The 72,089-nt window shown below is 37.9% G+C and overlaps 2 protein-coding genes across 2 annotated transcripts in view; both read right to left on the bottom strand.

Annotated features, from left to right (window-relative positions):
• The window catches only part of LOC106074435 (protocadherin-16-like), a 29,962-nt gene extending 13,954 nt beyond the window's left edge, over nt 1-16,008 (bottom strand). The window contains exons 1-9 of the mRNA XM_056016423.1: nt 15,700-16,008; nt 15,103-15,208; nt 12,758-12,935; nt 10,875-11,045; nt 8,696-8,836; nt 7,398-7,523; nt 6,901-7,071; nt 5,386-5,525; nt 3,169-3,237 (exon numbers count right to left, since the gene is read on the bottom strand). Of these exons, the coding sequence (XP_055872398.1) occupies nt 3,169-3,237; nt 5,386-5,525; nt 6,901-7,071; nt 7,398-7,523; nt 8,696-8,836; nt 10,875-11,045; nt 12,758-12,935; nt 15,103-15,165 (1,059 nt within the window). The 5' untranslated portion in view covers nt 15,166-15,208; nt 15,700-16,008. The remainder of the gene's footprint in view (nt 1-3,168; nt 3,238-5,385; nt 5,526-6,900; nt 7,072-7,397; nt 7,524-8,695; nt 8,837-10,874; nt 11,046-12,757; nt 12,936-15,102; nt 15,209-15,699) is intronic.
• A 9,407-nt stretch (nt 16,009-25,415) lies between these two features.
• LOC106074436 (protocadherin-like protein) lies at nt 25,416-57,207 on the bottom strand. The gene is made up of 18 exons (XM_056015978.1): nt 56,960-57,207; nt 52,732-53,012; nt 51,687-51,864; nt 48,616-48,792; nt 45,863-46,006; nt 44,221-44,346; nt 42,926-43,099; nt 41,234-41,361; nt 39,818-39,886; nt 38,792-38,983; nt 37,835-37,964; nt 36,262-36,334; nt 35,421-35,586; nt 31,600-31,704; nt 30,992-31,140; nt 27,935-28,003; nt 27,664-27,713; nt 25,416-26,895 (listed from the first exon to the last, which is right to left on the bottom strand). The coding sequence occupies exons 2-18, from the start codon at nt 52,792-52,794 to the stop codon at nt 26,729-26,731; spliced, it is 2,160 nt and encodes a 719-aa protein (XP_055871953.1). The 5' UTR covers nt 52,795-53,012; nt 56,960-57,207; the 3' UTR covers nt 25,416-26,728.
• Nucleotides 57,208-72,089: the final 14,882 nt, after the last annotated feature.

The raw sequence follows: 72,089 nt of genomic DNA, 5'->3' as shown, positions 1-72,089 counted from the left end.
GGCGTAGCATACGCCGCTATTTTTTCAGGGCCGGTCTTAGGTCACTGCAACCTATGCGACCGAAAGATCCGCACTTTCATGGGACCCGCGCTAATTCAAGGTGTATAAATTATTAAATTAAACCATTTTATAACTTAAAACAGATTTCCCGCGCCCTCCTGTCGATTTACCAGGGGCTCCAATAAATCTCCTGAAATTACAAAATATACGAAAAAGTCCTTAAGATTTTAAATATATAGAAATATATAGAAAAAAAATGTCATTTTGGGGGTGTCTTTCAATATGGAAAACGCCAATCCTACCCGCGATAAATAAAAGCGGCATTAGCCGTAATTGTGTAATCAGGTGAAAAAAGCTTCTCGCGCCTCAAACTAATGAAGAATTACTTGAGGTCAACAATTCTCAAAGATTTGGTAGGAAACAGAATTATTATGATATACTATATGACTTTGCAACACGCAAGGCTCGTAAAGTAATTCTGTACGTAGTAAAGATTGAATAAAATGCATAGATGAATTTATTTTCTAATACCAACTTTTAAATTTGACTTATTGTCCGCTTCCCTACCCAAACGTGTCCCCGCGAAATCCGTTTCGAATAGGGCCCCACAGTGCTTTGAGTCCGGCCCTGCTATTTAGTGTTTGTAAAATGTTTGTTTGTAAAATGTTTTACATGTTTCGGATGTTCCTTCAGAGTTGAAGATAGTTTACTTTTTAGTCCAAGCCTCCCGTAAGATGAGGGGGGATTGGAGTGGGCAGGGTTTGACGGTCCAGCGCGCGGCCATCCGTAGCGACGTGTGAATACCCGTGTTCTCCCCCCCCTCTTGTTTTTTTCGTGGACTATCAGCAGAAATAAGAGAGTGGTCTTTCCTTTGCTTCTTGTTTAAACTATTGAGGGAAGAAGAGAATTATTATATATAGATAATATGTAATTCTTCAATAGTCCATGCTACTGACGGTAACACTTCATTAACTCTTTCTCTCCGTAATTATTCACCACATTCTGGTGGAATCAGCGCTGGTATCGTCAGTTAGGAGACAAAGAGTTAAGGAACTAACATTAACATGGATCTCCATCAAGGGAACGTTAAGAAAACAAGATGTTATTTTTGACGGTACAGGTTTTACTTCAATAGTTGACGCAGGAATTCCAAAACCTCAATGTGTCATTTGTACAGAAGCCGAATCTATGAAACCCCCCCCCCCTCCCAAAAAACAAAACAAAAAAACTTAAACGCTGACAAGGATACCCAGAATTCTAGACGTAAGGTTAGGTATATAAATGGTGAACGAGAAACAGATAAGTAAATACAAGTCCACGATACAATGTTAAATACAGATATAATTTAATTACAAAGAGCAGTATATATTTGTCACAGTCTCAGTTGACATTGCATGAGTTAATATTCACGTCATGTTAAGAGTTTAAAAGACACGTGGAATTCCTGATGTAGAAAACAGGAAGTAGAATGAATAAAGTTGACTTTGAGTTCAGTCATGTCAGTCAAGTTAAGTCAAGTTAGTTAAGTCAAGTGGGATACTTGGACCGGGTGGTCAAGTCAAGTGTTATTCTCTGTACGAGGCAGTCTAGTATATTTTGGTCCGGGATGGACAGTAGCGACTTAGAAAAGTCTGTAGTAATTTCAGTTAGAAAGTAACTTGTGGGCAGTTGTTGCCAGTGGTCTTTTTGAGACATGTATTAGTTAATCTATATTTCTACACAGTGTTACCCGCTGAGATGCGGACGTAATTTGTAATTGTATTGGATTTGTATTGGATACATTTGATACCGCTGCGGATAGGATTGTTTATTATTTCTTGACTTGTAGCACTAACAAGGAGTGCAGTATTATTATTATTATTATAGCAAAATAAACTTTATATTTGTCTGCTGAACGGACTTAAGTCAGTTTATAGTATTTGTCTTGTCACGTGTCAAGAGTACTTCAGGAGGCAAGAACCCAGCATTACGAGACATTCGCATTCTTCAACGTTACACCATTTAACATCATTTACAATATTTTAAGAATAGAAGGACGTATTTATCGTTATAAAACAATACATACATGGCAATACATATCAGATATTTACATAAGGATTAGGATTTTGTATGCTTATGAACGAAATCATTTTTCGGTTGTGGGTCGCTGAGTAGTGGAGAATTGTAAAAAGTGGTCTCCGAGTCAAAAAGGTTGAAAACCGCTGCCTTAACATCATCTGCCCTAAAGATCGCAAAGTCTGAAATGGAACTTTTTGACATATTTCATCTTAAGCTAAAGTTGCCCTTTCATATCATGCGGTCTATATGGCAGATGATGTATAGGTTATCTGTTTCAGAGGCCCACAGTTAACGAGGGTGCCATGTAGCCAGCACAACGATCTAACGCCTTTAATTTTCCACAACTAATGTCGGGTACCCATTAGAGTTGGATGGACTTAGAGGCGCCCAAAAAATCCCGAAATAATAACTATCAGTCTTCATCAGGATTCGAACCTATGCCCCCCAGGTTTGGAAGCCCCTGCCCCTAATTACTTCATCTTTGTTTTTTTATAAAGGTGATTATCAAATTTGAAATTTCTAAATCTTCTCGCAAAAATTAAATCTGTGGCTGTCTGGCATAGACTGTTTGGATATCTATCAATTGGTGGGGGGTCCGAGTTTGTTGGGCGCCTAAAGCAGCAGGGAACCCCTTCTCCCATGTCCTCAAAGTAGATTGGACCCTAGCGCAGTGAGCCTGCACTATACAAAAGAACTTTAAAAATTTAAACAAGAACTCTGTGAAAGACAGGAATTGAGAAAGAATGTCAACAGATCGTGTGTGGTGCCCCAAAGATCCAACAGATTAACACCAAAGTGAAGGTGATTTAAATTTAGCTTTATCATCATAGGAATCTTTGGGCCTTAGGCCTCTTTTATTTGACACTCTTTTATGGGCCCTCTTTTGTGAGCTTTTTTTTTTAATAGTTATGAAAATATTATTTAATATCAAAGACATACTACATAAGTATTAAAACATTATAATTATAGTAATGAAAATTTTTTTCTTGACGTTTATACCAAATGAATACCAATAAAAGAGCATATACTTTAAGGATTAATTATAATTCTCTGAATTAACTTATACTAAGTTATGCTCTATTTGAATAAATTCAGACATTCTCAACTCACCTTGCCTTCACAGATCTGAATGATATTACTTGTGAGCGTAACATTTGGCTTCTCGTTCACATCCATTATCTGAAACGACATGTAGCAGCGGTTCTCAGCCTTTTAAGCTCGGCGACCCCTTTTTTAAAATCCCACACTCTACCGCGACCCCCTTCCCTCTCCGCTCACACGTACAGCAATAGAAGAATAGACAAAACAATCCATTTTTTTTTCGATGGTCTTTGGCGACCCCTGGCAAATCGTCAATCGACCCCCCTAAGGGGTCGCGACCCACAGGTTGAGAACCCCTGACCTATATAGGAACAGGGGCGTAGTAAGCAAAACGGTGCGCCCGGGCCAAGGTACTTTGTACTTTATTGTCGCCCTATTCCATTTTCCATGAACCACAAATAGAAATAAAGGCTTATAAATAAAAAGTATTTAATAATAGTGTAATACAAATGACCTTAGAATGTATTACATAACTAAAACATATACAATAATTTTATTTTTTAGGACCCTCTGTGCGTGTGACGCCCCCCACGAAGGTGGCGCCAGGGACATCTTGCCTCCCTTGGCCCCCCTCACTACGCCTCTGCATAGGAATAGTATAAAATTTGAAAAAAAAAAAAAAACTTAAGAAGCCTTAGTCTTGACTTCATATGAAAACATATCAACATAGATGTCAATATGTTAGGAGTCAGGAGACCAAAGGCTTTCATTATCCAATATCGTCTGTAATGTAGCAGTTGTTTAGTTTCTATTTTATCTCATCTTATCTTATCTTATCTGATCTTATGAAATACAGACCATGTAAATGATGGTAGACGATGTATATGATGGTAGACGATGTAAATGATGGTAGACGATGTAAATGATGGTAGACGATGTAAATGATGGTAGACGATGTAAATGATGGTAGACGATGTAAATGGTGGTAGATGGTGTAAATGATGATGGTAGACTATGTAAATGATGGTAGATGATGTAAATGATTGTAGATGATTTAAATGATGGTAGATGATGTAAATGATGGTAGACGATGTAAATGATGGTAGATGATGTAAATGATTGTAGATGGTGTAAATGATGATGGTAGACGATGTAAATGATGGTAGACGATGTAAATGATGGTAGATGATGTAAATGATGGTAGATGGTATAAATGATGGTAGATGGTGTAAATGATGATGGTAGACGATGTAAATTATGGTAGACGATGTAAATGATAGTAGATGATGTAAATGATGATGGTAGACGATGTAAATGATGGTAGACCATGTAAATGTTGGTAGACCATGTAAATGATGGTAGACCATGTAAATGATGGTAGACGATGTAAATGATGGTAGACCATGTAAATGATGGTAGACCATGTAAATGCTGTTAGACGATGTAAATGATGGTAGACCATGTAAATGATGGTAGACGATGTAAATGATGGTAGACCATGTAAATGATGGTAGACCATGTAAATGATGGTAGACAATGTAAATGTTGGTAGACGATGTAAATGGTGGTAGATGATGTAAATGATGGTAGACCATGTAAATGATGGTAGACCATGTAAATGATGGTAGACGATGTAAATGATGGTAGACGATGTAAATGATGGTAGACGATGTAAATGATTGTAGATGATGTAAATGATGGTAGATGATGTAAATGATGGTAGACGGTGTAAATGATGATGGTAGACGATGTAAATGATGGTAGACGATGTAAATGATGGTAGATGATGTAAATGATGATGGTAGACGATGTAAATGATGGTAGACCATGTAAATGATGGTAGACCATGTAAATGATGGTAGACCATGTAAATGATGGTAGACCATGTAAATGATGGTAGACGATGTAAATGATGGTAGACCATGTAAATGATGGTAGACCATGTAAATGATGGTAGACAATGTAAATGTTGGTAGACGATGTAAATGGTGGTAGATGATGTAAATGATGGTAGACCATGTAAATGATGGTAGACCATGTAAATGATGGTAGACGATGTAAATGATGGTAGACGATGTAAATGATGGTAGACGATGTAAATGTTGATAGACGATGTAAATGATGGTAGACGATGTAAATGATGGTAGACCATGTAAATGATGGTAGACCATGTAAATGATGGTAGACCATGTAAATGTTGGTATAATATGTAAATGATGGTTGGTAAACGAAACTACAATGTTTGTCAAGGAAGCACCTGAAACCTTTAGAACAGTTTTCACTGACCTGGAGTCTCGCGTTGTACGGGGGTGAGGAGCAGTAGCCGTCGGTCAGTTGGACGGTCGTGTCGGTCACTCGGAGCGGGGTGTTCTCATAATCCAGAGGTAGCAAATTGGTGATGGCTTTTGCCGTGCAAGCGGTGCAAGCTAAAAAATAGATACGGAGAAGGAGAAACGTCAAGCTGACTTCAATTTGTCTCATTACCAAATTCTTTTTTTTTTATTTATATAAATTATGTAAGTAGTAACTGTCTCAATCCATATTAAAGTTCCTACCGTGTACGTCCTTTGTAATATTATTCTTTACTTTACAAATGATACAATAATAATTCATCACAAGTTAATGTGTGCTTCTAATAATCTAAAGCCCATATCTAGTAATAAGATAGGGACCCATTCCATTCTAAATTTTACATCCATTTACAATGGTGCAGTTAGGGAATTGGGGGCTTGACCTCTCTAGGGGCTTGTTACAAATGAAATGAGGTTGCTTGTAAGAGTACCCCATGTTACATGTTAATGGGGATTGATTCTAAAAGAGCAATGGGCTCCTGTATCTTGATATTCGGTATCATAACATGAGATAACAGTGTAATATTTAATGTAAAAAAACAAATTTCGGACACTCATTTCGGGGACCTATCAAGTGGGGGCCGGGGAGGGATTTTCAAATTTGGAAACACCCCTACCCACCCTAGCTACGCCACTGCCGAGTTGTGTCAAGCATTCGTTTAAAACTCTAAAGGCCAGAATGAGTTAGTACTTAAAGTTTAAAGTTCAATCACCTTAAAGAGTACAATTGCAGAGGTGGCCTTAGGAGGTGGCGACTGGGGACAAAGCTCCGCGCCTGTGGGGGCTCCGCAATAGAGCAAATAGTTATCGTTTTGTTGACTTTTCATGCAAAATGTTTCGGAATCATTAGTTTCGTTAGTTCATGGCCACCAAATCAATATTAGAGGATTCGGGACATTATCTTACAAGCGAAATCTTGCATAACTTATCGATGGTCCCGGGTTCAAACGCTGCCTTCTCCCATCCCCCGTCGTCCTGCGGGAGGTTAGGACTAGGAACTAAACCATCTTTAACTCTGAAGGAACATACGAAACATGAAAAACATTTTACAAACAAACATTTTTAAACACTCTACGCTTTCGACTCACGATTCCGAGTAGGACAAAGAGTTGTTTTTTTTCCCCAAATAAAGCAATTAATCAATTTAAAAATTAACCAATTAGTCAATTAATTATACGTAATTTAACTATTTAGTTTGATATCGATAAAGGAAAAAATAAATTTTACATTATTTATATAGCTGTAAATGTGGAGTGCTTCCATTTTAGATAAGCTCTGTGGATTTTTTTTAACGTTTTTTTTTTTAAGTTCCTTGTTTTGTGGTTCAGTTCCATGCAGAAAAGTCTTCGTGTTCCCTCCACCCCCCACCCCCACCCTTTTGGTTGGTGCTACTATGAAAGAAGTCAAATGTACTGATGCTCAAGTGACCTGTTGTGCTTGAATAACTTACCAGATAGTGAGTACTGCAACAGGCCGTCTGCATTGCTAGAGGTCACGTTGTACTTCACGGTCGACTTGTCGTCGGTCAGTAGCATGGTGTACAGAGTAGTTTTGGTCGCGTCGACCTCGTTGAACTGAATCAGCGTGTCCAAGTTGGCTGCGACTGGGGCCGTGTTCGGATCTGGGTCAGGGCATGGAACCAAAATGCTCAACAATATATAATAAAATGATAAAAAAAAACTTTTTAAAAAGCTTAATTAAGGGCTTTTGCAAGAGAGGATTTGAGCCTCTCAAGCCCTCACTCTAATGAGTTTGATGATGATGATGATGAAGGGAAATAACAGCATAATTACGTAATATCTCTCAATACTGCAATATTTATCACCCTTTACGTCTTCGGCAATGAATACTTGTACACAGTTTCATCTGGTTAGTGGGAAAATAATGTGTACAAGATTTGAACCACACAGACAGACAGAGTGAATATAAGCTTTGTCAATTAATTACTTGTTATTTCTACATCGATGACCATTGGTCCGACATCGTGCTGGCCGTCACTGATGGTCACCTCGAAAGTAAGAAAATCAAGACACTCGGCCATCATGTCGATCTTGGAAGTTATTGCCCCTGTTTCTAGATGTAGAGAAAATTTAAACAGAAAAACAAGTAAAATAGTGAAAAAATACTTTAAAAAAAAAAAAAAAAAAAAAAAGCTCATATTCAGTGAAGTAGAATCAATTATTTTGAATCAATCTTGAAATGAAATTTTAATAGACTAACTTACTAGATTCTAGCTAATATAAACAGACAGACAGACAGACAGACAGACACACACACACACACAAACACACACACACACACACAAACAAACAAACAAACAAACAAACATTAACTCTTAACAGACTGCAGGTTTTTCTAGAAATTTGTCAGCGACTGGGGGTCTGTTACTTGGCAGGGCATAACTTTGTTAAATTAGAGTTTTATATTGAGTGTTATACATCAATTTGTTTGAAATTGAAAGCTCTTTCAAAATATCTATGTTTGAAATCATTTTAAAATATATTTTTTTCTTTTTAAAGAAATAATTATGTCATAAATTTTTTTTCAATAATTTTTTTTTTTTTTTAAATTCACATTCACAAAGAAGACAAAAAATAAATAAATAAATATATGATAATGATATTTACATTTTATTAAAATACATTCGTTCTCGTATTTACGTTTTTATAATGAACGAGAAATAATATATAAATAGAATTTGCAAATTTTTTTTGCACCAAACTATTTTATCTTCATTATATTTCATAGGGAAGCATATTTCATTAAAAAAAAAAATAATTTTTAAATAGTTTCATTTGTTGTCAAAAGTATGGTACACCAGAGTACCATTTCTTTGTTAGCCGTCTGCAGGGAGTTAAAATAAAAGACCTTGCGATGTATAGAACAGATAATCTAGAAGTTGTCTGTTTCCGTCTGTTTCCGTCTGTTTCCGTGGCCAATGACTAACGAGTTTGTCATGTGACCAGCACAACGATTAATCTCTTTTGCTTTTCCCCAAACTAATGTCCAGGTTCCCATTAGAGGTAGGTGGACATAGTGGCGCCCTAAAAATCCCGAAATTAAAAAATCCCAGTTTTGAATGGGATTAAAAAAAAAAAACGGGATCCCTAGTTTTGGAAGCTAAGCATTGCACCACTCAGCCACTTCGCACATAGACTACAAACACAGGTGCAACTGTTAAACATGTCTGTGATTTTTAAAAAAAATGGTTACCAAAATTAAAAAAAAAAAAAGATCTAACTTACTTTGATCGATGACGTAATGGCTCGCTGCGGACGCAGGAGTGACCTTCAACTTATAGGTTATGGCGTCGTTGTCAATGTCCTTGGCACTCACTTGGTAGATGAGCCCCCCGGCCGTCAGCGAGGAAGGAATGGTTTTGGAAACTGCAAACCAGAAAGAAAAGCTTGGTAGAGAAGTGTACGAAAGTTGAATTACGAGGTCCTCTGGTCTCGGTTGACTTAGCACTAGCAGACAGTATGAATAATGGTGTTTTTTTTTTATTTTCTCAGCTCGGATATTTCGAGAGAGCTTATAAATTAACAGAACTTTGCACCGGAGTGCAACAAATAAATTATTTAGTTAGTGTGCATATAACCCTTAAGTTTAGGACAACTGTATGGACATTCTCTGTGGGTTTTTTTTTTAAATGATTTTTACGTCTGGAAGTGTATTCTTTTCTCTTTACAAATTCTTGTGTGACTTCAAGGGCCAATTCTTGAAACACACGGTCATAGGTTATGTATTTGTAATCAGAAGACCCAGAAGGATTTCTGCGATCCCAGACCTCTCCTTAATGCTTACCCTCCAGGTGGGCCTTACGTGTCACCTTTTTTTCTCATTGGTGTCAGCAGTGGGTGTCAAACGAGGATGTATGTTAGCTCCTACTCTGTTTGGTACATTTTTTTCTCCTGTCTTCTGTATTGTGCTTACGGCCGTACAAACAAGAAAAGTATTGTTATGATTCTCTCCTAATCAGGCCTTCTCTAAACACTGCTAAACACACAACAACACACCAAGAACTTGACAACAAGAGCTCTAAATAATCTGGTACTTTAATAATGAGTGAATAAGTAGTTAACAGCCAATACTAGACTATTTGCAACGCATCAACAACTAAAATGTTACATTGTACATCACCGTACAAAACTCTACTGTCTCTATCTCTTCCTGGACTCGTACATAACACTTGAGGACTCAACCAGGACCGACTTCATGACCGACTAACAGTCCCTGTCTCCGGTCTTGAACTCCCCTGCCTTACACACTCTGTCTCTGGTCCAAGCAGGCTTGTGATCAGATGACCATAACCCGGGTCATATTCACGTGCAAAGTTCATGCCAGTACTGTCCCTTGCCCTTTGATATAGCACGCTAAACTGTATTACTGGCCTCTGTCACATATGTCAGCTGATCACACAGCGTTAACGCTATCGCGCCGCCAATATGGTTATAACAGTATCTTTCTAGAAGCTCCTTGGGAAAACTCTTTAATTTATTTAGATTGAGAACCAAAATTAAGTTAAAAAATTGTTAACCAGGAAATCGCTCTACTCTGTTGATGCAGTTGATGTTGCTGAGCTGAGTCTTCTACCGTATTCAACTTCAGATACAATGTAACAGACTATCTACTGCCTACCAGAAGTATTGCTTTAAACATTAGTGGAAGCAAATCCAAAATGCTAGCCCAGAATACAAGCACTGGGCCTTACGTATCAATTAATAACGGACCCTTGGGAATAGATGACCATTTCTATTACCTTGGCTTCCTTTTCTCTAGAGCTATAGGCAACATAATCTATAGCTCAGGTCCCACACAGGGGCCCCCCAAAAAATCTGTCCATGGATAGTCTCAATTATTTTGAAAAAAAAAGCCAAATAATTTATAAAAAAATGTTATGCGTTGAATACAAGAGGCTCCATATCGCAAACAGTTGAGAGCATTACCAAGTCATGTCCTCGTCTTCCTAGTGGTATGAAACCTCTACCACCAAGGAAAAAACAACTTTATCTATGTCAGTCGAGGCTAAATATGTAGGTCATCAAACTCTTTGATTTTTACAACTAGTTTCATTTTTAACGAAAAAATAATCCGTTGTAAATGAATCAAAGTGGCATTCTTAACTAGAATTGATGTCATAATCTTTTTTTTTAAGGAAAGTGTGTATATTGTGTTTTATTTTGTTTAGATTTATAAGGATCGGGGGTTCCTGGGGGCGGCAGGAATTGACAGCTGGCAGGGTTTAAACTTGAAATGATTGTGACGTCAGTCCGAAGCGCATACCGCACGACCACCAGATATCTAATCTAGTTTTATAAGATAAGACAATTATTTCCCCGTCGTGTTCCTCAACAAAGATGGTTTTGCAGTTTAATAAGATATAGAAAAGTTAAAAAGTTGAACGGGGCGTTTCCAGGTACTCACTGTTGAGGGCGCCGGGCACAAACTCTGGGGGCCCGTTGGACAATACGACAATCTCCACCACATCCGTCGCAGCTGTCTCAATGGTGTCTGTGCAGGAGAGAGTCACGAGGTAGGAGGCAGCCTGCGAGCGGTCCAGTGTCCCCTTGCCTGCCCTGTATTGTAGACACTCCACTGGTGGGGAATGAAAAAAAAACGCTCAGGCCAGAAGAATAACAGAAAAAAGATTAAAAAGTTAAAAACAATTCTGAAAATAAAACATCTTAATTGCAGGAGAAAAAATTTGTTGGAATGTATTCAACGGCTACTTTTTTCTTGTATATTAATGTATTCCGAAATAAGAATCAGATAGAAAAGGCAACGCAAAGATGGTCGTGCTGTGTGTATGTGTGTGTGTGTGTGTGGTGTGTGTATGTGTGTGTGTAGGGGTGTGTGACTGATGGAATACAAGAGGGTATATTTTCTTTATCAGTATTGATTCCATGTGCGGTGTATTAAAGAGTAGGGAGGCTAATGAAAGAGGATAGTGTGAGCACCACATTTTAATTAACTGTCTGGATGAGATTCTTGATTAGATGCCTGTAGCAGCTGTCTGATTTACATGTCTTGATTCGTTATCTGGAATAGATGTCTAAATTATGTGTCTGAAATAGTTGTCTGGATCAGATGTCTGAATTTAGTTGTCTGGATTTTGTTGACTATATTAGATGTCTGAATTATTTGTTTGGATTAGTTGTCCGGATTATTTGTCTAGATTATTTGTCTGGATTAGTTGTCTGGATTAACTGTATATATTGGATGTCTGGATTAGTTGTTTGAATTAGATATGTGGATTAGTTGTCTAGATTAGATGTTTGTATTAAGGATTAGCTATAATTATGATTGTCTGGAACTACACCTTAACACCTGTCTTATCAACATCCATACTAGGTAACAGTGTTACGTTACCTTTTCCTTTATGCACATTAATTATTCTAAAAAAAAAAAAAAACAACTCTGTATACGTTATAGAGAAAAAAAGAAATATCGAATTTAGTGTAATTTTAGAACACCGGGTTTTAAATGAATAGCATAATTTAATTTTTTTTCTGTGTTTTTTTTTTTTTTTTCATTTTACTAGAGGACGCCAAATTCACTTTACCTATCCCTTAGTCTGTTGGACGTTGGGGCACCAAGCAAGATTTGTCGACCGTCTTTCTCCATTCCTCCCTGTCTTTTGCCTTGCCTTCGCCTAGGGCCTCCAATTATTTAAAGCTGGCACTGTTTCCTTTTTACGCTGCTGGGGCTCATAGGTACCTTGTTACGCTACTCGGGCCCAAGGCGCACCCATTGGTACCTTGTTATGCTTTTGTGGCACCAAATTGCTGTGTGCGTGGCTGTGTGTGCGTGCGTGGTGTGTTTATGTGTGGGGAAGCATGCATGACGCTGCATTCATTCTTATCTTCGGAATGGACCTCATTCACCAATCGTAAACAAACAGCATTTAGTCACGTGGTTCTCTATCTCTCCCATACAAATTACGATCTAATTTTAATACACAGTGGCTGTCACGTGACAGTGTTTTTTTTCGTTGTTTTATCAATATGATCACGTGACTAGATATTGTTTGTTTACGATTGGTGAATAAGGTCCATTGAAGACCGGATGGCTGCCTGGTCGTGCGGTTTGCACGCTGGACTGTCGTTCAGATTTATCGATGGTCCCGGGTTCAAACCCTGCCCGCTCCCATCCCCCGTCGTCCTGCGGGAGGTTTGGACTAGGAAGTAAACTATCTTCAACTCTGAAGGAACATCCGAAACATGTAAAACAAACAAACAAAACATTACCCAACTTATTATTAATAATATTATGTGTTATTCGTGTTAATGTGTTTAAACGCAACTCACGTGTTCCACATTTGTAGATGTTAAAACACCCGGAGCAAGGGGTGGTGGGGACGATGGTCTTCAAGTAGGTGCTGGTCGGGTTCGTGTCCGGGTCACTGCAGTTGATGACGGACAGGTCAGTGTTGACGTTCGTCCCTTCTTTGATGTAGGCAATCTTGTCATAGGTCCAGATGGTGGGCTGGGAAGGGTGGGTAACATAGCAGAGTCACACGTGACCCCCAAAATCATAACAAAGTGGCGTGCAGGCCACGTGACATGGAGAGACAGAGAGGGGGAGAGAGAGAGAGGGAGAGAGAGAGAGAGGGAGAGAGAGGGGGAGAGAGAGGGGGAGAGAGAGAGGGGGAGAGAGAGGGGGGAGAGAGAGGGAGAGAGAAAGAGAAGGAGAGAGAGAAAGGGAGAGAGAGAGGGGGGGAGAGAGAGGGAGAGAGAGAGCGGAAGAGAGAGAGAGACAGAGAGAGAGGGGGAGAGAGAGCGAGAGAGAGAGAGGGAGAGGGGGAGAGAGATAGTAAGAGAGAGAGGAGAGAGAGAGGGGGAGAGAGAGAGGGAGAGAGAGAGAGGGAGAGAGTAAGGCGAGAGGGGGAGAGAGAGAGCGGAAGAGAGAGAGAGACAGAGAGAGAGGGGGAGAGAGAGCGAGAGAGAGAGAGGGAGAGGGGGAGAGAGATAGTAAGAGAGAGAGGAGAGAGAGAGGGGGAGAGAGAGAGGGAGAGAGAGAGAGGGAGAGAGTAAGGCGAGAGGGGGAGAGAGAGAGAGGGAGAGAGAGGGAGAGAGAGAGAGAGACAGAGAGATAGAGAGAGAGTGAGAAAGAGAGGGGGGAGACAGAGAGAGAGGGATAGAGAGAGAGGGAGAGATAGAGGGAGACACAGAGAGAGAGGGGGGAGAGAGAGAGAGGGAGAGAGAGAAAGGGAGAGAGAGTGTGAGAGACAGAGAGAAAGCTAAAGAAGGAGAGAAAAAGATTGAAACAAGCACTGAAGAGAAAGAAAGATAAACATCGAAAAAAAAAAAGGGAGAAAAGCAAGACAACAAATTGTCCAAATATTTTATTTTTAAGAGAGAGAGAGAGAAAGAAAGAGAAAGATCTAGAGGGTGACAAAGATATAGAGAGCTTGATTGTGTCATTTAACTATCCATCGCATTAGTTCAGAATGTTGGTTATCTACAATGGTCAAATTTAAAACACCATGTTATCACGAGGAGGCGCAGTGGCTGAGCGGTAAAGCGCTTGACTTCCGAACCTGGCGTCCGGGGTTCAAATCCTGGTGAAGACTGGTATTTTTAATTTCGGGATCTTTGGCGCCTCCGAGTCCATCCAGCTCTAATGGGTACCTGACATTAGTTGGGGGAAAAAGTAAAGGCGGTTGGTGGTTGTGCTGGCCACATGACACCCTCGTTAACTGTAGCCCACAGAATCAGATGACCTTTAACATCATCTGACCTATAGACCACAAGGTCTGAAAGGGGAACTTTACTTTTTTTTTATGTTATCATGAAAGACAGAATTAATAAAACTAACAGACGTGTTGGCGGATAACTCTAGATAAAAAACAAAAGGTAGCGATTGGCTTTCAACACATAAATAGAACGACTTTTGGTTTACATGTACCTCCTTACCCCCTCCGGAGGTTAACGAGGAGTTAGTGTAGCCAGTATAAGAGACTGAGGATACTAAAAAAAAAAAATAGTATATATATAATTTATAAGAAATGAGATTTGCTGAAGAATGAACTGGGCCATACAAATTTTGTTAGAAAAGGTTTCAGTAGGTAGAGAAGAAGACCTTTGCCTTGCTTAGAATTTCATTTAATGACAGGCCTGTCCATTCTTTGGTGTTGTCTTTCCGTCGCTTCCTCTGTCTTCCTCTTCTTATTATTCCTGGTACTGTCCCCTGAAGGAAGGTCTGAGGACCTTGTGATGGGGCCATAGAGTTTGAATTTACGTTTTTTCGACATTTCAGTACATCGATCCCTTAAAACAATTTTGGTGGTTATAAATGCTTGTAGACTTTAAACTCACTAAATGCACATCGTTCGTGGCTGAGGGGTGAAACGCTTGGCCTTCGGACCTTAGGTCTATCGGGTTCAAATACCGATGAAGACTATGCTTTTGAATTTTTTTTGACTTCTTTGGCTCAAACCAACTCAAATAGGTATTTAATATTAGTTGGATAAAGTTAAGGCGGTTGGTCATTGAGACACATTACACCCTCGGTCATATGGGTAGATCGTGTGAACGCTGGCTGCTTCATAGTATAGGCCTGTACTAAATGTGAATGAAATGTGTTTTAAAAAAGGTGAAATCAGGAATGAAAAAGTTCTTTTTTAAAAAAAAAGTTCAATCTTTTAACTTACCGATAAACAAACTGTCTGGAACAGTAAACACAATAAAACAGCTTGTACTACGAAGCAGGCCATGACACAGTTTGATATAACAGTTTATTGTGTGAATTACATCGTCCTGAAAGAGTAAAAACAATGATCAAACTCAAAACACTGTAACGTTTCTATAATTGTTGTCATTACTGTAAACAACCTTGTAAATGAAAGCTTAATGGTATTTAAATATTTGAAATTGTATACAGTGGGGTAAAGAGCATATAAAGTAAAAAGTAAATTTCCCCTTTCGGACCTTGCGATCTATAGGGCAGACGATGTTAAGGTCATCTGTTTCTTTGGCCAACGGTTAACGAGCAGGGTGTCATGTGGCTAGCACAACGACCAATCGCCTTTACTTTCCCCCAACTAAAGTCAGGTACCCATTAGAGTTGGGTGGACTCAGGGGCGCCCTAAAATCCCGAAATTCAAAAATCCCAGTCTACACCGAGATTCGAACCCAGGACCCCAGGTTCGGAAGCCAAGCGCTTAACCACTAAGCCACCGCGCCCCCTATAAGAGCATATAGAGTAAGTCAAATGATTACATTTCTTTTTTGTTTTTACATCTACTTACTCATTGACTTGAATCTTTAATTTTCACCTGTGATTTGAATTATAATTTGAAGTATTCCATTTTAAACTAAATAAGGCCAAACCGAATAGTTTATTATCAAGTCCAACGAAAAAAAAAAACACATCAAGAATGTTATTTAAATGGTTAACCCAAGAATGTGTTAAAATCTTGCCTCTCAATAACAAATATGCAAAATACTACCAATAAATTGAAATAATCATATATGGCATTTAAGTGTGTAAAATCTGGCCAATTCGTCTTTTGATGTTTACATAGATCCAGATCTATAACCTATGTAACTTTCTATAGAGTAGTCACGCTTGGTTCAGAGGCGAATCTCTTAAACAAGGGACTTCGTACTTCTGTATTTGGAGGCGGCGCCTTTCACTTTAAATAAATAGGGTTGCACTTTAGGTATTTGTTGAGAAGTTCTAGGGGCGCAAGTGGGAACATAAGAGGCGAGGTGTGACTCCTTTCTTGAACGGGCCGCTTATGTCTTCAATAACATTACTTTCTCTATTTGTCCAATCGATACAGGATCAACATAATGCCAAATATTCAATAGACCATGAATACTGCTATGTCGGTCAATACATTATTTGATTCTCATTCGAAATGAATAGACGTCGGGTGACGTCTTCAAGATTTTCAAAAGAAAGACTTCTTTCAAGGCACTTCCACCGTGACATGAAGTATGTACTGTCCAATACACCATTGATTCCTATTGATGATTTCCAATGACATTTCGGCTATTATTGTAGATGAGCTAAGTGGAGAGAATCGATGCCACTTACTAGTATTAAAGATCTGGATAGTATCTGATATTAGCAATATACAAACGTTTTATTGGTCAGAACAGTATCGAGCATGCAGAGGCTTATAATGTCAGAGCAGTATCGAACATGCTTATAAATTTGAGATTCACTGCATTAAAGGGTTTACACAAATTTCAAATCAGTAGAGCAGGCAGAAGCGGGAGGATCTCCAGAAAGAATTTTCTTTTCTATTTTACAAAATCGTACTCTCTATTTGGCCATTTTTTCGATTTTTTTAATATTTTTTTTTGTTGACCGAGAAGTTCTCCTACAAGTCAAAACTTTTTTTTTTCTTTTCTGTCTACTTTGGAATAATTCATGTGTAGGCCTACTGATTCATTGTTCCAACAGTTCATGGAACCCTAGTGGGAAACATTGTATAAAAACATTAGGCACATTAGATCTATTTACAATTATGTGTTACTGCTATTTTTTTTAAGATTTTCTTTTCAACCAGTAGCATTGCCAAAAATACACAGACAAAACAGTAAGTTCAATTCTCTCACAACGATTAAGGTAAACATTGTTCAGACATTGTTCAGAAATTGTTCAGACATTGTTCAGAAATTGTTCAGACATTGTTCATACATTTGTTCAGACATTTGTTCAGACATTGTTCAGACATTGTTCAGACATTTGTTCAGACATTGTTCAGACATTTGTTCAGACATTGTTCAGACATTGTTCAGACATTTGTTCAGACATTGTTCAGACATTTGTTCAGACATTTGTTCAGACATCGTTCATACATTTGTTCAGACATTGTTCAGACATTGTTCATACATTTGTTCAGACATTGTTCAGACATTTGTTCAGACATTGTTCAGACATTTGTTCAGACATTTGTTCAGACATTGTTCAGACATTTGTTCAGACTTCATGATCATTAGGTTGTCTGTTGGTCTCTGTTGTAGACACATGTTCATACACATGTATCATACATGTACTCACTTGCCAAACGAACAAAGTCCTTGTAATTGGGATTTTTTTTTAAAGTCACTGTCTTTAGTTTCTATTGAAGCCCACAAATTCCGAGAAACATAATGCTAAATGTTTTTGTTAGTGCGTTTTCTAGCTGACAGATCATCATGAATTTCTAGTGTAATTGTTTTTTTTATGTCCAACAATGCATACTTAAAGCTGGGCTAATCAACGCAAGCAATGTTCCTGGACAGTCAGTCACAGGAGCGGACTGGCTATATGGGCATTTGGGCAAATGCCCAGTGGGCCGGTACCCAAATGGGCCGGGAAGGCCACCGAAATGGCCGCATTGATGTCATTATGACAAGTATGAATTGTTAAAGGTTTTTTAGTATTCTCTTAAAACAGTGATCATCTGAGCGCTCGTTTAAAATAAAAAAATTTACAGACTGTACAGTGTAATACTTATTTAATTGAACACATTTTCCGAATTAACGTAATAGGTTATATCCGTAATCAAGAGGCGCGGTGGCTGAGTGGAAAGGCTTGGCTTACGAACCGAGGGGTACCTGGAGAAAATCCACCCAGCTATAATGGGTACCCTGACATTAGTTGGGGAAAACTGAATGTGGTTGGTTGTTTTGCTTGCCACATGACACCCTAGTAAACCGTGAGCCACTGAAAACAAATAACATCTACAGAAACAGATGATCTGTACAATTTCTGTCCCATAGATCGCCAGGTCTGAAATGGATAACTTATCAAACTTAACATTATGATTTTGAGGAGAGATAGAATTGAGGGCCTATCAAATGATATACTAATGATAGTCCGAATGGTATAGAAATGTCAGGGTCCGTCCCTGGTCAGTCATCATCACGTTGTGTATAAGTCATGTGTTCTGGGATATTGTGTATAAGTCATGTGTTCTGGGACATTGTGTATAAGTCATGTGTTCTGGGACATTGTGTATAAGTCATGTGTTCTGGGACATTGTGTATAAGTCATGTGTTCTGGGACATTGTGTATAAGTCATGTGTTCTGGGACATTGTGTATAAGTTATGTGTTCTGGGACATTGTGTATAAGTCATGTGTTCTGGGACATTGTGTATAAGTCATGTGTTCTGGGACATTGTGTATAAGTCATGTGTTCTGGGACGTTGTGTATAAGTCATGTGTTCTGGGACATTGTATACAGGCAGAGGGGTCAAAAGGAACTTTATTAAAATGACCTTTTTTATCTGCATCGTTAGCAGTGAGGCGTCTACAGGTGGACAGAGGCACCGATTTCTAGATGTTTGTTTTGTAAAATGTTTGTAAAATGTCTTACATGTTTCGGATGTTCCTTCAGAGTTGAAGATAACTTACTTCCTAGTCCAAACCTCCCGCAGGATGACGGGAGACGGGAGCGGGCTGGGTTTGAACCCGGGACCATCGATGAATCTGAGCGACAGTCCAGCGCGCAAGCCGCACGACCAGGCAGCCACCTTGTCATCAAGCCAAGTTGAGACTAAACAGCATTGCTGGGAGCTAATGAGGAATTTAGTAGACTTGATATAAGTAGACAATGATTACTAAGTATATCTGTTCTGGCGATAAGTCTTCCAAGTAAACATCGGGAAAACTATTTTTTCAACTGTTGAATATTTCGATGTTTTAACTGAGAACTTCCGCAATTTTAAATAATTTTAATTTCTTAATTACAACATTGCATTTAAATATCTGTGAATAACATTAGTTATAACCGTAGGTTCAAAATTTGACACTACCGATACGGCGACATGTTAAAATAAAGATATTGATAATTAACTTTATTTATTTCTTATATTAATAAAACAAATTCTGGTGTACTTCTAATGACTCAAAATTTTGATTTCCAAAAAAAAAATAATTATTTTTACCTTTTTAAACTAAAAATATTGCATTATGATCTTGTATTGCACATTACATTAAATACTATAACAAACTTTATTGTATTGGTAATTAACTTTCACCGAGAGGATAGAATATTTCAAAGTTGTCCCCCTTTGACGTGATCTCCTAGTCAAAAACGTGAAAAAAAATCAGCTCCCTGCTATAGGAACGATCGGAGAATGCGTAACACACACACACACACAAAAAAAAACAAGTTTTTTTTAACCTCCCCTCCCCCTCTATAACAAATCGTAACAAAACAAGATCCCCCCCTCCCCCCGTAGAGTAACATAACAAGAAAAATTCGAACTTTACAAAAGACGTACTTGTTAATTAAAATTTCGCCAAATTACATCTTTGCATGCTATCTATAGACATGATGGGAAAGGTATCGACTTCTATCGGCACTTCGATGACGCATTCAGTTGTTTTTTTTTCCTCCCAATACTGTACAGTGTACATAGACATCGAACCTCATTCACCGATCGTACACAAACAACATTTAGCTATCTCTTATATACAAAATACGTAAACCATAAAGGCTGTCACGTGATACTTTTTTTTCCTCCATTGTTTTATCAATATTATCACGTGGTTAAATGTTGTTTGTTTACGATTGGTGAATGAGGCCCATTCCATTGTTTTGAAAACCACTTGTGAGCAATCTAAAATCTTCCAACTAGGAACAGGACACACACCGCAGCTAAATTACCATCTTAACAAAATAAATTCCACATACCTGTGTTAAATCACCATCTTAACAAAATAAATTCCACATACCTGTGTTAAATTACCATCTTAACAAAATAAATTCCACATACCTGTGTTAAATCACCATCTTAACAAAATAAATTCCACACACCTGTCACATGTAAATTATGAGTGAGTCTGGTGTGAATGTACACTTTGGTTTCTTATAGTTATAATGTTTTTTGTTTGGTGTAATGCACAAATTGTAAGACAAATTTCCATACGGATAATAAAGATTATTATTATTATGTTAGAAATGAACGAGTAGTCATTCTCTGGCGCTGCCAGGGTCGAGTTTCGCTAAAGGGAAACAAAATTCATCGTAGTCCCTTTAACAGTTTCCACTGAGGAATTTTCTGGTGATGTGGCAGGTCTGCAGCAGTACCGCCCTCTGACAGGCAACGAAGATGTTCCTAGGAATGTTAAGGGCCTTGATTATTATTATTATTATTATTATTATTATTAAAAGTCATCTGCCAAATTTGAGAAAAGACTAAATGTGGCACTACAAAGATGGCTAACACGGATTTTAGGAGTTACGTAGTTCGAGGCTCAAGTTTGTGTTGTATCCTGCAAGGTTTGTTATTTCCTGTAGTGGTTAGGGACATAAGCCCTCCACTACATATAAAAGACTTCAATGTAAAATTCTACATTTTGGAAAGTAAGATAAAAAAAAACAACTCTCATTTTGAAGAGTGTTAGACATGTATTTGATGTTCAGAATGTTTATAACAAGTAGAAAATGTTACGAGCATGTTATGAGCATGTTATGTACATGTTATGTGCATGTTATGAGCATGTTATGTGCATGTTATGTGCATGTTATGAGCATGTTATGAGCATGTTATGTGCATGTTATGTGCATGTTATGTGCATGTTATGAGCATGTTATGTGTATGTTATGTGCGTCAATGTGAATGTTATGAGTATATTCTGAGCATGTTTTGAGCATGTTCTGAGCTTGTTGTGTATTTGTTATGAGCATGTTATGTGCATGCTATGTGCATGTTATGAGCATGTTATGAGCATGTTATGGGCATGTTATGTGCATGTTATGAGCATAATTATTTCACAAGACATTGTTACGTTTTGAAAATGCCTGATTGACAATAAACAAATAATTCTTGTCCAGTCTTTGTTTATATAGATCTGTGGTCCGAGCAAAATAATTCTCTAGAGTCTACTTCGTTGAAAGATTTATTTAGTAACAAAATGGAATGGATGGCTGCCTGGTCGTGCGGTATGCGCGCTGGACTGTCTTTCAATTGTCTCGGTGGGTTAATCATCGTCGTCATGGGGGAGGTTTGGACTAGGACGTAGATTATCTTCAACTCTGAGAAAAAATTTTTTTTTACAAAACACCATATTTTTTTACTGATGCAACCATGAGAAAAGGAGGGCGGATGGTTTGGTTGTGTATGCTGAATAGGTTCTGATGGGATCACGATGTGGTACACTTAATAAATATGTTGTTTAAAGCTATATCACCTTCACCTATCCCTTAGTCCGATTGGATCGTTGGGGCACCACACAAGATCTGTTGACCGTCTTTCTCCATTCCTTTTTGTCTTTTGCATTAAATAAAATCTCTTTCAATGACAGGCCCGTCCATTCTCTTATGTTGTCTTCCCATCGCTTTATCTGTCTGCCTCTTCTTCTTTTACCCGGTACTGTTCCCGTTGCGAGCCATAAGGACCTTGTAATATGGCTATAGTGTAATATTTATGTTTAATCTAATCCCTTGTGTGAAGCGTGGTCGAGAGGTTAAGTACGCTTGAACTTGGCTTGGTTTGGTTACCTATGAAGGGCCTAGAGGCTCGACACCCGACTCGAGTAATTTGTGTTTACTGAGCGCCTAAAGGCAGCACGGAAAACCTTCTCCCAGATACCACTGGTCCACAAATGAGATTGGACCATCGCGCTCTAAACATGCTATAAACATGAACGTAGCGCTATATAAAAGCTATAAATTATAATTAATATTTTTGAGTTATTACGTTTAAACGTTTCTCAAGAGGTCTCTATTTGACTTGTGTTTCCAGATACATTTATGTTGAAAGATGTCTAGATTTAGAAACAAAAGTTGGATTCAGTTTTTTGTTTGAAAAGAAGATAGTTCAAGTTTATATCAAGTTATACGTTAAGAATAGGATACGCCGGTTACATCGGTTAAGTTGTACTAGACGTTTGGGGCTGCATCCCAACAACCGAGTGTCAACATTAACATTATCAACATTATGTTGTTGACTAGCCGAATTTTTGTTGAGAATTGTCGTTAAATGTAAATTTGAAAGGTGACAAGAATTTAAAAAAAAACAACTTACAAAAAAAAAAAATCATTAATTTTTTTATCCAGTTGACACACACACATACACACAATATAAGAAACAAAGATTATTGATCATTGTTATACTAATCATTATTGGCATTAATCTTACCTTCTTATCCTTTTTGTTTTTCTAAAAGATATCTTGTATCTCCTTTGTACAAATAAATATTTTTTATCATGAAATAATTTTGTTTTTATGTTTATTAGGATTCTAATCGTGGCTGACAAGTTTGTGTGCTACTATTGTTCAGTGAATTGTGGCCAGGTTGGCTACTTAGAAACGATTTAAATTTAAATAAGAAAAAAAAATAATTATAAGACCAAATTTTTTCCATTAAAAAAAAATAAATTTCAAGAGTTCTCTCTCTTCTCCTTACCATTTTTACAAAATGGAGGCCAATTCGAAATAGCACGATATTTGTTGTGCATCTAGTGTACAAAATACTGTATGGATAAACTAATAAAATCATTAAATATTAGAATACTTTGGGTCTGTAGAATAAAAAAAAAATGAAACCAAAGATCAGATTAAATCGGATCACTAAATTTAGAAAGTCTTCAGGATAGAAGACTTAAAAGTAAAATAACAATTATGCATAAAACACTGAACCATAATCTTCAAATACAAAAACAAAATTTAATAAAATACTCTGAAAGACACAAAAACTACATTGTCATAATATCTCCCATATGCTAGGACAAATTTGTACAAATACTCCTTCTTCCCTAGTGCTATTGGAGCGTGGAATGGGTTGCCTGAGCTAGCCAGGAAAACCAGTGACTTGGCAGAATTTAAGTCATTGGTTAATATGCATGACGCGTAGGACGTAATCATCTTCTTTTTTGAAGTAACGTCTGTATTATATGAGATAAGATAAGATAAGACATAATCTAGAAAGATCTAGGTAATCATGTACAATAAACAATGTATATAAGATGATTTAAATCAACATGAATTATTTCCATCTAGGATTTTTGAAACATTATCTCAATGGAAACAAACAGGAAATGGCTTTGTTTCATATATTTGCGTGAATATCCGAGAAATGATTTTCCATTATTTCTAAGCTTTGAAAACTTGAAAACTAAGACAGAAAAGCTTGATTGGGGCGACTCCCCTTAGAGCAGGGGTTCTCAACCCGTGGTTCGCGACCCCTTTGGGGGTCGATTAGCGATCTTGTAGGGGTCACCTAAGAGCAACAGAAAATTTTTTGTTGTAAAGCTGATAGAATCAAGAAATCCAGGCTATAGAATTGATGGCGATTTTTAAGACGAGTTTATTTCTTTGTAAACCTGTTGAAGGACCACTACAGCGCCTGATGTAATTGACACTTTGTGAAAAGAATAAAATCTCTTGGGAAAATATTTGTAGAGTCTGCACTGATGCTGCTCCAAGGTTGCTTGGTGGTTGTTTAGAAGTTCAACTTTTAGTTGTTCAAAATGAGTCATCCAAAAGTCATTAGAACTCACTATATACCGGACAGATCGATTATATCATATTAGTTTTTAGCCTATAAGCAGAATTATAGAGTGTTCCGTGATTAAACATACAGCTTTGGCAATCAATAAAAGTTATTTAGATTTTGATTACGATGTTATACAAGGAAATACGTGATTTTACTGTTAGGGGTCGCCGCATAGTGTGGAATTGGAAAAATGGGGTCGCAGTACTAAAAGGATTGAGAATCGCTGCCTTAGAGCCTGAAAAAAAGACTTTGCGTACATACAAATCTATATATATATAGGTCTGTGACTCGATCAATCGCGGATAAGAATTTAGTTCCGGTTTCCAGTCTAGATATAATATATGTCTATGATATAATCGATCTCTCCGGTATATGCGTTTCACATTTTACGATTCAGTGAAACTTGTGTGTGTGTAGATTTTCTGTCTATAGTTATAATGCATTTTTATATTGAACCAATTGTAGGATAAAAGTCCTCATAAATAATGAATATTATTATTATTTTATTTTACATAGTTCTGTACATCGTTAATATGTAAGATGGGACTAACTTTATTGTCTTTTATTGTCTTTTTGTTGTGATATCATTAGTTAGTTTTTGTTTGTTAGAGTGGAGTTGTGGCCCTTGCGATTGTTTTACTGTTGTTTTAGAATCATAAGTACGAGGAAGTTTTCTAGTTTGTAGTGGGTAATTCAATAGGTGATTGTAGTGGGTAGTTCAGCAGTTGATTGTAGTGGGTAATTCAGTAGGTGATTGTAGTGGGTAATTCAGTAGGTGATTGTAGTGGGTAATTCAGTAGGTGATTGTAGTGGGTAATTCAGTAGGTGATTGTAGTGGGTAATTCAGTATGTGATTGTAGAGGGTAATTCAGTAGGTGATTGTAGTGGGTAATTCAGTATGTGATTGTAGTGGGTAATTCAGTAGGTGATTGTAGTGGGTAATTCAGTAGGTGATTGTAGTGGGTAATTCAGTAGGTGATTGTAGTGGGTAATTCAGTATGTGATTGTAGAGGGTAGTTAAGTAGGTGATTGTAGTGGGTACTTCAGTCGGTGATTGTAGAGGGTAATTCAGTCATTGATTGTAGTGGGTAATTCAGTAGGTGATTGTAGTGGATAGTTCAGTAGGTGATTGTAGAGGCTAATTCAGTACGTGATTGTAGTGGGTAATTCAGTAGGTGATTGTAGTGGGTAATTTAGTAGGTGATTGTAGTGGGTAATTAAGTAGGTGATTGTAGTGGGTAATTCAGTAAGTGATTGTTGAGATTAATTCTGTATGTAATTCTAGTAGGGAGTTCAGAATGTGATTGTAGGTAGGTAGTATTTAGTAGTTTAGCAAATGATTGTTTTTCTTGTAGTTTAATTTTGTTATATGAGATCTATATTTATTTTTTCTTCACTTGTACCTGATGTTAGCTAGACTCATTGATAGGCAGAGCCTTGTTTGTCCATAAAAACAATGTCAGGTTGAGTTCACTTAGTTTTAATATGTTTCAGTTTACAAATTCGGAACTCTTTCAGAATTGAAAAATAAATAATTTAATTTGTTGCACACAAACAAATCGCTGTCTTTTATGTCAATATACAATAAACTGCATAGGAAGCTAATATGGAGTCACAAGTTATATCAATTTAAAAAGATCAATAATAAATTACTTGCGTGATTATGTATGAATCATCTTGTTATCCACAATACTGGCCATGCGATATGTACATATTTAAATGTTCATTACTATATCTTATGATTAATTGTAATTGCAGAAACGTATAACTTCAAGTGAGTTTTGTTTTAAATACCTCGGAGCTATTGTCTCAGAAGCAAACCCGAACTACTGGCCCGAATTTCATAGTCCACAGCAGCACTAGCAAAACTCGAAACAATATGGGAAGACAAAGGCATAGCCTCGACACCAAAGTCAGACTGATACGCTCCCTGGTCATGGTCACATTCTTAAATGCTTGTGAGTCTTGGACGCTGACTGCAGAGCTAGAGAGGAGGATCCTAGCATTGGAATTGAGATGCTATAGAAGGATCCTGGGTATCACATTTAAAGACCGCATTACAAACGAAGAGATTAGAGACAAGGTTCCTGCAGCCATTGGACCCCACGATGACCTGGTAGCTATTTTTAAAAACACGGAAACTAAAGCTCTATGGCCATATTACAAGGTCTTCTGGGCTTGTAAATACCTTCCTTCACGGAACAGTACCCGGAAAAAGAAGAAGAGGCAGAAGGGAAAGCGATGGGAAGACAACATAAAGGAATGGACGGGCCTACCATTGATAGAGGTTCTATCCAAGTCAAAAGACTGAGGAATGTAGAATGTTTGTACATTTTGTTTGGTGCCCCATTGGTCCAACAGATTGACTAAATGAATTATCGTAAGAAATGTCCATTAATGTATGTAAATATTTTATCCGGGTGGGCGATCAAAGCTTAAAATGTTCTTAATAGTGAAAGCAGAAGGTTTGGTTCAATATAGTTAAATTCAAATGTTTTTAATTAATAAAATATTACAGACCGTTAAAAAGTATAACCCCTTCTTCAGATCATTGGCCTTAAAAATAATCACTTGGATATATAACGAAACAATCTCCCTTACATAATATTTTTTAAGAATGCAGTTTGGCCATGCTAGCACAATCATACACCATATGAACGCTTTCATTCTTCTGTTTCCTGTATGACAACAATTGAGACAGATTATGTCGATGTATTAATAGCGTTTGACGCTAAAACATCAGAGCTTTAGTCAGCGTGGTCATTTGGCGTTAATTACTCAAAGTGAAATGCGGTTGAAACAAAATGAGTTTTAAATATTTTTTTTATAAAGATCACATGATAATACATTTCTTCTTTGGAGGCTCTACCAGGGCCTCGTGCTGTGGTTGAAGAGGGTCATCTACAGGGTCCAGTGTGTGTGGGTAGTGGTCATCCATGTCGCCAGGGGTGGGCAATCTCTTGCGATCTGGCATTTGTTTGAAGTCATCGTTTGGATACCCTAGAGAAATTAAAAACTACGTATCAGAACTAATCAATATTTTGAAAACTTGATGCTTTAAATGGGTAGAAACTATAAGAGCTCAAATTAAAATATCAGTCTATAACTGGTATCTGCTTCTTATCTTATAGATTACAGACGTTACTTCAAAAAAGAAGATAATTACGTTCTAATTTCATGTGTCAATCTAGTCATGCATGTCAATCAATGACTTAAACTTTGCTAAGTCGTTGGTTTTCCTGGCTGATTCAGGCAACCCACTCCATTCTCTAATGGTACTAAGGAAGAAGGAGAACTTGTACGAATTTGTTCCAGCGTACGGAATAATAAATGTGTCTCTATGTGTCTTTCTGAGTATTTCATTAGGTTTTGTTTTGCTATTTATAAACTATGGCTGCCGAGGACAAACGCAGACGGCGAAAAGAAAATCTAAATCGACCACCTGCGGACAATGGTTATGCTTGCCCTGAATGTGGCAAAATATGTAGGTCTCAGCTGGGACTGCGCAGCCACGGGAAATACTGCATTTCTCAATAATCTTCGGACTCGAAGACTAGCCATATTATTAGTATTAATTGCTACTTAAATTTATATTCTTCTGTCCTGAAGTGTATCTAAGTTTAATGACTTGACTAATGGTGCTAATCAAATAATAAATATCCCACAACCATACTCTAGTTACTGTATGTTTTCTTGAGTTGGGGGATCCCAAACAGAGAATACATATAATGCTTCAGAGTGTCAGGTAGATTACATTGTGCGACTTACTTTCTTTCCAGAAACCAAATAAAAATCCTGGGCCTGGAGCTTCAGGTTCTCTGTAAGGAAAAATTAGTTTTCTTTGTGAGTGACGAATTCAAAATGAATCAAATATTTTGTAAGCAATTGATCACAAATCAATGCTATAAGTAAATAAATCACATAATTTTTTTTCATATTGAATAACATTACTATATTCTATAAATTTCTTGATTATTACTGATAATAATGTTGATATTAATCAATATCTATAATAATATCCTTGACCTGCTTTACTTACTCTGGTTCTTGTGGTGGCGGCGGCGCCTTTTGTAGGGGTGGGCGTCGTTCTATTTTGGGAGTGACAACTCTAACAGGGATAAACAAACAAAATATAATGAGAACACTCGGACACCAAAATGACATTTTAAAAAAAGTATTTATGTACTTATTGTTATTTATACTATCTATTGGGGAGAATATCTGGGATTAATCTTTCCATGCTCTAATCCAGGATTCAGATTTCAAGTTATCTAGAGAGTTGAGTCAAAGACTCTTGAAACTCTTGGCCAATGATGGTTCCCTTTCCACCATTCCTTCGAACAAATGTTCTGTCTGGAAGAGGTCCAAGCAGTTATAACACAACTATCAATAATCAGTGGCTTAAAACCCACTACGATAGACACAAGACCGAAGGCCGAGCACACTGTGGACATCCACAATTTTCCTTTAATACCACCCTGTGGGATTCCGCCACTTATTTCTCTCTCTTGAGGAGTAACATGTGGATAACGACAAAGGTTGGTGGAGCTCTCTTTCAATCCCCGACCAGTGCAATGAACGTAGTTCCTCGGTACTCCATAGAGAATCATGTTTTCTTAACGTATCAATCTAATCGTCTATAGGAATGGCTATGCTAACACGGAATAACACTATAGAACCAATGGATCTCAAGAAATCGAGTTCATTGCACTTGGTGAGGACGAAAGAAGGACTCGCTGACCATGTGTCATCCAGCATGTGGTTCTCCCAGGGCTCGCACGCTGCACTGGCACGGTTCTGTACGGTTGGAGTGTAGGGGTAGGAAGGATTCCATCGTGGTGAATGGGCCAATAAAATCATCATCTACAGATCTAATCGACATGGAGCCTATAAAGAAAGGAAATGCTGGCCACTACCTTCTGGTCAATAGTCTCATGGGCTACTCACAAAGGGTTAAACCACTACATCTATCACCTGACTGATAATTCGATTTACTGCTCAGTTAGAAGAGCACGTTGACCTTTCTAAAAATGTGTAAAGGTGTCGCTAGATCATAACATGACTAACATGGGGGGTGGGGGGGGGGACTCTTACAAGCAGGCTACTTCTAGTGTGACCCAATATGTGACGTTAGATGTGAATGCTCCATAACTTGGTATTTCAGTACTTTAAACCTTGGTTTCATCACAACATACTTTTCTTACATGTGCCGACCTTTCAAATAGTTAATTAGCTACAATTAGAAAACGCTAAAACAGTCGACATGTGTCTATTTAGCTTTCCTAGCGATGGCTCTCTATTGCCCACAGAGTAGATAGTGTCGTAGGTATAGCTTTATATTGTGTTCAGTTGATATTACATACTATTATGTCTAGCTTTACATAATCTAAATCTTACCGAGGTTTTGGTCTAGCCTTACATTGCCTAAACTAAATCTTACATAGGTTTTGGTCTAGCTTTACACTGCCTAAACTAAATCTTACCGAGGCTTTGGCCTAGCTTTACATTGCCTAAACTAAATCTTACCGAGGTTTCGGTCTAAATTTACATTGCCTAAACTAAATCTTACCTAGGTTTTGGTCTAGCTTTACACTGCCTAAACTAAATCTTACCGAGGCTTTGGCCTAGCTTTACATTGCCTAAACTAAATCTTACTGAGGTTTCGGTCTAAATTTACATTGCCTAAACTAAATCTTACTGAGGTTTAGGTCTAGCTGCCTAACTAAATCTTACTGAGGTTTTTGTCTAGCTGCCTAACTAAATCTTACTGAGGTTTAGGTCTAGCTTTACATTGCCTAAACTAAATCTTACTGAGGTTTCGGTGTAGCTTTACATTGCCTAAACTAAATCTTACAGAGGTTTTGGTCTAGCTTTACATTGCCTAAACTAAATCTTACTGAGGTTTCGGTCTAAATTTACATTGCCTAAACTAAATCTTACTGAGGTTTAGGTCTAGCTGCCTAACTAAATCTTACTGAGGTTTTTGTCTAGCTGCCTAACTAAATCTTACTGAGGTTTAGGTCTAGCTTTACATTGCCTAAACTAAATCTTACTGAGGTTTCGGTGTAGCTTTACATTGCCTAAACTAAATCTTACAGAGGTTTTGGTCTAGCTTTACATTGCCTAAACTAAATCTTACCGAGGCTTTGGCCTAGCTTTACATTGCCTAAACTAAATCTTACATAGGTTTTGGTCTAGCTTTACACTGCCTAAACTAAATCTTACCGAGGCTTTGGCCTAGCTTTACATTGCCTAAACTAAATCTTAGTGAGGTTTTGGTCTAGCTTTACATTGCCTAAACTAAATCTTACCTAGGTTTTGGTCTAGCTTTACACTGCCTAAACTAAATCTTACTGAGGTTTCGGTCTAAATTTACATTGCCTAAACTAAATCTTACTGAGGTTTAGGTCTAGCTGCCTAACTAAATCTTACTGAGGTTTTTGTCTAGCTGCCTAACTAAATCTTACTGAGGTTTAGGTCTAGCTTTACATTGCCTAAACTAAATCTTACTGAGGTTTCGGTGTAGCTTTACATTGCCTAAACTAAATCTTACAGAGGTTTTGGTCTAGCTTTACATTGCCTAAACTAAATCTTACTGAGGTTTCGGTCTAAATTTACATTGCCTAAACTAAATCTTACTGAGGTTTAGGTCTAGCTGCCTAACTAAATCTTACTGAGGTTTTTGTCTAGCTGCCTAACTAAATCTTACTGAGGTTTAGGTCTAGCTTTACATTGCCTAAACTAAATCTTACTGAGGTTTTTGTCTAGCTTTACATTGCCTAAACTAAATCTTACTGAGGTTTTTGTCTAGCTTTACATTGCCTAAACTAAATCTTACTGAGGTTTTGTCTAGCCTTACATTCCCTAAACTAAATCTTACCGAGGCTTTGGCCTAGCTTTACATTCCCTAAACTAAATCTTACCGAGGCTTTGGCCTAGCTTTACATTGCCTAAACTAAGTCTTACCGAGGCTTTGGCCTAGCTTTACATTGCCTAAACTAAGTCTTGCCGAGGGCTTTGGCCTAGCTTTACATTGCCTAAACTAAGTCTTACCGAGGCTTTGGCCTAGCTTTACATTGCCTAAACTAAGTCTTACCGAGGCTTTGGCCTAGCTTTACATTGCCTACAGTTGAGCTTCTTACACCCGTGTAAACAAAGGCTTCCGTACTTCCACAACATGTAACTTAGCAATCCCAACATGGCGGCACCCAACAAGGCCGCTAAGATAATCCACCACAAGTTATCCTGTAATCAAAATACAATGTTGGATGAACGCTTTAGAAAGTACTTTCATCACCTTTAAACACAGTACATTTAAACACAGTACATTTAAACACAGTACATTTAAATACATTGCATTTAAACACATTACATTAAACACAGTACATTATGCACATTACATTTAAACACAGTACATTTAAGCACATTACATTTAAACAAGTACATTTAAACACATTACATTTAAACACATTACATTTAAACACAGTACATTTAAACACATTACATTTAAACACAGTACATTTAAACACATTACATTTAAACACAGTACATTTAAACACATTACATTTAAACACAGTACATTTAAGCACATTACATTTAAACACATTACAGTTAAAAACGTCAATTTTAGTCATGTAACATTTCAACAAATTGCTTAGGAAAAAAAAATAATTTTCCTCATCTGTCACTGGTGATGATACTTACAACTGATTTGGTGACCAGTGGTGCTGCTGTCGTCGTTGTGGTCGTCGTGGTGGTGACAGTGACAACTGGTGCTGCAGTAACTGGAGGGGGTGTAGTCGGACAAGGCTGGAGATAGTGGGCAACAAGTTATACCATTTACACATTGAATTTACCGATTAAAAATAGCTCTGGCCTAATTAGCACATTTGGTGGAGAATTTAGCGCATTTTAAGGCACATTTAGCCCCTTTTGAAACAATTTTGGTTGGGTACATTCCATAGCCATAACCGTGACTCATAAAATGAGGTCAGTGTTTCCCAAACTGTATTCCGGCACCCTAGTGTCCCGCGAGGTCTGAACAAATGTCCCGCGAACTACTGAAATAATTAACTAGTAGGCCACCACATGAATTGGTCTCTCTAAAAAACTAACAAAGTGTTCCGCTCGGGATGTGCGACGTGCTCCGTTACGGAGAAAGTTTGGGAAACACTGGTCTAGAGGAACATATATTACTTCTAGATTGTAACTTTTTTCCCTCCTAGAAAGACACATGAGGATAGAGGAACACGTTTTTTTGTGTGACTAGAGAAATAGAAACATTTCTTTATTTCCTTATCAGCAATTAAACGCTTAGATTTCAACGGGATTCTTTTCATTGCCTTTTGGTTTGGAAGCCTCTGAACTCAGAGCTCCCTCAAGGCATGTGGAATCAAGTGGGGGAAAAGCTGGCCCTTGACTGTTCCCTAGGGCGTGGGGCCGTCTGTTTTGGGTGCAATTGTATCAATTGTTTGTCAGTGGTGCCCAAAATAAGGCCCGCGGGCCAGATACGGCCCAGCGACGTACTTCCATCCGGCCCGCCGAAACGTCGGCTCAAAATATAGGAAATTCCCCCCCCCCCCCCCCCAAAAAAAAATGTTCAAAATGTATCTTTACCTACGTTAGGACCTTTATTTTTTTCTAATGGATTACTACCAAGGCATTTAACATTTGTGCGTTCATGAAATAGGACTATAGAATCTATTTGGAAAAGTGACTGAATCTTTAATTTTTGTTGAACATGATACCATTGCTAGCCAACATGTTTGTTTTTATAAAGAAAGTCTGAAGCTGTTTTAAAAAAACAAAAAAACAACAAAATATAAACAGAACTTACGCCATTTTTTTAAGTATAAAAAGAAAATTTAAATATCGCAATAATTCAATGTAAGTACTAGATCCTCGGGTTTGAAATAAAATAGTTTCAAATCAATTTCATTCAGTTTTTGTATCTTTTCCATCATGCGGCCCGCGACAGTAATGTTGGAAATTAAAATGGCCCGCAGATTGAATTAGGTTGGGCCTCACTGATTTATGTCACAGGAGCAACTTGCCTGCAGAAGTAAGAGACTCAGACGTTCTCGGGACACGGAAACATTCGGTAACGCGTTTCCCCTTACAGACCTTGCGATCTATGGGGGCAGGTGATGTAAAATGTAAAGCTCATCTGATTCTATTAACGAGGGTTTTACGTGGCGAGCACAACGACCAACCGCCTTTACCTTTCCCCAACTAATCGCAAGTACCCATTTGACATCCCAGTCTTCATCAGAATTCGAACCAAAGACCTCCAGTTCGGAAGCCAAGCGCCTTACCGCTCAGCCACCGTATGACTTTTTATCATCACCGTGGATCACCAGAAGACGACCTCTGAAAGAGACAATTTGAGAGCTGTCACCAAGGCCGTGGGACGCACAATGGAAACTCAAAGAAAAGCCCTTTTATAAAGACAGGCGCAGAAGACAAAAAAAGAAATAAGGTTGCCGGTATATAACGGCTTTGTCCATAGCTATAGGCCACAACTGTATGTCACAGCTATATGTCATAGCTATAGGCCACAGCTATATGTCTCAGCTATATGTCATAGCTATAGGCCACAGCTGTATGTCACAGCTATATGTCATAGCTATAGGCCACAGCTGTATGTCACAGCTATATGTCACAGCTATAGGCCACAGCTATAGGCCACAGCTGTATGTCACAGCTATATGTCATAGATATAGGCCACAGCTGTATGTCACAGCTATATGTCATAGATATAGACCATAGCTGTATGTCACAGCTATATGTCATAGCTATAGGCCACAGCTGTATGTCACAGCTATATGTCATAGATATAGGCCACAGCTGTATGTCACAGCTATATGTCATAGATATAGGCCACAGCTGTATGTCACAGCTATATGTCATAGATATAGACCATAGCTGTATGTCACAGCTATAGGCCATAGCTGTATGTCATAGCTATAGGCCATAGCTGTATGTCACAGCTGTATATCACAGCTATAGGTCACAGCTATAGGCCACAGCTATAGGCCACAGCTGTATGTCACAGCTATATGTCATAGCTATAGGCCAAAGGTGTATGTCACAGCTATATGTAAATGCTTTAGGCCACAGCTGTATGTCACAGCTATATGTCATAGCTATGTCACATACTATTGTAAAACACTAAACTTATTTATGCACTTTTACAAAGTATTATCTTATATTAACAAAACGCTATAATACACTTGTGTAATGACGAAATAAGATACTAGCACACGAATAACATTAACAAAACATTAAATTACAGTATTAATATTCGTAAAATAATAACACACCTTAAATGACAGGCAGAACATTTGGAACACATCATGGGGAACACATCATGAGGAACACATCATGAGGAACACATCATGGGGAACACATCATGGGGAACACATCATAGGGAACACATCATGGGGAACACATCAGAGGAACAGATCATGGTGAACACATCATGAGGAACACATCATGGGGAACACATCATGGGGAGCACATCATGGGGAACACATCATGGGGAGCACATCAAGGGGAACACATCATGGGGAACACATCATGGGGAACACATCAAGGGGAACACATCATGGGGAACACATCAAGGGGAACACATCAAGGGGAACACATCATGGGGAACACATCAAGGGGAACACATCATGGGGAACACATCATGGAGAACACATCATGGGGAGCACATCATGAGGAACACATCATGGGGAACACATCATCGGGAACACATCGTGGGGAACACATCATGGGGAACACATCAGGGGGAACACATCATCGGGAACACATCGTGGGGAACACATCATGGGGAACACATCGTGGGGAACACATCATGGGGAACACATCATCGGGAACACATCATGGGGAACACATCATCGGGAACACATCGTGGGGAACACATCATGGGGAACACATCAGGGGGAACACATCAGGGGGAACACATCATCGGGAACACATCGTGGGGAACACATCATGGGGAACACATCGTGGGGAACACATCATGGGGAATACATCATGAGGAACACATCATGAGGAACACATCATGAGGAACACATCATGGTGAACACATCATGAGGAACACATCATGGGGAACACATCATGGAGAACACATCATGGGGAACACATCATGGTGAACACATCATGGGGAACACATCATGAGGAACACATCATGGGGAACACGTCATGAGGAACACATCATGAGGAACACATCATGGGGAACACATCATGGGGAGCACATCATGGGGAACACATCATGAGGAACACATCATGGGGAGCACATCATGGGGAACACATCATGGGGAACACATCGTAGGGAACACATCATGGGGAACACATCATGGGGAACACATCATGGGGAACACATCGTAGGGAACACATCATGGGGAACACATCATGGGGAACACATCATGAGGAACACATCATGAGGAACACATCATGGGGAACACATCATGAGGAACACATCATGGGGAACACATCATGAGGAACACATCTAGACTTACCGTAAACCGGACACTGATAACTGCTGGATTCACGCTCCGTAACGGTCCTGGTGTCTGACCACGGTCATAGGCGTAGGCGTTGAAAGTGACCACAGATCCCGCGGGTAAAGCCTGGACGACTACCACCTCACCTCCGGTTCCGACCTTGACACTGCCACCAGAACCTCTGGAGGAACAAAAATAAGTATTTATAATTATCGCAATGTCTTCAATTCTGACGATAAGGGTTGGATGACCAAGAAGAAGGGACTTTGTTGTAAAATGTTTTACATGATTCGGATGTTCCTTCAGAGTTGAAGATAGTTTACTTCCTAGTCCAAACCTCCCGCAGGACGACGGGGGATGGGAGCGGGCAGGATTTGAACCCTCGACCATCGATAAATCCGAACGACAGTCCAGCGCGCAAACCGCAAGACCAGGCGCACAGCCATGTCACCCTTACGAAGCAAGTCAAGGGACTAATGATGATAATAAATATAAGATTTAAATATGAAATTGGAGAGTTTTCACAAAGGGTTAGGTTTACGGTACACTAGGCATACAACGGTATCTTCTTATCTTATATAATACAGACGTTACTTCAAAAAAGAAGATGATTACGTCCTACGCGTCATGCATTTAGTCATGCCTATTAACCAATGACTTAAAATCTGCCAAGTCACTGGTTTTCCTGGCTAGCTCAGGCAACCCATTCCATGCTCTAATAGCACTAGGGAAGAAGGAGTATTTGTACAAATTTGTCCTAGCATATGGGACGAGGAATGTGCCTTATTATTAATTAACAGATCTTTTTTTCATTTAAATTACATTGTGAGAAATGTCGTTACACCAGTCAACTTACTCGTAATAGATGACGTTGTTCTGTTCACGTGACGAGTCTCTGTCAGTGGCTGTGATTGTACCAAGCTTTGCCCCTGTAAATAAAATATCTAAGCTTTGAAGAAGTGCAGTAGCCTACACTGTAGATTTATTAGGGATAATGCACATATACCCACCAAAAGAACGCAGTGAAACAGTCAATAACAGTCATTAGACCAATTTCCTTCTTCCTCGTTCTCATTGTTATGTTGGAGTGTTCATATGACTAGACCAATGCATGATACTGCGCAGTGGTTTCCTAATCAGGGAGCTCTCCATATAGTTTTATTACTATTGGGGTGATTTGGGGCCAGTGTCTTGTACGGGCCTCTTGGTAAAGAGAGCCGCTTTGGAGGACATGGTCAGCATTCTCTGGTGACACTCCACATGGGCAGATTTCACTAGTTCCAATTTTGACCAATGAAATCAAAAAACTATTTTATTTGTTACTTTACGTACTTCCAAAGTACGAACAACCTTTTTTTTTTTTAGCGTCTGCACTACGTGCAATAGAGATCAATAATCAGGAACATAAAAACGGGACGTGGCATGTGCTTTTGTGTTCCCTCAAGGAACGGGGAATGAAGTGGAAAAAAAATTGGCCCATAATTTTTCCCTAGGGCGTGGAGTCGTCTGTTTTGGTGTCATGAAGCAAAGATAATTATAGGCGGCAGCAAATAAACAGATGGTTATAGTTGGCATCATATAAAGAGAGTGATTATAGACGGCAGCAGATACAAACACAAGACATTTCTAAAGCAAATGACAATGCAGCTATCACAGCCATCTTCCAGTACATAGGAAATGAAATTGTTTAACTTCAAACGCGAATGAGAAGCTTGCGACTAGATTTTGTCACTCCTGTGTAACATTTGTAACATTTCATCTAGTATATAACATAACGAACATTTCGCAGTGTGAAATTCATCATATACCCGTATATAGGACAGTAATTTATAGGACTAGAACTGTTGACTTCAATATGAATATTCATCACATATATAGGACTTTTTTGCACCCTCTTAAAATTACAGAACAAAAAAAACGAAGAAGAAAAGTATTTGATTATTTTTTTTACATTTTTAAACTTTAATGCTGAATTTATTTTTAACAATAAGAAATTAGCAACATGAAAACAGGATGTGATACGTGATTTGGTGCTCTTTCTAACTGTGCATTATAGTCTCATGTGACAGGTTTTACCAGTTAAAGTAAAGTTCCCCTTTTAGACCTTGCGGTCTTCATGGTAGATGATATTAAGGTCCTCTGTTTCTTTGGCTATCGGATAACGAGCATGGTGTTATGTGGCCAGCACAACAATCAACAGCCTTTACTTTCCCCAACTAAAGTAAGGTACCTATTAGAGTTGGGTGGACTCAGGGCGTACTAAAAATCACGGTATTTAAAATACCAGTCTTCACAGAGATTCAAACCCAGAACCCCTGGTTCAGAATCCTTGCGCCTAACCACTCTGCCGCCAGACTGCTTCACATATAGTGATCTACTAATATTTAAGTAAAAGTAACAACAGTCCCACCTCCTTCCCCTTCACTTACCCGCCGCTGTACATTCTGTGGCGGCATAGGTGTATGCCTGCTGTTGGTCAAAGATGGGTGCGTTGTCGTTACAGTCCAAAAAAGTGACCCCAACAGTTGCAGTGCTGGAGAGTCCGCCCTTATCTGTCACCTAGCAACAAAGCAAAAGTCTAAGTAATGTATTGATTACGTCATAAACTCATACAGACAGGGCCGGATTTAAGTATGTGGATTTCCAATTTGATTAGAGTAACAAAATTAGTCAAATCATTAAACTTAGAGACACTTCAGGACAAAAAGAATAAAATAAGAATAAAAAGTAAAGTAGATATAATACATAAAACACTAAACCATAACTTACAAATAGAAAAAACAAACTAATGAAATACTCAGAAAAACACAAAGTGAGGCACATTTCTTATTCCATACGCTAGAACAAATTTGTACAAGTGCTCCATCTTCCCTACTGCCATTTGAGAATGGGATTGGTTGCCTGAATCAGCCAGGAAAACCAACGAATCTGCAGAGTTTAAGTCATTGATTAACTTGAATGACTAGATTTAGACATGAAATTCGTAGAACGTAGGACGTAATTATCTTCCTTTTTGAAGTAACTTCTGTAGTCTATAAGATAAGATAAGATAAGATAAGCAGATTCATTAGTTCTTTAGGTCAATCAAGCCAGACAGTAACTTCAACGTATGTAAACAGTAAAACTTCAACTGGGACATTGAGCTGAAGATGAATCCTCTTGGATTGGAACTGGGACATGTGGACATTCTGGCTAGGAATGTAACAGAAGCACGTAAATGTCACGCTGATTTAACCGACACCAATCGTTATAGTAGGCCTGTGACGTGGCAACGCGCTCTCGGTCAAAACTGCCCATAGGTTGTGACGTTGCAGGTCGGTGTTCAGGCCTTCTAAAACTATTGGTCTCGGTTTAACTGACCAACTGGGGGAAAACAAATGCCTTACCAGGACTGTGTAAGTGACCGTGGAGGTCATCGCGCCCTTGTCCACGTCGTAATCAATCAAAGTCTTCAGCCAGCCCGTGTTCCTGTTGATGCCGAAACGTCCATTCGTGTTGGACATGGTCGAACTGAGTGACCAGGTCTGAGTGTCCGGCGTGTCAGGGTCGACAACTGTGTAGCCTGGGTCGAACTCTTGCTGCAGTGTTACACGTAATATAACGCTATTTTGTGAGCCATACTATTGGTCAATCTGTCTCTATAAGCTTAACACATTTTAATAAGAAAACATAGAAAGACATCCCGCTTTTTAAAATTAACCAGATCCTGAAGTGCAAAGTCCCCTTTCCCTCTGGAGCCAAACATATTTATTTACTCATTTCATCAAATCAAATATTGTGACATAACAAGATAAGGATTATTTCCATTAAAAAAATAGAACATAACATCAAATCTTGCAACATTTAAGAATAACTAGACATATGAATTTTACCAACGGTACATTTAAATAGACATTTAAATTAATTGATCTACTTTTTTTCCAGCCGCTAAATCTTTGTTTGGGTTGAATCTCTCATAGATAGTTACTTTTCAATTATAATTGTGTTCTACATTTTCTTCTGAACATTCTAAGCGTTTTAACATGTAATACAATCTTATCTTTCAAAAAATAATTAAAGAGGTTGTCCTAACGTTTGAAATACGTATATATGTTCTTTAATTTTGCCTCTCAAATACCTGTGTCAATAAAAATAGCACAATAGAATAGAAGATTAGTAGATGGTCCTCTGGACCACTACATGCTTTGCCATATCTAAAATGCCTATAAAGCCGTTGACTGCTACGGGGTTGCTTTTTATTTCCATTTTGAGAATCTGCATCTGTTTAAAATAAGGTTTTCTTTAGGCCTCAGATGTTGTGTCTGATTCCAATTTAAAATCACAATTTTAATTTCACCTCAGATATTTAGCGTAATAGAAAAAGAAGCCGTTTCAACTGGAATTAGGAGAACGTGAATAAACAGTGTAATTACCACGCCCTCACAGACTTCCACGTTGGTCCTGCTTGGGGTTATGACCGGTTTCTCGTTCACGTCTGTCACCTAGTGGACAATTAAAATAGGAGAAATGGGTAGGTCAAATCATTAACCATATTAATTCAGCTTATACAAGAGCTTTAATCAAGAAGCTAAGTTTCAGATAGATACCACATTATGAGAGTTCGTGTGTATGAGTCTCTTAACCCTTAAAGTGCTGAGCTGTTTTACAATGAGTGCATACAAAATGGAATTACAATTCCGATATTTAGAGGCTAATCTACCAAACGCGTTTTAAGGGTTAATGTGTACACTGTTTCTTTTTTAATATATATAGTTATTGGTTTATTTTAGGAATTAGGTGGCCAGAAAAGATAACTACTATCGATTTGTGGGAGAGAACTAGACAAAAGCCCATAGCCCAAGACATGACAAAACGAAAATTGAGCTGGATAGGACACAACCTGCGAAAACCAGCTACCAATGTTGCAAGGCAGGCACTTGACTGGAACCCACAAGGAAAGAGGAAAGTGGGGAGACCTAAGCAAACCTGGAAGAGGTCAGTCATCAGTGAAGCTGAGGGTACTGGAATGACATGGGAGCATATGAAGAAAGCTGCTCAGAACTGAGTTAGGTGGAGAGGTGTGGTTGAGGCCCTATGCTCCCCTGGGAGTGCACAGGATTAAGTCAGTCAAGTCATTGTTATAGAAGTAATGCTGAAGTGAATACTTGTAGTGAAACTGAATGCTCATATCTCACACCACATAAACTACTACATTATACTAATTATAGTTCGTCAAATAAAACTTCTTACATATAAGACAACATATAAAAAATATGATTAACCAAATTAAAACATATGTGATTATTCATCACTATACAACATAAGACTTGGATTACCACATCACAGATGGATTATCATATCAGAGATTTTTACCGCATCAAAGATGGATTACCACAACAAAGAATTTTTACTGCATGAAAGATGTGTTACCGCATCATCGATGGATTGCTATATCAGAGATTTTTTAACGCATCAGAGATGGATTACCACATCAAAGATTTTTCACCGCATCAAATATCGATTACTGCATCAAAGATGGATTACCACATCAGATATTTTTACCACATCAAAGATGGATTACCACATCAGAGATGGATTAACACATCAGATATGGATGTATTGCACCCATTTCAGAGATGTATTTTCCACATAACACACCTAGACAATGAAACATCAAGAAAAGATTGTTAAAAAAGAAGAATGGATTTTTTTTTTATCATGGTACATGGAATAGGCCCAGCGGCATTTCTTGACGTTCAAAGGATAGAGGTGTTAGTTGTTTGTTTCTGAGATGACCGACCTGTCGTTTCAATGGCAGACCTGCTAGGTCCATAACATCATCAACTGACCTTAATTCTGAGTGTATAGGGCGGGGATGGACAGTTTCCGTCTGTGGCCTGTATGGTCACATCTGTCTGTCTGAGGCTGGCCTGCTCATAGTCCAGTGCTTGCTGGACATCGACGTTGAGACTTTTCCCTGTTGGACATTTAAAAAAAAAACAGTAAAGGTCGGAACAACGCCGTAGATAAATATAACAATAATAGATAATAATAATATAGATATAATATTGGTTTCCAAATAGATGAACACATCAATAAGTCAGTTATCAAGCTGAAATGGTTGCAACACATCAAGTGTCAAAGGTTCAGGCAGTGGCGTGGCAAGGTACCCGAGGGCCCAGGTTCAAGACTATAATATTGTTATAACCCTAGTGGCGGACTGAAAGGGTTAATGTGTGTGCGGACACACATGATTCAGGCCAATCACACAGGTCAAAGGCTGTTGAACAAGGGACATTACTGCTAGTTCACGCAAATATGACCCATGTTGTGGTCATTTGATCGAGAGCCTTCACGGACTAGCGACAGTGTGTAACAACAGACAGCTGAGTCCAGGACAGCAAGCAGTAAGGACTGTGTGCTACAAAGTGAGTCCTTGAAATTGTAGCTGTACGAGTCTAGAAGTAGACAGAAAGACTTGCAGTGTTTAGCAGGCAGTTCTATTGTACAAGAAAGCATTTGAATTTGATGTGGCCAATTGTGTTGTATTGGCTTTTCGTGTAATTGTAAATAAACCGCCACCTTGTTTATTGAAGCTCTTGTTGTCAAGTTCTTGTGTTAGATGTGCTGTTGTGTTTAGCAGTGTTTGCAGAAGGCCTGATAGAGAAGAACATAACAATATGTTGGTGCCGACCCCCCCCCCCCATAAGACAAATTTAGTGTCTGCCTAAAAAATCGAGTAGTTTGTATATTTAACAAAAAGGCATTCCAATGTAACTAGTTTTAAATCGGCCTTATACAAGTACAAAGAATCATCCCCAAGGGCTCATGTGGGCCCCATTTGGTCATGAGTCATGGGCCCAAATGCAACGGAACACTTGCCATGGTTGTTACGTCACAGGCTGTGGGCCCTTCATGGTCTTGGACCCGGGTTCATTGAACCCCTTCGCACCATGGATGCTACGCCACTGGGTTCAGGCCAAACGAAGTCAACGAACTTTGACAATTTCAAAGCTTCTCCCTGTCTGATAAAAAGACGTTTCTTGTATTTAATGTAGAGGCTAATTGGATTAGTTGCGATCTCAGTACTGACATTGCTTGTATCCATGCAGGCTAATTTAAATAATTTCTCTGAAATATTCATTAACAAATAACAAACATGAAACAAGTTGTTGACTACACGATAATTAATCCAGTAAAAAAAAAGATCGACTTTTGGAGCTGTTTACATTTTTAATAAAATACTCTGAAAGACACAAAGATAAAGGCACATTCCTCGTCCCATATGCTAGGACAAATTTGTACAAACGCTCCTTCTTCCCTAGTGCTATTAGAGCATGGAATGGGTTGCCTGAGCCAGCCAGGAAAACCAGTGACTTGGCAGAATTTAAGTCGTTGGTTAATATGCATGACTAAATGCATGACGCGTAGGACGTAATCATCTTCTTTTTTTGAAGTAACGTCTGTATTATATAAGATAAGATAAGATAAGTGTGGCGAGATATTATTGGTCAGATCTGCTTGCTAAGTAGGTCACTTACCGTCCATCTTGTACTGCGCAAGGCCCGCGGCGTTGGTTGATGACGTAGTGTAGGTCACTTTATCCCCTGGGTTTCCGTCTATTATGGCCATGGTATAGGCAGTGGTCAGCGAATGGTCTTCAGGTATCTGGATGGTGGTGTCCAGATTCGACGCAGTCGGGGCTACGTTGGGATCTGTGTATTACGAAAATGTGTACAATAACTTAAAAGTTGAAGAGAGACAGAGAGAGAGAGAGAGAGAGAAAGGGGAAGGAAGAGGAGGAGAGGGAGAAAGATGGGGAGATATTGAGATGGAGAGAGAAAGAGAGCGGGTGGGGAAAGGAGAAATAGAGATAAAGGAGTAGAGATAGATATAGAAATGAGGTGTAAGAGAAATAGAGAGAGAGAGAGAAAGAGAGAGAGTGAGAAAGAGAGAGAGAGAGAGAGAGAGAGAAATAGAGTGAGAGAGAGAGAGTGAGAGAAAGAGAGAGTGAGAGAGATGGAGAGTGAGAGATAGAGAGAATGAGAGAGAGAGTGAGATAGAGAGAATGAGAGAGAGTGAGAGTGTGAGAGAGAGAGAATGAGAGAGAGAGAGAGAATGAGAGAGAGAAAGAAAGAGAGAGAAAATGAGAGAGAGAGAGTGAGAGAGAGAGTTAGAGAAAGAGAGAGTGAGAGAGAGAATGAGAGAGAAAATGAGAGAGAGAGAGAGAGAGTGAGAGAGAGAGAGTGTGAGAGAGAAAGAATGAGAGAGAGAAAGAGAGAGTGAGAGAGAGAGAGAATGAGAGAGAAAATGAGAGAGAGAGAGAGAGTGAGAGAGAGAGTGAGAGAGAGAGAAAGAATGAGAGAGAGAAAGAGAGAGAGAAAAAAAAAAGAGAGAGAGAGCGCGTACACAGGAGCACATTCGGTATAGTGAAATTTCACATTTAAGTTCAGATGCCTGGAGCAACAACCCAACAACGACCTACTTCACTCTAGTCAACACAGTTTTTAACTCCTTCGCTCCTAATAGACGATACCATCGTTGATTTTACCTCATTAAATTAAATTAATACTTAAATTTATACACTTTATCTTGTGTTATATAAAATGAGCATGCATTTCCCGTTGGTTCTATACCAAATAAAACATTTTCTGATAACAAATGACAAAGTCATTGAAGCGTAACCCTGGAGTGAAATAGTAATACGCGAAATGAAGAATTCCGTCGCAGAGTGGAAAAATAATTGCGGAGAGAGAGAGTTAATTAAGAGATGGGGGTTAGAAGCAGCCGTGAAACGGCAGTAAATAAGAATAGATCATTGAGTCACGTGACTTACTACTGATGGGCATGTCAATGACCTGCGGTCCAACGGAACTGTGTCCGTCTGTCATTGTCACTTCGAAAGTCACCGACGACAAACATTCTTTGCTGAGATCAATCAAAGCTTTTATCTCGCCTGTGACTGAAAACAAAACAAAACAAAACAAAAAAGAACAATTAGTCGCTAACTAAAGTTTCAAAGGTCGTTACCTTCAGTTGAGCTACCATGATAGCATTTTAGCACTTGATCTGCGGAAGTAGTTTTTTTATAAGATTAAAAGTGAAAGCGGAAGTAGTTTTTTTACAAGATTAAAAGTGAAAGCGGAAGTAGTTTTCATCCCCTATTGTTATAACCAAATTTGTCTACTAACATTACTTTCTTCTACAAGAGAGTTCGGGCATCAAATTATTAACTAGAAAAATATGAGAAATACTTTTTAAAAAAAAAAGTTTATAGTCAGCGTGATTGTATCAATTAGTTTGGATCATGTAATTAAATGTGTGATAGATCTAGACTAACAACCAGGGCCGGTCCTAACGACTGCGGGGCCCTATGCGAAACGGATTGCGCGGGGCCCAGTCTGGTAGGGATAAGGATAATACGGGAAAATTGCTTTTTATTCATTCTTTACCAAGTACAATACCTCGATCAAGTTAACTTTACGAGCCTTGCGTGTAGCGAAGTCATACAGTATATTATCAAAAATGTTTTTCCTACATAGATCACTCTCAAAAGCCTTAGCAAGTATTGCCAAATTGTTCAATCTATCTTCGTGAATTGTTGACATCAAGTAATTGAATAACACCTCAACAAACAACTTTGTCTATTTTTACAGGAGATTTCCATGAGCCCGTGGAAAATCAGGAGGCCGCGGGAAACTTGCAATATGAGTTATAATGCTTTAATTTAATATTATATACCTAAAATTAGCGCGGGGCCTATGAAAGTGCGGGGCCCACTGCGGCCGCATAGGTTGCCCTTGCTAACAACAATAAATCTGTGCGGTTAGAAATATTTTTACCAATGGACCTCATTCACCAATCGTAAACAAACAACATTTAGTCACGTGATTCTATATATCTTCTAAACAAATTACGTAATCCATAGTGGCTGTCACGTGATACGTATTTTTTCATTGTTTTATCAATATTATGACGTGGCTAAATGTGTTTATTTACGATTGGTGAATGAGGTCCATTGTATTCGTTTAGCGCTATTTCATACTTTTAACTTTCCCAGTACGTTGTGGTCCTGTCACGTGACTGGACCAGTTGAGAGAATTGAAGGGGAGCACACATAGACATAAATAAATATAGACTGGAAAAAGGAAGTAGCTTCATGTAACTTGAAAACATGTATATCTATTGTATTCGGATTTCCGAAATATGAAAAGTTGCATGATCTTCATTCTTAGAGATTAAACAAAACTACACTGCCTCCTTATTCACAATATATATAGGTGTGTATAGATATGAATACTTAACTTTTATACTGCTCATAAATGCTGTATAATAAAGGACACAAAATTGCAAGTCACAAATTTTCGTTTCATAAAACTCTTTAATTGGCCAGTCTATATTTATTTATGTCTATGGGAGCACAGCACTAAAACATTACAAGAAAATTTTTTGATTGGCTACTTCTGGAAAACACTCACGTGGGTTGATCTGGTAATTTTTGGCAGACGTGGCCGGGAGAACGTTCATAGAATACGTGATGTCATCATCTTCGGGGTCGATACCGTCCACCTGATACAGAACTGTACCCGCTTTAGTAGTGGGGCCATCCTTTGTCAAAGGAACTGGGGAATCGATTTCAAAAGGAATTTAAATAACATGTAAAATATTTATTTTTAACATAATAGTAAAAATGTTTTTATTTATAAAGGGGGTTAACAAACTGTTCCTTCAGGGAACAGTACCCGGAAAAAGAAGGAGAGGCAGACAGAGAAAGCGATGGGAGGACAACATTAAAGAATGGACGGGCCTGCGATTGAAAGAGGTTTCTAACTAAGGCAAAAGACAGGGAGTAATGGAGAAAGAGGAGGCGCGGTGGCTGAGCGGTAAAGCGCTTGGCTACCAAACCGTGGGTCGGGGTTCGAATCCTGGTGAAGACTGGGATTTTTAACTTCAGGATCTTCGGGCGCCTCTGATTCCACCCAGCTCCTGGCGTTAGTTGTGGAAAAGTAAAGGCGGTTGGTCGTTGTGCTGGCCACATGACACCCTCGTTAACCGTGGGCCACAAAATCAGATGATCTTTTCATCATCTGCCCTATAGACCACAAGGTCTGAAAGGGGAACTTTACTTACATACTTAATGGAGAAAGACGGTCGACGGGTCTTGCTTGGTGCCCCAACGGTCCAACAGGGGATAGGTAAAGGTAAGGTAACAAACATAATATAAGCTCATAGCGTTATAATAACATAACAGACGAGAACATACGAGTTAAAACGACAAACTGATCTAAAGAAGTTTTGAACACAAAGAAATACAACAAACAAATAGATTTATTGAAATGAAGAACTGATACGAGATGTAAGACTAAGACTAAGACTGCTTTATTGATCCTTATGGAAATTTGTTGTGATTACAAGGACTCTTTTCTCATATAAAGACAACACAACCGAAAAATACACATAAATACAACAGACACAACATAAAGAGTTCATTCAGCGACGACACACAGGTATCTTGGTGCATTTCATGTTCCCTGATCAACGAGTGGCGGTGATAGAGTCTGACCGAGTGAGGTACGAACGAGTTTTTGTACCGCTCCGTTCTTGTTTTGATTGACAGCAGTCGCCCACTTCGCCACGACCTGGCGTAGTTCTGATGGAGAGGGTGGCCGTTGTCTTCCAAGATTTTCTCGATTTTTCTTAGGCACTTTTGTTCAAAAAGTTCCTTTAAATGTGGTAATGTTGTGAGTGTAATTGTTGATGCTTTTTTTTAATGATTGTGATTCTGTTTCCCTTTTTACTGTGAACGGGGAATCAAAAGTAGTGGATGGTATAGATTGTGACAAATATTATGACGCCATAACATCCTCTTGTCTTGGAGCCTACCGCTCCTCTGGACACATCATTTGCATAGATGGGAGGTGGGGAGGGGGAATAAGTTGTGTTGGCAGCATCGTTTGAGACCACTCTTTTATAGGCCTGAACACAGACTTGCAACGTCACAACCTGTGGGCAGTTTAAACCCAATAGCTCCCTTTACCACGTCTCAGATCTCTACGACGTGGAAACGAGCTATTGGTCCAAATCGCCCACAGGTTGTGACGTTGTAGGCCAGTGTTGAGGCCTTCCATATAACGAATGGTCTCGCATCGTTCCTCCAACCACATCATAATGCCCAGACTTTCATTTCAATCCAAAGTCTCTTCGTGACTGAAATACATCATTCTTTGTTCATCTATATCAGCGGTTCTCAACCTTTTATGCTCGGCGACCCCTTTTTAAAATCCTCCACTTAGCCGCGACCCCCCCCCCCCACGCACACACAGCAATTGAAGAATAGACAATAACAATCCATTTTTTCAATGGTCTTTGGCGACCCCTGTCAAATCGTCAATCGATCCCCAAGAAGGTCGCGACTCACAGGTTGAGAAACCCTGATCTATATATATATATATATATATATATATATATATATAGTTCGTCCATCGTGGTTCGATGATGACCACTTTGTCATCCAGGGGGCTGAGTGGTTAAGCGCTCGGCTAATGAACCTGAGGTCCTGGGTTCAAATCTCGGTGAAGGCTGGGATTTTGAATTTCAGGATTTTTAGGGCGTCTCTGAGTCCACCCAACTCTAATGGGTACCTGACTTTAGTTGGGGAAAGTAAAGTCGGTTGGTCGTTGTGCTGGCCACATGGCACCCTGCTCGTTAACCGTTGGCCATAGAAGCAGATGACCTTAACATCACCTGCCTCATAGATCGTTAGGTCTGAAAGGGGAAACTTTCATCTATTACTTTGTCGAATCACGAATAGTTTTCAAAGTCATTGAGTTAGATTTGTTATTATGCGTGATTAAATAAATATAAAGAGAGAGAGAGAGAGAGAGAGAGAGAGAGAGAGAGTAGACTCAGTGTAGAGAGTATATATGTCAATAATCTATATAATATTAATAGGTATCATAAATTAAGCCTTGTTATAAACACAGTATATACAATTTATGATTATTATATATTAAAACAAAATATCTAATAGAAGAACTAACCTGCCTGCAAGTAATCTTATCTAACAAACAAAGGGGACAAAGAGATTGTTAAAATTGGACTATGTTATAGATTTATTCTCACAGACATTGTTTTGTGATAGAGCTTCTTAACCCAAACCTGACGTAAGGTCCATGTCGAAGTCGTCCTGACGTAAGGTCCATGTCGAAGTCATGTACGCCCTTTTACTTACCAAACTTGACATCAGGGTCGAAGTGCGGGGGCGCGTTGGGAAGCACCTTGACCTCAATGACCTCTGTGGCGTCGGGGTCAGAGTGGACAAGGTCCTCGCAGCTGACAGTGACGAGGTAGGAGGAGGCTGTGGAGTAGTCCAGGGTGCCAACTCCCGCTCTGTACTGCAGGCATTCGTCTGTGGGGGGAACAACATTTTGAGAACCAGTGAGATCACCAAGAAGTAAAGAGTTAAAGAGAGAGATCGAGAGAGAGGCGGAAAGAGATACAGATATATATATAGAGAAATACAGAGAAAGAGACAGAGAGAGACTGAGAGACAGAGATCGAGAGACAGAGAAAGTTATATAAATACAGAGAAACAGAGAGAGAAAGAGAGAGAGGGGAAAGAGAAAGGAATTGAGCGAAATAGAGAGATGCTGAGAGAGAGAGATACTGAGAGACAGAGACAGATAGAGAGAGATGGAGAGACATACAGACAGAGAGAAAAAGACAGAGACAGAGAGGTAGGGGGGGGGGGAAAGAGAAAGAAAAACAGAACGAATAAGAAAGGGAGATATAGACAGACAGAGAGAGAGAGAGACGGAAAGAGACAAATATAGCGATAAAAAGAAATAGACAAAGAGAGAGAGATAAACAGAGACGAAGAGAGATACAGATAGAGAGAGAGAGAGAGAAATACAGAGAAAGAGACAGAAAGTGACAAAGAGAGACTGAGGGATAGACAGAGGAAGAGATACAGAGACAGATACAAAGAGAGATATTAAAAGAGATAAAGATACGGAGTGTTGAAGAGAGAGAGAGAAAGAGAGAGAGAGAAAGAAATACAGATAAAAAGAGAGAGTGACAAGTTAAAAACATTGATGTCAGCGAGACCCATGTTGGTGTGTTTGTGCTTAACTTAAAATGAAACTCAAAGAGTTGACATGCTGACTGCCTGGACTCATAAACTTGTTGATAAGCATTATTTGTAAGCTCTAGTTATGGATATGATGTTTCTATGTAGATCTATATGTTAAGACTTAAAGCTGTTCTCATAAACTAGTTGCTGCTAATGGCTGGTACAATGAGTTACCCCATGCTGTGGCTGTGTGGGACGTGGAGGAACTAAGAAACTAAACACACAATTAGGTCAGACTTAGAGAGACGTGGAGGAACTAAGAAACTAAACACACAATTAGGTCAGACTTAGAGAGAAGTGGAGGAACTAAGAAACTAAACACACAATTAGGTCAGACTTAGAGAGTCGTGGAGGAACTAAGAAACTAAACACACAATTAGGTCAGACTTAGAGAGACGTGGAGGAACTAAGAAACTAAACACACAATTAGGTCAGACTTAGAGAGACGTGGAGGAACTAAGAAACTAAACACACAATTAGGTCAGACTTAGAGAGACGTGGAGGAACTAAGAAACTAAACACACAATTTGGTCAGACTTAGAGAGACGTGGAGGAACTAAGAAACTAAACGTGGAGGAACTAAGAAACTAAACATACAATTAGGTCAGACTTAGAGAGACGTGGAGGAACTAAGAAACTAAACACACAATTAGGTCAGACTTAGAGAGACGTGGAGGAACTAAGAAATTAAACACACAATTAGGTCAGACTTAGAGAGATGTGGAGGAACTAAGAAACTTAAACACACAATTAGGTTAGACTTAGAGAGACGTGGAGGAACTAAGAAACTAAACATACAATTAGGTCAGACTTAGAGAGACGTGGAGGAACTAAGAAACTAAACATACAATTAGGTCAGACTTAGAGGGACGTGGAGGAACTAAGAAACTAAACATACAATTAGGTCAGACTTAGAGGGACGTGGAGGAACTAAGAAACTAAACATACAATTAGGTCAGACTTAGAAAAACGTGGAGGAACTAAGAAACTAAACATACAATTAGGTCAGACTTAGAGGGACGTGGAGGAACTAAGAAACTAAACATACAATTAGGTCAGACTTAAAGGGACGTGGAGGAACTAAGAAACTAAACATACAATTAGGTCAGACTTAGAGAGACGTGGAGGAATTAAGAAACTAAACACACAATTAGGTCAGACCTAGCGCGTTATGTCTCTTAATAACATGTACAACGAAAACGTGGAAACGCGTAGGACGTAATTATCTTTTTTTTTAAAGGAAATAATGTACTTTATAAGATAAGACAGGATAAGATAATTATCGTAAGATATAAAACAGAATGTATGCGATGCCCGTTTGATGCTTAGTGGGAAGCGTGGCTTCAACTTGGCTTGGCTTGGCTACCTGTAATGGGAGCTCGAGGTTCGACTCCTGACTCGAGCAGAGTTGTGTTTACTGAGCGCCTGAAGGCACCACGGAAAAAACCTTCTCCCAGAAACCCCCCTCCCCCCACTGGTCCACAAATGAGATTGGACCATAGCTATAAGCATGAAAGTAGCGCTATATAAAAGCTATAATTTATTCAGCAGACTCAAATCAAATCTTTCAAGGTACAGTGGAAGGAAGAAAGGGGCGTCTAAAGGAAAGCTGGACAACGCAAAAGAATGGACAGGGCTCACTGTTAACATCCTGCTAAGAACAGCTTCTAACCCAGAAAAGCGGAGGGATTTGGTTACGCGAATTGTATAGCACCCCCTACGAGAAAATTCAAGCTACAAAATATGAAGACAGCTTTGAATTGAATTAACCCCCGCCCCTTGGTTGTTCCCCTTTACATCCTAACCATAAATAAAGTTTCAAACAAACTATTTAACAGACCAGCAAAACAAGAATTCAAACCCTAGAGCTTTCATTTGATCAATCTAACGCTCTACCAAGCAGGCCACAACTTCTCGTGACAACGTCAAGTCCAATGGATGGCTGCCTGGTCGTGCGGTTTGCGCGCTGGACTGTCGTTCAGATTTATCGATGGTCCCGGGTTCAAACCCGGCCCTCTCCCATCCCCTGTCGTCCTGCGGGAGGTTTGGACTAGGAAGTAAATTATCTTCAACTCTGAAGGAACATTCGAAACATGTCAAACATTTTACAAACATTTTACAAAGACACTAGATCTATCTAAGTCTGTGAAAGAGATTCGAACTGAACTCACTGGGTAAGCAGCTCAACACCTCAAAGCATTTGCCGCACAGAGTGGACGGTGACACTGACTTGACGTAGGTGGCAGTCAGGTCTCCGTCACTGTCACTGCAGGTGATGGTCGACAGGACAGAGTTCACCTGGCTGCCTTCTTTGACTACGGCCACTTTTTGAAAGGCAGTTATGTTGGGCTGAAAAAGTAAACCAATAAATTTTGATTACAATTCTTGTATCCGCGTTTTCTGTCTGTTTGTTTGGTACAAATCTTGTACACCTTATTTCTCCCACTTCCCATTCTCGGATCAAGTTGAAACTTTGCAAAAATATTCATTGTAGAGATCAGGGGTTCTCAACCTTGGGGGTCGATTGACGATTTGCCAGGGGTCGCCTAAGACGATCCAAAATATGGATTGTTATTGACTACTCATTTATTGCTGTATGTGTGTGTGTGCGGGGGGGGGGGTCGCTGCAGAGTGGGGGGATTGTAAAAAGGGGGTCGCCGAGCATAAAAGGTTGAGAACAGCTGTTGTAGATGATCACGCGTGCATCATTCAATAAAAATAAAACCAATCAGCTGATTAATTAGTGGTAGTTAATTAATGTTGGTTCATTTAGACAAAGGGAGGTAACTATTGCAGTACTGAGAGATGAAATATTGCCGTAATTGCACTTCTCTTGAGACTTCTCTTAAGGCCATGACACGCACACCAGGTAATTCTTTTTTTCAAAAAATTGGATAAAATATTTTAACACTCGAAAAACTCTCAGATATATACTCATTAACAAATTTAATATATACTAATTTAAACTTTACTTGTCAGCGTGGAAGAGCACCAAACCAATCAACAGCTGAGAGAAGAAGCAACTGATCAAACCTACCCATGTCACGTATGCGGCCGGCTTTTTAAAAGAGAGGATTGGACTTTACAGTCCTCTACGAGTCCACCGGATATGAGAAATGTAGTCAACCTCGACCACGAAGAAGGAGCTCTATATACTTGCAAAAACAAAATGCTAATTGTCTTAAGGTGAATGTTATAATTATTTTATCCACTTACCGAAGCCCAGGTTAGTGCAAAAGTCGAAGCAAATGCAAACAAATGTAGACACTTGGTCACCATGGCAATCTTGTCAATGTCTGTGTCACGTCGTGTGACCTCTCTCTGGATTTGTCCCCCTTGTTGTAGGTTGTCTCAGGAATTAGGTGTTTTATTTCCGAGTAATGCTTTGTAAGTATTGTTTTGTTTTTCTGAAGTAAACTAAAACTTCAAATGGATTAATGTTGAGTTCTAATTCCAAGCCAAAGCAGATTTCAAACTTTGCATCAGTTCAACTGGAACTGTTAAGATAATAGAGAATATTTTTCAATTCTAGAATAAAAATGTTACAAAGCTTATAACAACTCTGTATGTCTTGTTACCTTTTTTCTTCTCAAGTTTGAACTTTCCACAATCATTTATTGTAACTAAAAAAAAAACATGAATAAAATTAAAAACAAAAATATTAGTCATTAAATAATTGGTATTTAAATTAGTGTGTTTGATAAGGGAAAATAAAGGGAAGAAATTCTACATTTTTGAGAGATATAGTTTCAAATGTGGAGTTCTACCCTTTAGATAACCTTATTCTTATGAAGTATTATGTACATTTTGCTATGTTAAATGCTCGCGGCCTAGCTGTGTACCAAGAACAGAAATAGAGTTTGTAGCAATTAAAAAATGGGAAGACTATTGCGTCTGTTATATTGTGAATATCTAAAAATTGTAGGTGACGCAGAAAGTAGACGAATAAATGGTTCAAATGTGGTGAAAGCTTTCAAGCATATATTGTAATACAGGTGAATGGGAAAAGATAAATTAATGGTAGTTAGATAAAGTGGGAAGATAAATTTTACTGTGAAATGATGGATCGTACAAGGAAAAGCATACGATACAGGTCTGTAGTTTGTCCAGCTTTAAACGATGACCACGTTTGTTACCCAGGAAGCTGAGGGCTTTGCCCTACAGTTTCGTGCCTCCTCCTTGTTTGGTAATACTTCACTGGCACAAAGACTTAGACTATACAGACTAATTAAAAAAGCATCGTATTTCACTCGAACACAGCTACCATCTCTTGAAAAGCTTTTTCATGAAAGATGCCTTTCCAAAACACTCACGATTCTTAAAGACAACCTGCACCCATTAAACCACTGTTACATAAGATCTAAATGAAGTGGTCATCTCCTTTCCATTAGGACTAAAACAGAAAGATTTAAAAACTCCTTTATCCCACTCTCGGTCAGAGTGTTACAAGATCAGCTGTCGTCATCGAGAAGTACTTAGAAGTCAAATTCATAAAGCGCTGGTTGTGAGTGTGTATGTGTTTCGTGTGTGAATGTTGTTCGAATTTTTCATCTATACTGTTATTGTACAGTAGTTATGATGAGGTTGTCAATTGTAGTCAAACGGAGTTTCCATTTGATTGGATTAAAAAAAAATTACCTTATCTTATCTTATCTTAACAACCAAACTTTTAATAATATAATAAATATGACATAGACCTCCATATTGGAGGGTCGACATTCCATACATGAAAGATTATAATAGACTCCTGTAAATCTTGATGTTATAGGACGCCTCAATTAAAAGTAATCAGTTATTATTTACGAAAAAAAAAAGCGAAACAAAAAAAAACTTAAATTATTAATTATATCAGAATGGTATCAGAAGATGTCCAGTAAATGTTACACAAGATCAGAGACCAGCCTTCACAAGATTTCAATAGTTCAATTTATCTTTAACGATTTACTAAATATACTTTTGATGTATAAATTATCTGATCTTATTTTATATAATAGAGACGTTACTTAAAAAAGATACTGTTTTATACTGTTATTTAATTCATTTCATAATAAGAATGTATTGTAAAAAAAAAAAGTATGAATGTTTTACATAGCATGAAAAATAGATTACAATGATTTTGAATAATAAAGATAATGAAATGTGATAGATTAACAATGTAATGGATAGTACAGACAATAAAAATTTTGAATAATGGATAACTGATTAATGGAAAACATAAATAGTATACACAATGAATGCCAGATAGAGGAAAAGTGTGATAACATAACTAGATAACAAAGGTAATGGATTGATTGAGGAGTAACAGAATAATAGAACAACAAAAATAGAGACATTAAATCAATCTGTCACACATGTATGTTTTCCACATAGACTTTGGTTTTCCCTTCATTATGTTCTACTTCAGTATTATTTTTAATTTTACTTTTCAAGAATTATGTACTTACCATTAAGCTGTTTTGTTTTTAAAATAATTTTATACATAATTCTAAATTTAGTCACTTTTTTCAGTTGCTAACGCTTCCTTTTCTATTAATATTCATAAATTGCAAATAGTTTTATAGTAGTGTATTTTTAAAGAAATAAAGAAGCCCAACATTTTGATATGAAAAAAAGATAAAAATATATTAATTTCAATTTTATTTCCATTAACAAAAGTGACAAGGCCGACACCTCTCAGAAAGCCTTCAGGATAAAAGACTTTAAAGTAAAGTAACAATTATACATAAAACACTGCACCATAATCTTCAAATACAAAAACTGAATCTAATAAAATACTCAGAAAGACACAAAGATAAAGGCACATTTCTTATTCCATATAAGGACAAATGTGTACAAATACTCCTTCTTCCCTAGTGCTATTAGAGCATGGAATGGGTTGCCTGAACCAGCCAGCAAAACCAATGACTTGGCAGAATTTAAGTCATTGGTTGACATGCATGACTAGATGCATAACGCGTAGGACGTAATCATCTTCTTTTTAAAGTAACGTCTGTATTTTATAAGATAAGATAAATGACGGAAACCCAAAAGATAACCAATCATTATACATTAATTTATTTACGCCGCAGTCGGCTATCTATCGGAAATCATGTTCTGCCTATTGGCAATTTCGTCCTATCTGTAAGCAATGTTGTGCTATCTGAAGCTTCCCCCAGGCAATTTTATGCTGCTTGAAGGTAATAATGCTAGGCTACCTTTAAGCGATATTACACTACCTGTAGGTAATATCGGGCTACATATAACAAACATTGTACTACATGTGGTCAATTTTATGCTACCGAAAGGTAACATTAAGCTACCTGTTCGTAATATTGAGCTACAGGTAGACAGTTTTGTGCTTCCCTTCGGTAACAGTGTACTATCTCTAACAAAAAAATATTTTATTTACGGGAATACTATGACACCCTTAGGCAACAGTGTGCTATCTCTAAAAACAAAATTTTTCACGGGAATACTATGACACCATTAGGCAACAGTGTGCTATCTCTAACAAAAAATATTATTTACGGGAATACTATGACACCCTTAGGCAACAGTGTGTTATCTCTAAAAAAATATTTTATTTACGGGAATACTATGACACCCTTAGGCAACAGTGTGCTATCTCTAACAAAAAATATTATTTACGGGAATACTATGACACCTTATCTTATCTTATCTTATATAATACAGACGTTACTTCAAAAAAGAAGATGATTACGTCCTACGCGTCATGCATTTAGTCATGCATATTAACCAATGACTTAAATTCTGCCAAGTCACTGGTTTTCCTGGCTAGCTCAGGCAATCCATTCCATGCTCTAATAGCACTAGGGAAGAAGGAGTATTTGTACAAATTTGTCCTAGCATATGGGACGAGGAATGTGCCTTTATCTTTGTGTCTTTCAGAGTATTTTATTAAATTTTGTTTTTGTATTTGAAGATTATGGTTCAGTGTTTTATGTATTATTGCTACTTTACTTTTGAGCCTTCTGTCCTGAAGGCTTTCTAAATTTAGTGATTTTACTAAAGGTGTTACTCTAGTCAAATGTGAATATTCGTTTGTTATGAATCGCACTGCTCTATTTGGTGTCTGTTCTAGTTTCTTAATGTTTTCTTGAGTTGAGGGGTCCCTTAGGCAACAGTTTGCTATCTCTAAAAAAAATATATTATTTACGGGAATACTATGACACCCTTAGGCAACAGTGTGCTATCTCTAAAAAAATATATTATTTACGGGAATACTATGACACCCTTAGGCAACAGTGTGCTATCTCTAAAAAAAATATATTATTTACGGAATACTATGACATCCTTAGGCAACTGTGCTACATCTAAGCAACGATGATTTCATATTCTGATCACATGGAATGTTTTCAATAAATGTTCAAATTCAAACTAAGATGATATTTTAAACCAAACATAGCCTCGGCGTTTTAATAATATACATAGATCTACTACTTACTTCAGGAGATTACAATTAGGCTTAAGTTATATCCATTTTGGGGTTCAATAACCTTAAAAAAATAACACAGTTGTAGTAATCACAAGTTTTTTTTCTTCTTTTGTGGGTTTTATTTCGTCGGTTGTTTATGTGTGTTTTTAAAGCCGCTGTATCTGGCCAACTGTTTGCTTTGATAAAGATTTGAGAAGTCCCCAAGTAAGCTTATGACAAGACTAGGTACAAAGTAATGGCAGTTATATTGAATCTCATTTATCACCGTCCGATTTAACTCAAGCTATTTCACGGGGTTATAAATTTGATATCGACGGTTCTAGAGTTCTTGCTCAAGCGATTCCAGCATTTTAAATTATAATTTATTTTTCCATCAAGGCAATGGACTTGTTTTCTTTTACATGTTGCGTTACTTCCTTCAGTATTTGAAGATTATAGCGTCCTAGCCCAAACCTCCCGCAGGACGAAAAGGGGGGGGGGGGCAGCGGGCGGGAAATGAACCTAGGACCATTGAGACGTCAGTCCAGAGAGCATACCAAACAAATAACCAGCAGCCACTGAACTATATAAACGATACGTATAAAGAAAATAATTTTTTTTATTTCTTTTTATCGAATGTGTTCGTGTGTTTGTGTGTGTGTGTTTGTGTGTGTCTATGGTGACAGTTGGAAAGAGGACAGCGATTGGTTGTGAATGATGCAAGATAGGTGGCGTTGTCGTCATTGGCCTAAGGACAGACGACTCCAGAACGTGAGACTGAAAGGTTGTGTTATTGCAGTGACTTAGATTTTGTTATTAAAGTCTAGTACATTTAGTTTATCTCATACCGACTTGATTTTTTCTGCATTATAATAAAAGTTCTATTTAGTTTGGTTCACAGCGATGTTACTTCAAGCTTTATTCCTTAAAATACATACAGCGGTTTAGTTGTCTGCCAGTAGTTTGGTGCTACAAGTCAAAGACCGTCAATAACACTTATCTTGTTATCCTATAAATTACAGACATTCCTTCAAAAAAAGACAACCTGCATCCAATTACCACTGTTACATAAGATCTAAACGAAGCTGTCGTCTCCTTACCATTAGGACTAAAACAGAAAGATTTAAAAACTTCTTTATCCCATTTTCGGTCAGAGTGTTACAAGATCATCTGTCGTCATCGAGAAGTACATAGAAGTCAAATTCATAAAGCGCTGGTTGTGAGTGTGTATGTGTTTCGTGTGTGAATGTGTTTTGTGTGTGAATGTTGTTCGAATTTTTTTTCCATCTATATTGTTATTGTTACAACAGTTACGCTGAGGTTGCCAATTGTAGTCAAACTGAATTTTTATTTGATTGGATCAATACAAATTATCTTATCTTATCTTATAATTACGTCCTACATGTGTTAATCCAGTCTTTTGTATTAATCATAGCCTTGACTCTATTCATTGGTTTTCCTGTTTAATTAAGGCAACCCGTTCCTTGCTCTAATGAGACTGTGGAAGAGAACTTATTAGAATACGACCTAGCATATGGAATAAGAAATGTACCTTTACCTTGGTGTCTTTCTGAGTACGTTGAATAGGAACCTAATGTTAATCTCTAATTCTAATGTGAGAACCCCTCGTTAGACTTTTCAACTGAAAGTGGCGCAGCGAAAGAAGAGGGGGTGGGGGAGAGTTAGGAAAACAAAACTGATCTACGTGAAGACACTGAGCACCTTAAGAGATCGATACCACCGTACGATCAATGTCAAAACTTTTTTTTATCCATTTCAAGAGATGTGTGATTCGTCATGGTTGATTGAGCATATAAGAGGTGTGGTGACGATTGGGAGGGAGGGGGAGTGTTTGGGTGGTGCTTTTACTTACATGCAAGCTCGAGCGAACATTCAATCACAGGGGAGACAATTCGCTTCAGTTGTGAATGCCCCTATTTGCTTCGGGTTACTCTTCCTAGGGTTAATCCTAGAGTGTGCGCCTTTTGTGTTCAGCACTCAGGTGTCCAAGGGTTAAAGTTATTGACACAGTTACAGTATGACGTAGTCAATATGGGCGAAAGCTAACTGTATGTATTTAACTAACAAGGAAATAACATTTCCTCCCTAAACAGTACTGATTATGTGTACATCAGACTTTATAACTTTAAAGTATTGTATATTTATATTGTTATGACCAGTTGGCGTAGCATCCATGGCGCCAAGGGGGTTCAATGGACCCGGCCCATGACCAATAGTGGCCCACAATGACAATACAAATCTATCAAATTCTTATATCATTTACTTATTGTTACTATATAGCTATCATAGACAGGGGCGGACTGGCTATATGGGCATTTGGGCTATTGCCCGGTGGGCCGGTACAAAAATGGGCCGGTAGGGCCACCAAAATGGTCGCATCGATGCCACTATAGCACGTATGAAAATGTTAAAAGGTTTTATAATATTCTCTTATAAAAAGGCCCACAGAGCGCCGTGTTTAAAAACAAATCTTGCAGAGACTCTACAGTGTAATACCATTTTAATTTAATACATTTTCCAAAATAATATAATAGCCTTCATACGTAGACAGTGCTACCAGTAGGCATTATCCTTTTGGGGCCTACATACTTGGCGATTAAAAAGCAACATAATGCCTATATTTCTAATAAAGATTTAGAGTTCACTTTATGCATGCATATTAATACATTATCAAACTTGACACAATGACTTTGAGGACAAGTAGACCTAGAAATGGATGCCCATCATATGATATAGAATTTGTGGGCCAAATTGCATAGAAATGCCCGGGCCGATTTTGACACTCAGTCCGCCCCTGATCATAGAGATCTAGATATAGAAAAAAAAAAAGGCAATATAACAAAGGGATGTAAACGCGATGATTACAATTGAGAGTAGTTGAGAGTAGTTGAGTTAAGGGCCCTTCGAAGAGCGTACCTGCAAAGCATCCACACAATCCTGATGCAGTCCCAGCTGCGATGGGCAGGTCACGTCTACAGAATGGAAGACCACCGCAACGAAGCGAAGGAAAGCGCTCGCAAGGTGGTCAAAGAAAGCGCTTCAGAGACACCCTCAAAGCTTCTCTGAAGGCGTTTAGCATAGACCCAGGCACCTGGGAGACAGAGGCACATGACAGAGCATCATGGCGTCGCGCTGTGAAAACTGGTGCACAGGTTGCTGGGGAAAAAAGAACAACGCTGGCAGAAGAAAAACGCCAGAGAAGAAAAGCAAGGCAAACGACACTAGCTCCAGCTGGAATAACCTGCCCAGTGTGCGGCCGAACATTCCGGGCTCACATAGGTCTCACCAGCCACATGAGGAGGCATAAAACCCCAGTGCAAAGCACTCAGCCCCCTGGATGACAAAGTGGTCATCATCGAACCACGATGGACGAACTATATATAACTATAGTTGAGACCGATTTCTGCTTGACGTTTTTTTCGCCAAACGGCGCGGGATGACCTAAGTCTAAGTAAGCAAGTCTAAGAAGTGATTCGAATGTAATGACTCCATTGCTTCTTAAAGGTATTTCTGACAAAAGAATGCCTTTTTAAAAAATGTACTGATGCATACGTACCTGAAAGATATGTTGTTGTTTTTTTACTCCACGTAGGGGAAGCTGCCTACTCCATATTCTTGAACCCGGGCCCACATATACCTTGCCACGCCACTGGTTATGACCCTGCATTGCATCATTAGACTCGAAACAGTGCACCATGGGACACAATAGAGAAATAGAGAAGAGAATGAAAACAAGGACGCTTGAGCGGTACAAAAACTCGTTCGTACCTCACCCGGTCAGACTCTATCACCGCCACTCATTGACCAGGGAACATGAAATGCACCAAGATACCTGTGTGTTGTCGCTGAATGAACTCTCTATGTTGTGTCTGTTGTATTTATGTGTATTTTTCTGTTGTGTTGGTCTTTATATGAGAAACGAGTCCTTTTAATCACAACAAATTTCTGTAAGGATCAATAAAGCAGTCTTAGTCTTAGTCTTAGTCATAGTCATAGTCTTAGTCTTAGTCTTAGTCTTAATCTTAGTCTTAGTCTTAGTCTTAATCTTAGTCTTAGTCTTAATCTTAGTCTTAATCTTAATCTTAGCCTTAGTCTTAATCTTAGTCTTAGTCTTAGTCTTAGTCTAAATCTTAGTCTTAATCTTAGTCTTAGTCTTAGTCATAGTCTTAATCTTAGTCTTAGTCTTAATCTTAGTCTTAATCTTAGTCTTAGTCTTTATCTTAGTCTTAATCTTAGTCTTAATCTTAGTCTTAGTCTTAGTCTTAATCTTAGTCTTAATCTTAATCTTAGTCTTAATCTTAGTCTTCATCTTAGTCTTAATCTTAATCTTAGTCTTAATCTTAGTCTTAATCTTAGTCTTAATCTTAGTCTTAATTTTAGTCTTAATCTTAGTCTTAATCTTAGTCTTAATCTTAGTCTGGATCCAATCATGTTTCTTATTGATGATTAAACGTCAATGTTATAATCTTTTCGTTGAGCTTAGTTGGCTAAGTGATAACAATATCTTTAAGAACAGTAAAATTTTGTTAAATACCAAAGCTACAAACAGTGGCGTAGCTAGAGTGGGGGAGGAGAGGGGAGAATTTGAAAATCCCCCCCCCCCCGGGCCCCCAGTTGAGATGGCCCCCGAATGAGTGTTTTTTACATAAAAAAAAATTAAATGTTATGCAAAATGCAAGGGGCCTCCAAAGAGGTCAAGTCCCCCGGCCCCAAAACGTTGGAAATTTCATAGCTACGTCCCTGTCTACAAATCCCTGGCTAATCAATGCTTACTGAAAAACTCTTGTAAGACAATTTTACATGATTGTGATGGGGTCGCAGGAAATCTTATCCGAGAGAGGCGACTCCGTCTTCGGGTAATACAGGAATCACGAAATGCAATAAATAAAGTAGACTTTAGTCATAGTATAAAGTGGTATTTTAAACAAAATCTAACTCACTACAATAGCAATGCAGTCTCACTTGGAGTTGTCTGTCCTACCCAGGGGCGGACTGGGTGTCAAAATCGGCTCGGGCATTTCTGTACCATCCGGCCCATAACTTATAAATTATATGATTCTCCTCCGAATGTAGGTCTACCTGTACTCAAAGTCACTGTTAACTTAAATAATGTATCGAAAACTGTACACATGCAATATGACACGCATAAAGTGAACAGTATATCGTTATAAGAAATATAGGCCTTATGTTGCTTTTCAATCGCAAAGTATGTAGGCCCTAAGTGAACGGAGCTTTAAAGTTGAACTGTCTATGGATGTAGGCTATTTCAATATTGTGTCGAATTACATTAGTATAGAACTGTCTACTGATATAGGCTATTACATTATTGTGTTACATTCAATTTATATTAGCCTACACTGAAGAGGCTGTGTAAAAGATTCTTTTTTTAAACACGACGCTCAGAGGACCCTTTCTATAAGAGAATATTATAAAACTTTTAACAATTTAAAACTTCTCATAGTGGCATTCATGCCGCCCTTTCGGTGGCCTTGTCAGCCCATTTGGGTAGCGGCCCACCGGGCATTTGCCCGAATATAGCCAGTCCGCCCCTGGTCCTACCTCAGACATTTGACGACAACGCCACCTATCTTGCATCATTCAGAACCAATCGCTAACCTCTTCCCACCCTCACAATAGAAACACACTAACACACACAAACACACACTCCACAAGCAAGGGGTGTGACATAAATATATAATGCTTCCCATATCAAATATAAAGGGTGTGTCATTTGCTTATATAAAGGGTGTTGCATTAGAAGCATAAGGGGCGTGTCATAACAAGTATAAGCGGTGTTATTACAACTATGGAGGGTTTGTGGTTGGATATATTTTATATACGAGGTGTGTCATAGCTACTATAAGAGGTGTGGCATAAGAATATGAGGTGTGTGTCAAAAAAATATATATTTAGGTGTGTCATAACAAATATAAGGGGTGTGACACTGCAACTATAAATGACTTGATATAATGACATGACATAAAATGGGAGTGTGGCAAGACAATTAGAAGGGGTGTGTCATTGTAAATAGAGGAGGCGTGGTTTGACAAACTACCGAGAGGCGGTATGATGTTCTTATTAGTTTTGCTTTTAATTAAATCATAAAATAGTTGTCAATCTGTGGTATTCAAATAATAGTAACTGGCCGCATTTAATAAATCAAATAGTATTTATTTGAGTGTATGGCCTGGCTGCCTGCCTTGGAGAGGAAGGGGAAAGTCTATTTATAAACTTTTCATTGATAAATATTATGGTGTAGATGTTAATGTTTAGAACTCGGTGGTTTATTTTTATATCTCCCACGTCATTTCTGTTCAAAACATTTATTGATCTGAATGTCAAAATGGAATAATGTATCTTAAAAAAAACAGACGCTATGACAGTTATAGAACTTGGCCTTCTAGCTTTCACTTACACAGTGGTGCCTTTCAATACAGGGAGAGTAAAGATCAGAACTCAAGTGACCGTGATTTCAATTTACACAATAACTATAGTACTAATAAAATGTTTACGCATCTATTTATTTTTTATTTATTTTTTCGTATGAGAAGTTGTTGTTTTTTCAGCCTCCTTCTAAAAAAACATGGACATCTCAAATTATCCCTCTGGATTTGGACTTCAATATAAGGTGACAAAATTAACCCAAGAAGAACCCAAATCGACAATTTACAGGAAAGATCAGGGCTGGATTTCGACAGTGTAAGACTGAGCGGTCACACTGAGACTCAGCCTTAAAGGGAGTTTCTACATCTCAAAATAAGCAAAATATTTTAAAATCTTTTTTTTAACCCAAAAACTTATATAAGGGAAAGAACCGCAAAATAATTGCAATATATCTCAATACTGCAGAAATTAACACTAGTTGAATAACTAATTATTTTTTGATGCAAGTATTGCATCGTCTTTGAATAATTAAGCACAATCTCAACTTGATCTGAGAAAGAGAAGTGGGAGAGAGAAAAATGTGTACAAAACATAGTAAGGGGAATAGCTCCATATATATATATAGATACATCTCTCAATAAGTAGCATTTTTATCCCATTTTCAATACCAAACAAAATAACAAATTAAAAATAATTAATTGACTAATAGTTTCATTTTTTTTAATAATTCATGTTTTGTTAGGTACAGAAAATTGTGTAAAGTTTCAACTTGATCTCTCTCTTTCTCTCTCTCTCTCTCTCTCTCTCTCTCTCTGTCTGTCTGTCTTTCTGTCTCTCTCTCTCTCTCTCTCTGTGTGTGTGTATGTGTGTAAATGTACCTGAGACCCCATTAGTAACGAAACATACTGAGATTACTCCCTTAGAGAACATGAAAGGAATCGGGCAGTGAGTGTTAAGGTCGCCTTGTCCCCGTACAAGGACAGACCCATTGCCGCACATGGATCAGTTCTCTCTCAATCTTTCTTTCTCTCTCTCTAAAATCCTTGACCCGATCGCCCTTCACGCAGATCGCGACATTCATGCAGACTGTTTTCTACTGTTTCATCGTCCTCTATGCAGTGGCGTCACCGTTTGTCGAAGTGTTCTCGAAACCGTCCGAAGTAAACATCAACTGGACAGTGACCGACCCTGAACTGGGCTAGGACGGCCTGTTCCGCACGATGAGGTTGCCACCACGCATCCTTTCGGTCTGGTCAACTCAACTGCCTGTGGAGCTCACTGCCCTTATCAGAAGTATATCTCCCAACCTGACCACTTGTATGTGTGTGCGTGTATTTGTGTGAATGTGTATTTGTGTGAATGTGTATGTGTATGAATGTGTATGTGTGTGAATGTGTATTTGTGTGAAGGTGTATGTGTGTGAATGTGTATTTGTGTGAATGTGTATTTGTGTGAATGTGTATTTGTGTGAATAGGCATGTCTGTGAATGTGTATTTTTGTGTGAATGTGTATTTGTGTGAATGTGTGTGAATGTGTATATGTGTGAATGTGTATGTGTGAATGTGTATGTGTGTGAATGTGTATTTGTGTGGATGAGTATTTGTGTGAATGAGTATTTGTGTGAATGTGTATGTGTGTGAATGTGTATTTGTGTGAATGTGCATGTGTGTGAATGTGTATTTTTGTGTGAATGTGTATGTGTGTGAATGTGTATTTGTGTGAATGTGCATGTGTGTGAATGTGTATTTGTGTGAATGTGTAGTTGTGTGAATGTGTATATGTGTGAATGTGTATTTGTGTGAATGTGTATGTGTGTGTGAATGTTTATGCTTCTACTTGCCTAACTTCACCATAACAGCGAGTGCAGCTTGTTTGTTGACGTCTTGAAACGTCTTATAAATGTCTAACGCTGTCTTTATAACGACATGTATTTCTTTTTGTTGATGTTTTTAATCCTCAAAAAAAAAATAATAATAATAAAAATATCAACAATGTTATTGAGCGGAACAAATCTGTAGTCCTTAGATCCAACCACTCCGTGCGTCATTCAGAGTCCCCAGAATGAAGTGATCGAATCCAAGTTATTCTAAGACTCTTTAGAATTACCCACGCGTTTGTCTGTTCTTCAATACTTTCTGACACTCAATAAATGGTTGACCCTGGTATCGGGCAATAAAAATAGACAGAAGGGAGGCTATCAATGTATTTCACGTTTGTAAATAGTGGTGGTTTTTGTGTATTTTACGTCTGCTAGCGGAGCGTGTATACCCAAACCGGCAAACCGATTATTGTATTCAACTTGACTCGTACGAAAATCTGGTCAACCGGGGCTGGGTTCTGGCGTGTGTTTGCTTAGCGTGCGTGTAATGCATTGTGGGAAGTCAGTTTGTCCTTTTAGAGTTAAAAAAAAAAGAATATCTTTACATTTTAAAATAAAAATGTACCGGTATGTTTTTAGATTTATATATAGGCATAAAAGATCATTTGGTGCATTTCTTACTTTATTGACTATTTTTATAAGTTGCGATAAGTATATGTCGCATGCTAGTTCTGCCGTAATAACCATTTCAACTTCTCAATGTTATTTTCGTGAAGAGGTTAAAGACAAAAGCCTAAGAATTTTTAAATCTTATAATTATGAAAAAACAAAAAAAGAGAATTAGATGAATTACAGAAATGGGAATAAAAATGGAGCATGTCTTTCCACCCGAAAAAAATGTCAGTTATTTAGAGTAACAAAAACAAATAAATACCACTTATCTTATTAAAAAAATCTTATTCATGGTCAACCCAGTAACACAAACTAAAAATTCAAAAATACTGACACAAAATAAAGCAGTGAGATTCTTAACAAACGAATATTCACATTTGATATGAGAGTAACAACTTTAGTAAAACCACTAAATTAAAAAAAAACTTCAGAATAGAAGACTCAAAACTAAAGTAGCAATTAGGCCTATACATAAAATACTAAACCATAATCTTAAAATTAAAAAAAACAACTAATAAAATACTCAGAAAGACACAAAGATAAAGGCACATTCCATATGCTGGGACAAATGTGTACAAATGCTCCTTCTTCCTAGTGCTATTAGAACAAAATAGGACCATTATTTTTTTTTTGAACTAACGTCTGTATTTTTTAAAGTCCACTCTGTTATGTTTGTTTCCCACTGCTTTCTCTGTCTGCCTCTTTTTTCTTTTCCTGGTGCTGTTCCAGAATATAGATTTCTGGTAGAGTTTCAGAAAAGGCTTTATTACTGAAGTGCAGTGGCGTAGCTAGCATAGTGCGGGTGGTGGGGGGGCAGCAAACTGAGGACCAACTTTCAAAAAAAAACTACATATTCTAGTTACATAAATAAAAACAAACACATTTATTTGTTTTGGTTATTTGATATGTCCTATATTCTTTGTTAAATTAAATTAAATCTAAGATGTAAACCAGCTGGAATCGTACATTGTCATGCAGACCCTCAAAGACGTATTGGCCACACACAAAAATTGCCAGGCGAAAAAAGATGAAGATAGATTTTCTTTCTTATCTTATCTTATCTTATATAATACAGACGTTACTTCAACAAAAGAAGATGATTACGTCCTACGCGTCATGCATTTAGTCATGCATGTTAACCAATTACTTAAATTCTGCCAAGTCACTGGTTTTCCTGGCTAGCTCAGGCAACCCATTCCATGCTCTAAGGAAGAAGGAGTATTTGTACAAATTTGTCCTAGCATATGGGACGAGGAATGTGCCTTTATCTTTGTGTCTTTCAGAGTATTTTATTAAATTTTGTTTTTGTATTTGAAGATTATGGTTCAGTGTTTTATGTATAATTGCTACTTTACTTTTAAGTCTTCTGTCCTGAAGGCTTTCTAAATTTAGTGATTTTACTAAGGGTGTTACTCTAGTCAAATGTGAATATTCGTTTGTTATGAATCTCACTGCTCTATTTTGTGTCTGTTCCAGTTTTTTAATGTTTTCTTGAGTTGAGGGGTCCAAAACAGAGGATGCATATTCTATTATTGGCCTAACCAAGGTTAAATAACATTTTAGTTTATGTTCTTATTTGATTTATAGAAATTTCTTTTAATAAACCCTAATGCTTTGTTTGATTTTTTTTTATAGTTTCATCAATATGTGGATTCCCTGACAGTTTTTCATTTATTATAACACCTAGGTATTTTGCATTTTTAGTCTGTGTTACTGGTTTGTCATGAATAAGATAAGTGGAATTAATTTGTTTTAGTTTTTTTTTTTGTTACTCTTAACAACTGACATTTTTCTGAGTGAAAAGACATGCTCCAATTTGATTCCCATTTCTGTAATTCATCTAATTCTCTTTGTAAAATATCTGAGTCTTGTGTTGTTTTCAACACACACAAAAATAGCTACTCATGGAAATACCCATTGTTCGTGAAATACTAACAACGTCATGATAAATATGACTTTTATTGAATCATCAGACGGAAATCTATCTCGATGGTTCTCCCAGCGACATAGACATAAACGAATTTTTGCCTGGGGGCTTCAGGTATTTGTCGCAGTTTCTCCAGAAATCTCCGAACTTCCGAAACAAGAATCTATTGAGCTTTAGAGTTTTATTTTTTTTAAAATGTCAGTCCCCGAATATTGACATCTAGATTCGCAAATTATTTTTTTTTACTATTGTGGTAAGTGTGGCTACATGCATTCGAAGTTTTCCAAACTTACTTTGATGAATAATTACTTACAATCAACGATGACGAATTTAAGACTCACAAATTTGGCAATTTCATCTATTGAACAAGAAATAGTGGGAAAAAAAACTGATTTCGATAAAGTTATCCATAGCTTGCCGGCGAGAAATTACGTGAGATTCACTTGTATTATCTTTTTGTAAAATTGATTCTTTGCGAAATAGCAATGCTTAAATAATGAATACACTTTATTTCGAAATTAGAAACTTTTCGCTGTCTAAAAACTTTCTTTTTTTTTTTTTGGAGGGCATCATGAGGAACTGCCGCACAGGGCATCAAATACCCTAGCTATTCACTGCTGAAGTGTGAAATATATTAAAGGGAGACAACTGTTAAATTATTGACAGTATGACGGGTCATTGCATTTCAACGTGTTAGATTTCAATAACAATGATAATTATTTTTATGACAAATTTGAAAACAATCTAAAAGTGCTTTATTAGAAAAAAATATTTCATTGTTAGCATATTTCTTTATTTAATATTACAGTATGTGTCTACTAGTTAATAAACGTAAATAAATATTATAAGTAAACAGCAAATTAACACATTTTATTTACAATACATAGCCATGAATTCAAAACAATCCAAGAGACCTTAGAGTGTTACGGTTAACAGCACAGGATCTGACGCACCCCAAAGGGCCATGACATCGCCACTGTGGTTCATTTTATGAAATTCTATATACCAAAACACTTGTGCAGGTAGTCCTTTTTGTTCTTTAATAAAATTTGCAGATGACGCGTCTCAGTATTGAAAAATACTGTAATGACAATTTCTTATACTGAATGTGATATGGCTTTAACTGATGGTCAAGCTAAACGGATATTATTCTAAGCAGCTTTTTTCTCTGGGAATTATTCAACCCCAGAAGCTGTGAGGGAGATCTGAAATCCATTGCTGACTTGTCTAGAAAGACTTCCATCCATTGAGTGATAAAAGATTAAGTGTACACAACTTTTAGTAGTCACCACACAACACTTAACATTTTGCTGCTCAAGACAAAACTGCTCATGAATGGTTTAGTTTTTCACATACTTAGAGTGTCCAAGAAAAATAAGAGACTAGTGTTCAAAGGTCAATTTGAGTGTGTTTTAATTTTTTTTAATTGCTGTGACAGTGTTAAATTTCCCTTGTGTTTTTGTATGAGTTTAAAGACATTCTCCATATTATTTTACAAATGTAGGACAAACAAGTTAATAAACTTCGGTCTTTGAATCTGAAATTGTAAAACTTGTAGAGAAAAAAAACTTGCAATGTTTTTAGTTAAATTTACCAGGTACCTACTATTCAATTACTTCGACTGTTGACTTTTAAGTTAGAAAATTAAGCAAAGATTTCTTTGAGCTATATTTCTCATTGACCAAGGGCGATAAAGAGAATTGACACAGCTATTGTACTTTTCAACACGATAGTGTAATGTGTTAAAGAAATTACAAGCTGTTGATGGAAGTCTATAGTTAAATACTTTAAATAAATATAAGTAAAGTTAATCAACCACAGGATAACATCAAAATTTTAAAATGCTAAAGAAATTTTAAAAGAGTATATATAATTTTTAAGATTCCATATCCTTTATGTAGAATCTTTTTTGAGCAACTGGTAACAGTACAGGTGCATTATAGGATTATTTATGAAAATGTTACCACTGCAGAAAGAAGATTATGTCCTACGCGTCATGCATGTTAACCAATGCCAAGTCTGCCAAGTCACTGGTTTTCATGGCTGGTTCAGGCAACCCATTCCAAGCTCTAACAGCACTAGGGAAGAAGGAGCTTTTGTAGAAGTTTGTAATAATGTGTCAATGTACATATTTCTTTTTATGCTAAGAAAAATAACAAGCTGTATTTGGTTTTCTCCCTTTGTATCTTTCTAAGGTGCATACATTGTTATTCTCTTTTTTATTTACTGCTTGGGTTAAATTACTGCTAAATGAGGTTTTCTCCCTTTCAAAATCAAATGTTTGAACGAATCAAGCTTTTTGTGATTCTACATAATCTTCGACTACTAAAAGTTATATCAGGACTACCAATGAACAATTAAACATTTATTTATGCAGCAGAGTTTCAGTTTAATTGTGACATTCCAAGAAGTTGTTAACTTTAAGCTGTGCCTTATATACATTGATCTGATGGACTCATTTTGATATTTATGTATACTTTGTAATACAGTGGCATTCATTTTACAGTATTAGGACAGGTATTTTTTTTTATTGCACCTGGTCTGTGCTCTGTGTGTTAAATATATATTTTTTCAAATTACTTTTGTATTGCCTATATGTGGAAATTGTATTTCTGGCGTTTCTTTTCTTGCAAAAACAAATCAGTCAGGATTTGAACTCAAGCTCCCTTGACATTGGTTTATGCCAGATATCTTGCAGCTTGCAAGCCAAATTTGAAACTCACAGCGCCCCAGTGCAGGTAGAAAGAGGAAACCATGCCTCAATGTTTGCTGCACCAGACTTGCCGATCTCTATCTCAACAGATCTAGGGAGCACTACAGCTGGGTTTCAGACCACTGCATTGGCTAGAGAGGATTTAACTCTCTCCACTCAAAGTCTGATGGGATTTTTGTTTTAAAAAGTGGTATGGATGTCTTTAAGCTATATAACTTATCCTAGTCCAATGTGTTGATTGACATAATTACTAAAAAGAAAAACAAAAAGCTGCTTTTACATTCCCTCCCCAGCATCCCTTAGATATAGTTCTAAAATTCTTTGTTTCAATGCAGCTTCTCCTTATGTCACTAAAATGTTCTTACAAATAAGTTTGTTTAGCTTATTGCCTAGTAACAATTTTACAAATAGGTTTGTCTAGCTTATTGCTTTGTAATAAGGCTTGTCTTTGATTATGTGAGGAGTGCAGTATTTCCTGTAGCTGCGCAGCCCCACCTGTGACCTACATATTTTGCCACATCAAGGACAAGCATAACCATTGTTCGCAGGTGGTCGATTTAGATTTTTCTTTTCACAATCTGCATTTGTCCTCGGCAGCAGATTTTCTTTTGGTCTCAAATGTGTATCCCGCTGCCTTCGTGAGTGACCTCCAGCTGTCTCATTCTGAGGCCGCATGCAACCAGGTGCTCTCTTCTATGTCAGCCAAGGAAAGTTGATGCCTAAGCTGGTCTTTGAGGTGTTTCCGTGTTTAGCTTATTGATTTGTAACAATTTTACAAAAAGGTTTGTCTAGCTTATTGCTTTGTAACAATTTTACAAATAGGTTTGTTTAGCTTATTGCTTAGTAACAATTTTACAAATAGGTTTGTCTAGCTTATTACTTTGTAACAATTTTACAAATAGGTTTGTCTAGCTTATTGCTTTATAACAATGTCTATCAGCAAATTTTATGACCTCCTTCAGTCACAAAGCTGCTACGGATCATTTTATTTCCCTGGCATTAGCTTTGGTTGGAATGATAATGAAATGGAGATTGACTCAACGATCATCTAGATCTACATAAAATTAGTACAGTTACAGTAAATGAAGACACTAGATCTACATCTATACCAGCACCAGGTCCATCGAAGGAATGAGGGGTCTACATGCTGAGAGGACTGGCATACCAAGAAAGAATATAGGAGATAAAGATACTAATACATTTCTCTCAAAATAAAATAGTTCATTTAAAAGTTTGAATACCAGTAGTTTTGGTTTTGTGCATTCTTGTGTAGTAAAAGTGTAATTAAAGAAAGCGACATGAGGGTTCAAAGGGTTAATATGCTCTTTATTTACTGACAAAGTATCGACAACTGTTGAGGCGAGTGTAACTTTTATCTACCTTTCTCATCTATGATGTCCTTGGACTCAAACTAAAAAACTGTATTTATAGCAACACAGCAAAATATTCATATTTATAACACCATAAAACATGTGAACACTTTTATTTTAAATACAATAATATAACAGATTACAATTGGCCCACATAATGCAAAGTCACTATTTACATTATCAAAAGCACAGAACAATTTTTGCAGGAATGTGACAGCACACAAAAACAGGGGAGATAATAAATAGAATTAAT

The sequence above is a fragment of the Biomphalaria glabrata genome, chromosome 17 (genome assembly GCF_947242115.1).
Source record: "Biomphalaria glabrata chromosome 17, xgBioGlab47.1, whole genome shotgun sequence".
NCBI lineage: Eukaryota > Metazoa > Mollusca > Gastropoda > Planorbidae > Biomphalaria > Biomphalaria glabrata.
The sequence above is the reverse complement of the archived record's forward strand: the minus strand, read 5'-3'. Positions and strand labels throughout refer to the sequence as shown.

What these genes read in the sequence shown, in the direction of transcription:
- LOC106074436 (XM_056015978.1), bottom strand. Translation starts at nt 52,794, where the DNA reads ATGGTGACCAAGTGTCTACATTTGTTTGCATTTGCTTCGACTTTTGCA. An exon ending in TGCGCAGTACAAGATGGACG is followed by an intron (nt 41,362 to 42,925) that starts GTAAGTGACCTA and finishes AATGTCCAACAG; the next exon opens with GGAAAAGTCTCAACGTCGAT. An exon ending in CCTATACACTCAGAATTAAG is followed by an intron (nt 39,887 to 41,233) that starts GTCAGTTGATGA and finishes ATTGTCCACTAG; the next exon opens with GTGACAGACGTGAACGAGAA.